Genomic DNA, 72,089 nt, shown 5'->3' on the forward strand with positions numbered 1-72,089 from the left:
CGCCTGTCCCCTAGACATTCTCCCATAAAACCTGGGAGAACATCGCCAAGGATTTACTAGCAAAGTTCAGGAACCCCCGGCCCCACTGCACCAGGGCTAATGGGCAAACAAGATCAGGCTGCAGCTGGTCAAATAACGGCATACAAGATAGTAAACGGATACTCCGCAAGGCACTCGCAACAAAGAAAAGAGGTGGCGATCAATCAGAGGGCCCATCCATGGCGTCATTGAGGGTAGCCCTAAAGAAAAAGATATGGGAACATAAAAATGCCAACACAGAAAGGGAATGGCTCAGAGTCTTCTCCATGATCAAGCAAAAGAACCTTGCAGGATTCTGGAGACACATAAACCATCTGAGCAATCAAGGGGCCCAGAGAGAAAATAGCGTAGCCGAAAAAGATTGGATGACATACGTGAAGCAGCTCTACATACTTACACCCATTAACATGGCCAGCACAGAGGGGACCAGCAGCGGAGAAGGATGACCCGGGCCAGCAAGCGCTAACCCAGGTGACACGTCCCACAGCCCAGGCAAATCGCCAACGGTAATTGGATCCCAGGTGGCAGCGCATGGCATTCGAGACGAATAGACAAATCCGCAATTTGTCATCAAGACTATTAAGAACATGAAAAACTATGGGGCGCCAGGGCTCAACGGGATGCCAGCACCAATCTTTAAACTGACCCCCGACTTCTGGGCAGAAATCCTAACTCCGCTCTATAACTACACCTCCTTGACAGCCATAACTCCTGATTCTTGGAAGGGTTACATTTTAGTACCGATTTTTAAAAAAGGGGATTGACTCAAGCCATCAAACTACAGGCTAATAGCCTTGCTTGATCTGGAAGCAAAGGCATATGCTCGCCTACTACTGAAGGACCTGGTGAAGTGGGCCGAAGAGAAAAGCATAATACCCTTCCACCAGACCGGCTTTAGGTTATAGTCATCAACTTTGGACAATGTATTGGCATTGTCTTACTTATCATCTCAGGCAACCCTGAAGAATAACCCACTGCTTTTCTGTTGTTTTGTGGACTATAGTACAGCCTTCAATAGAGTGGTCTGGAAACAACTATGTGGAAGTTAGAAAACTGGGGCATTCCATCAAACTTATTGAAGGCAATCAGATCTCTCTACGAAGATACCTGGGTACGGGTCAAAACCAGCGGCCGTACAGTGTCCCCCAAAATATACACGGAGAATGGGTTGAAGCAAGGATGCGTGCTGGCCCCCATCCTCTTCACCCTCTACACAGCAGATCTGGGGGAGGCCTTAAAATGAGCTAGTCTAGTAGCTCCAAAATTGGAAGCATGAGGTTGCCGGTGCTGCAATACGCCGACGATACAGCTATACTGGATCATACAAGGGTGGGCCTACAAAGAGCCCTAAATGCTTTAAAAAGCTTCAACAACATCAACAACCTGACTGTCAACCAAGGAAAGACCAAAGTGGTCATTTTCAGGATATATCATCGGAAGATGAACACACAATGGCTAATGGGCAATCTACAAATCAACTCGGTGGATTCATACAATTACTTAGGAGTTTGGCTGACAGAGAGGGCCAAGGAAAAGGTTCATCTGAAACTATTGAGCTCAAAGGCCAGCAAGGTCACACACCTATTAAAACAATTAAGCCACCACTTGATTAGCCCGTCTGCTGGCCCAATATTAACTGTCCTGAAAGCCAAACTACTACCAGCTATTAGCTATGGCCACCTGGCCTTCCCTGGGCTACTGGATGCCGCCCTAAACTCAGCCCAAGTAAAGGCATACAAAGCTGTGCTCCACATCCCAAGGTCAGCCAGGAATGCGATGCTAAGACTGGAGCTAGGCTTAGCTAGGCCAGATATGACATGCCAGGGTTAGATTATAAAATTATACTTAAGGATATTAAGGGCCCCGATCCACTCTTTGAAACACCACTTGAGAACAATCTTCGAAGGGTCATGCACGGCCTGGCACCTCATCCTAGGAAAATTGCTTAAAACACTGAAGATTAAGGAAGACAGCATTCTACGGCTGGACATACCCCTGAATGCTTGGAAAATATCTATAAACCAGCAAGTCCGTGAAACCTCCTTTGATCTGGATATTAAATATCTCCGATCGAGTGCCCAACTAGACCCTCTGAATAACTCCTACAAAGTAGGCAAAGCACAACCTTACCTAAGTGTGGCTCTCACTCCACTGGCCCGAAGTAAAATACTCTATATGAGGCTAACAATACTAGGAATTGCCAACTTCAACCCCGTATGGGTCCGTAAGGGGGAATCTACAAACTGCAGACTATGCCCCTATACAAGGGAATCCTGGCTGCATCTTCTATGTTGCTGCCTGAATTTTAATAATGATCATTGGCGACTCCTGCGTCCAAACTGCATTGCGAATGGAATAAAGTCTTGCAGCGGAGCGTCAGCCTTGTGCCTTTCCATTACCGACACAACAGCACTAGCAAGATTGGCAAAATTCATTCATCAAATCAGGATCGCACTAAAGGAAGCTAACGAAAGCTACAAAAATTTGCTGAAGGATTCTGCAAACCCGGAGGAAGCAGGCTCAGTGGCCCTAAAAGTACACCCCTAGCCCACCAGTCCATCACCGCGTCAATATCAGCGAGGGCCAAAAGGATTGTAAGAGATGTTGTCCTTTATTCTGCACAGCTGTTTATCCAGTCAGGCTTAAAAAGGGGACTTCATGAATACGTGCAAGGGACCACGGCATTGACTATAACCCCTGTGGAGGGACGATCATGCTGGCACAGGGGTCCTGTGTTCAATTTTACATAAGATAAACAGTTGCTTTTAGTATTACGTTTTTTAGCTTTTATATTTCGATCGTTTTTTACTGTAATGATTTGAATTAATTGATCAGTTAATAAACAAATACAAAGACTAATATAAAACTATATGCCGATGATATTGTCCTTTTTCTAAATCCCAAAAAAGACACCCTGGGGATTTTCTCGGAATTTCAGCCAATAGGAGGCTATAAAACAAATAAGGCTAAAACTGAAATCTTACTGTGCAATTGCTCCACCGATTCTCTACTGCCAAATTTTAGATCAGTGTATAATTCTCGTCCAAAGAGATATCTAGGGATCTATGTGATGGAGAAAGTAGAAGATCTGTTTCAATTGAACTATATCCTGCTGATACAAAAAGTTAAATGCCTCTTAACACGATGGAACCATCTCCCACTATTAATACTAGACCGTGTGGCACTCATACGTAAGTCTATCCTGCCTGTATTAAATTTTTTATTCGCAGCTGCTCCGTGTGCATTACAAGCGTCTTTTTTTAAGGAGATAGAAAGTTTGTTCTCATCCTTTTTATGGGCTAATAAAACACCTAGGCTGGCACTTAGCACTTTAAATTACTCTACTGAAGAGGGAGGGTTGTCCCTTCCAAACATAAGGAATTACTATTATGCAAGTTTTGCACACAATAGCTATAGATTCTTCTTCCAGTCAGACCCCCTCGGAGGTAGATAATTTTTTCATGAACAAGATTTTAATGGAGTATAAAATTTTAGATCCAACAAGAATAGTTATGTACCCTAAGAAAGTACGATATAAGACTCAGCAATGGATTTTTAAACAAAAAACTCAACTGTTAGCATTTTATTGCATCCCCAGAATAACTGGTTTAACAAGGCTGTCTCATCTTTACACGGGGAGAAGAGATTACTAGAAACTGGCGTTTAAAGAAAATGGGAAGAGTATGGATACACACAAGTTAGAGATTTTGCCAATGGCAACTCCTGGAAGAAACGGCCAGAGAGAGAATTTGGGCTCCTACACTCTAAAAATGTGCTTAATTGGTCATTCATTAATATAAGGCACTTTTTGAAAATGTCGATGCCAGGTGTATAACAACAAGTATAGGCATAAGTGAAGCTTTTGAAACCCGATACAATGGTCAGTTAGTGCATGGGTGAAAATCTATGACCATAATAAATCTCTCCCCATTTATGAAAAAATTTGAGACCGATGGAGGAAAAAAGAAGAGCGACAGCTTCCAAGAATAACTTGGAATAGAATCAACAAACTAAATGCTACAGTAATAAGAGATGCTAATTTTAAACATATGCAATTCTATCAAAATGGTTAATCTATAGGACACCATTCTTTTTGCATAATATTTATCAACCAATGGAAGATAGGTGTTTTCGCTGCACTAAAGAAGGAGGCGGCACCTGGTCACATATCGTTTGAGATTGTCCCAAAATTGGCAATCTTTGGGAAGAAATTGAAATATATACCATAGATTACTCTATTGACATTGACAAATATATTGCAGTATTGGGTTGTTCCCCAAATATGACATTAAGGGGCCGATTCCGATTCCGGCCACAAAAAGAACTGACCGACACGGACCCGGACCGAATACCGACTGACACGAACCAGCGCCGTACGACCCATGCAGTTCGATGCAACGCGAGTGAATTACAAACGACACGTACGGAATACAAGCCGTACGACTGAGCCGTAGGGAAAATAGTGATCCGGCCGGAAAACCGACGCGATTTTCACCGACCAACACAAACCCGGAATGAACCCGACTGACCCGTACTCGCGATGTCCGATCCGTGCAGTACGATGCTATGCGTGTAAAACCAGACCGACTCGCACAGAGACCATGCCGCACGACCGGCACGCACAGACATCCGGGCACACAAGCAATAGAGACCGCCGCGACCGATGCGTATCAAACACAGAAGATAGGCAGCGTGAACGAGGCGGAGAAGCCCGCACGAGAAAACAGCAGCATCCGTTTCCGTCACATGAACGTCTCCTTCATGCCTACAAAATCCAAAGGAAAAAAGACAAAAAAATGACCAAACAAGCAATGACAAAGCCAATAAATAGCAAATAAAAAAAATGGAACAAAGACACACCCACAACTCCAACTATATAAAGGACTACAATCACTACCATCATCCCTTGCAAACAGGAGACACAGCCAGCAGCAAACACCATCACACAGCAACCACAGACACACTCACAACTCACACATCACACAACCCACACACCATCAGCACCTCATCCTAAAGCAAACACACATACACCCAGCAAAACCAACACCAACCCCCCTCACTTGCACCCTCACACACACATCCCTCACCACCACCACCCATCACCATGCCCCCAAAGAAGAATCCAAAGTTCACAGATAGTGAGTTAGAAGTGCTGGTAGACGAGATCATCAGAGTAGAGCCACATTTGTTTGGTACATTGGTCCAAAGGACCCCCATGTCACAGAAAACCAAGATGTGGGTCAGGATTGTGGACAAGGTGCATGCTCAAGCACCAGCAAGGCGCACAAAGGACGATATCCAGAACAGGTGGTATGACGTGCACAGGAGGGTCAAGAAACTCATCGAAAAAGATCACGCCCTGAGTCAGTGCACCGGCGGTGGCCCTCCTGCCAAACCAGTCTACTTCAGGACCTGGGAGGAGAAGGTGCGGGACATCCTACCACCAGAGAGCGTCCGTGGCCTAACAGAGATACCAGAGCCTGGTGAGTACACAAACAACATATCCAAAATTGTGTGGCAAGGGGACAGTGAAACCATGCAATGCAAGCAAAGCTACAGTAACCAATAGTTAATCATCCCAAGATGTGTATGCCAGTCAGACAAACACAATACCTGCAATCTCATAGTGACTAGGAACTGTGTCATGACATGCACCAACCTACAAACAAATAGAGCAAGCCAGTGGCACAAAGCTAAATAGACACTGCCAGACAGTTTGCCACCACAAACACACTACCTCACAGTGCAGCTGACTGACAGGAAGGAATAGTGGGGATGCAGGTGAAGTGAGTGTATCCAGAAGCATGATGGGGCCTGTAGTCACAGATAATGCTCCCCCTCCTGATTGGCCCATAAAGACCTCTCTGAAACATGCCCACATCACAGGGAGTGGAAAATGACTGACAAGATGGCTGACACTGGCTCCTGCTGTGGGGAGCACAAGGCCCTGCAAGGGGTTGTGTGCAAATCAGAAGCAGGACACCACTGACTGACATCCTGAAAGACAACTTGCACGCCCTACAATGGAAGCACGTTTCATGATGGGAAGGAGGACTGACAGCCCTGACCATACTTACCAGCATGTGGAGACACCCCCCCTCAACACAAACTCCACACAACTCACCGGGTACAAAGCATTGACACACACCTCATTGAAATATCAGCAAAAGATACCCCGCACTGGGTGCTGCTGTGTGAAGCACCGGAACTCTCTTTGGACTTGTAGCCAAACAAACACCAGGATTTCACAGTCAGACATTTCATCATTGCTGTCACACCCCCTCACAGGGAAGCAAAGTCAAGAGGAAGGAAGTATGGGCATGCTGGGAAGGGGGGTGTAGCCAAGAGTATGATGGGAGTCACAGTCACAGATAATCTACACCCACCCACATGGCCCAGCAAGTTCACACTGAACCATACTCACCTCACAGGGAGTGGGAAGGGACTGACAAGATGTCTGACACTGGGCTCTGTTGTGGGGAGCACAAGGCCATGCTGGGAAATGGCCAACAACAATATCAAACTCTGTCCGTGACAAGCTGGGAAAAAGCAGTGTACAGGCAGGCATCTGTTCGAAAAATAGAAAATGTCATGTTTGTGAACCATCGATGCATGTAAAACATAACTCACATTGTGTGTCTCCTCCAAACACAGGTGGTGCTGGGCACCCAGCACCAAATGATGAGGATTCCCAGTCCCAGACTCTAGCGGACACTGAGCTCTCTGGTCTGACTCTCTCTCAGTCCTCTTCGGATGACGACGACCAACCTGGCCCCTCCGGTATGAGCAATCATGCAGCACCAGCAGCATCAACATCTGCACCCCCTGTACCCATGCCTCCAGCATCTGGACACCGACAGGGCACCCCCGCCAACACGGACAGACCAAGGACAATCAACACCCACAGCACAGGGACACAGGACTCCCTGGAAGCTACAGCAAACACCACCAGCAACACCACCCAAGGGGCCCCAGTGTCACCTGTGCGTTCCGCCACTGGTCCTGCCCGTGTGGATAGGGGTGCAGGGAGGGGTGGGAGGCAGAGGGCATGCCTTGCAGAGGGGTCTGGACTGCATGATGACCCCCACCTGGCACGCATCATAGATGCGTACCAGGATAGCACCGGAGGATTTGGACAGGTAGTGGGGATCCTCAAGGACATGCAACACGAGCAGGTCGCCCACCATGCCCGCATGGAGGCCAAGTGGGATGCCATTACTGCGGTGCATCGGGACATACTCCAATACTTCCGCCAGATCAACACCAACCTGTCCACACTTCCCTGTGTGGTCACAGCATCTCTCGCAACACCATCTGCCAGTGCCACAGGGAGGGAGGAGGACTCTGGCGGAGAGTCCCCTGCACCGCAGAGGCCTGCACCTAAGGATCCCCCCCCCGGAAGAAGAGGGGTCGTCCGAAGAAGGACATGTGAGAGGCAGAGTACGTTCATGACCGAGCCGTGCATACGCTTTGCCATTGACTGCAATGAGGTCCGACGCAGGTGACTATCATGCATACGCGTCAGGCAGGCATGGTCCGAGACAGGCGTATGCCTTGGCCATGCGTATTTTCAAAATACGCGTTGTACAGTCAGTTGAATGAGCAGGGCACACCCATTGACTCCGCACTGTCATGGAGACGAATGCAGATTCAAAACTTGTACGAGTTGTGCACTGGAAATTCAGTTGGATGCCTACAACAATGTTGCACTTTCAAATATTCCATGAAGGTGAAGATTTGAATGATGTGGAAGGCGTGTATGAGTCGTACATTTAAATGGATTGGCCAGATTCATAGAATGCAACCGTGTTGGACCTATCACTTGGGGCACATGGCACAGAATCTGCCTCTGCAGCACAGATATAAGGCTGGGTGGCCCCCAGGGAGCTCACTTGCCTGCACTACATGCTACTGGAACACATCCCTGCTACCACTGCTGCTGTCTCTGCATCCTCTGGCTCCTGTTATGGCACATACTCTGGAGAGGGCCCCAGCCTTCACTGAGGAGGAAATCCAGGCCCTGCTGGACGGGCTCCTTCCACAATACAGCAAGCTCTATGGAAAACCAGGGGAGCAGGTGAGTGTTCAGTCCACTGCCTTCCTAATTATGCATGTTGTCTGACTAGCAGTACTAGCAGTGTGTACACCTGTGGCAAGCATTCTCACTAACTACTTTCATCCCCCAAAGTGTGTAGGTACATGTAATGAACAGTTGTCCTGCTGCTAAAGTGCATTAGTGCAAGCTTAAACTATCCAGGCATTGTTAACATGTCAGACATGCAGGGCATTTGTCCTTCACCATGGTTGCACTACCTATGTTACTCATTTCCCTTTGTGATGATGACATGTCTATCCAAATGTGTGCATTACAACAAACATATGATGGACGGAATGCTGACAATGCAGACATTCTCCCCCAGTCAAGAGTTCTGGGTTAAATCCATCGTTCTTTTGCCCACTACGCCACCCCATATGGCCAGATCTCTGTACTGGGGTGAATGTATGACATTGTTCTGCATTATGTCCATCACTGTTTTTTTGCATTTGTCACCCCGAGTGGGAAGGGTATGCCCAGACGTGGGTCCCGTGTTCTCCATGCCACTGGAATCAAGCTATCCTGGCTGAAGAGGGGTGAAACCCCGAAACCGGTCCTAGGATGCTTGTTTCCAGTCCAGGGAGGACCTGGCTTGGCAGTTCGGGCTGTACTGTACCCATGAGGCACATGGTCAAGACTGATTTGCATATGGCTGGGTTCAAGCTGGAACGGCATGGTGAGCAAAAAAACGATGGATTTAGGCCCAGATCTCTGTACTGGGGTCAATGTATGACATTGTTCTGCATTCTGTCCATCACTGTTTTTTTTGCATTTATCACCCTGAGTGGGAAGGGTATGCCCAGACGTGGGTCCCGTGCTCTCCATGCCACTGGAATCAAGCTATCCTGGCTGAAGAGGGGTGAAACCCCGAAACCGGTCCTAGGATGCTTGTTTCCAGTCCAGGGAGGACCTGGCTTGGCAGTTCGGGCTGGGCTGTACCCATGAGGCACAGGGTCAAGACTGATTTGCATATGGCTGGGTTCAAGCTGGAACAGCATGGTGAGCAAAAAAACGATGGATTTAGGTCCAGATCTCTGTACTGGGGTGAATGTATGACATTGTTCTGCATTCTGTCCATCACTGTTTTTTTTTGCATTTGTCACCCCGAGTGGGAAGGGTATGCCCAGACGTGGGTCCCATGCTCTCTATGCCACTGGAATCAAGCTATCCTGGCTGAAGAGGGGTGAAACCCCGAAACTGGTCCTAGGATGCTTGTTTCCAGTCCAGGGAGGACCTGGCTTGGCAGTTCGGGCTGGACTGTACCCATGAGGCACAGGGTCAAGACTGATTTGCATATGGCTGGGTTCAAGCTGGAACGGCATGCTGAGAAAAAAAATGATGGATTTAGGCCCAGATCTCTGTACTGCGGTGAATGTATGACATTGTTCTGCATTCTGTCCATCACTGGGTTTTTTGCATTTATCACCCTGAGTGGGAAGGGTATGTCCAGACGTGGGTCCCGTGCTCTCCATGCCACTGGAATCAAGCTATCCTGGCTGAAGAGGGGTGAAACCCCAAAACCGGTCCTAGGATGCTTGTTTCCAGTCCAGGGAGGGCCTGGCTTGGCAGTTCGGGCTGGGCTGTACCCATGAGGCACAGGGTCAAGACTGATTTGCATATGGCTGGGTTCAAGCTGGAACAGCATGGTGAGCAAAAAAACGATGGATTTAGGTCCAGATCTCTGTACTGGGGTGAATGTATGACATTGTTCTGCATTCTGTCCATCACTGTTTTTTTTTGCATTTGTCACCCCGAGTGGGAAGGGTATGCCCATACGTGGGTCCCATGCTCTCCATGCCACTGGAATCAAGCTATCCTGGCTGAAGAGGGGTGAAACCCCGAAACTGGTCCTAGGATGCTTGTTTCCAGTCCAGGGAAGAACTGGCTTGGCAGTTCGGGCTGGACTGTACCCATGAGGCACAGGGTCAAGACTGATTTGCATATGGCTGGGTTCAAGCTGGAACGGCATGCTGAGCAAAAAAACGATGGATTTAGGCCCAGATCTCTGTACTGGGGTGAATGTATGACATTGTTCTGCATTCTGTCCATCACTGTTTTTTTTTGCATGTGTCACCCCGAGTGGGAAGGGTATGCCCAGACGTGGGTCCCGTGCTCTCCATGCCACTGGAATCAAGCTATCCTGGCTGAAAAGGGGTGAAACCCCGAAACCGGTCCTAGGATGCTTGTTTCCAGTCCAGGGAGGACCTGGCTTGGCAGTTCGGGCTGGACTGTACCCATGAGGCATAGGATCAAGACTGATTTGCATATGGCTGGGTTCAAGTTGGAACGGCATGGTGAGCAAAAAAACGATGGATTTAGGCCCAGATCTCTGTACTGTGGTGAATGTATGACATTGTTCTGCATTCTGTCCATCACTGTTTTTTTTTGTTGCATTTTTCCAAATGTGTGCAGCTCATATATGGGGCATGTGTGTTAATGTACTTTTCAGTTAGTCATCCTCACAGGTTGATGCCCACCAGAAGCAAGAGATATGGCTGACCATCGCCCGGGCTGTTCGTTCGGTGGGGGTCTACAAGTGCCGGATCTGCAACTGCCAGAAGAGGTGGCAGGACCTTTGGGGCTGGACCTGGAGGATAGCTAGAGTCCAGCTGAAGCTGTCACCTCCCCGCAGGAGGGATGGACACCGGACCCTGACTCCCCACATGCTCCGGATACTGGCAGTGGTCTTCCCGGACCTGGACAGGCAGCTGAAGGCCAAACAGCAGCAGGAAGGGGGTAAGTTCATGCCTAATCTGTGTGCTATGCCTGACATGCTAATTGCAGTCTTTTTGCCTGGTCACACTTCCACATTACGTAGGTCTTGTAGTCCAATACTCAGGTCCCTCAATTGTGTGATGCACCCTCCTCATCTGTTCCACAGGTATGGCCCCTAAAGTCTGTTGCTTGTGTCACTAGGGCACTGTGTCCCTGTAGTCAGCTATGCTTCAGCTACCGGACAGCATCTGTTCCCGTGACTCTGTTGTGTGTTTCATGGGTGGGTCAATTGTTTACACAATGCCTGAGATCTGACATGTGATCTGTGTGTGCCCTTGAGATGTGTTCCAATTGCTGGTCTGACTTGCCACATGTGGCTGGGGTATTCCAAACAAACCCTTGCAGCAGGGGACTCCAATTTTGGGGCCTCAGGAGTACGTATATCAAGTATGTCACACTTGCTTAGCCACCTGACTAGTGTCCCGGGCCAAACACTGTTTCCGTAGACCTGGCCAGTCATGCCTCCTCAAGGGCATTTAGAAACACTCTGTAATCCCACTCCTGTGTATGAAATTGAAGGTTGTGCTTAGTGACATGTGCCCTCAGGTGTCTGCCTCTGTGTCATTAGGGTGTGGCTTGTTGTTACGTACAACTGGGTTGTCCATGATTCAGAGGGTCAGCATGACATCTGAGATGTGACTGTGAGAGACGAGACCTTTGTGACATATAGGTGTATGATCATCTGACAGCGCACAATGGTGTATGCAACTGTGTTCTTCATGCAGCTGGGTTACATGCATGGCAGACTGCGATGTGTTAATGGACAGGGAGTTGTGTTTGCAGAGACTCATATGTCTGATTTGCATGATGTGGGGTCTTCTGGGTCCAGTATATGTTGTTTGCAGGGGACGGGCAAGTGCGCCTGTCATCTGCAGAGTTAGCTTTACCCCTGAGCTAGGATTGTGAGTCAGTGCATATTGTTGTTGTCTGGATGCCTTGGCCATTAAACTTGCTATGAGTGATCCTGCATTGTTTTCAAGTCTGCACCATGCACCCCATTGTGGCCTTGCCCATCAGGACATGAGTACATCATAGTGTGTGTTGCTGGCATGCATCACAAGCATGTGAAATGAGTCTCTGCCCATCCCTTCATCCGAACACCTGTACTTAGTCAGTAGCAAGAGATGTGCTGTGTGTATAGTGACATACTCCTACCTGTTCACTTGCATGTCCAAATGAGGTGTGGGTGGTGCATGTCGGCACATTGGGGTATTAGCATCCAACATGCAATAGACATATGTGTGCAAGTCAAGGAGGGATATGTGTGCCATGGTTGATGTTGAGAATGACAATTTTCTTATTCTAAACAGTGTTGGCACTCTGACCTGTGTTTAGCTGATGATGCCAGGGGCTTGCCCTGTGATGTGATGTACTCACTGTGATGTGTGCAGTCGGTGCAGGTGACTGATGTTGTTCTCTTACATCCTATTCTAATCCTATCCAGATACATCCACGGCCACAGGAGGGGACAGCTCCACGGACCAGGAGGAGCCACAGAGTCTGACAGGGACAGAAGGAGAGGAGTCGGGGGGATCCAGTGGCACGGAGGGTGAGTGGAGCCACACAGAGGAGTCGCCAGCACCATCCCCCCAGCTGAGGGCCACAGCAGCTCTGAGGATGACTCCCTTGTGGAGGCGGGTGTCAGCAGCCACCAAACCCCAGCTAGTGAGGCTGTCCCCACCACCGCCACCACCACCACCCTCCCATCCTCTCCCATCCCAGAGGTCCCTGTAGGCTCCCGTGTTCGTGAGCATGTCTCCTTTGTGCCAGGCACCACACCCCCTGCCCCTGTGTCCCCTGCTGCCCTGAGTGAGGAGTCTGTGGACTTACTTAGACAGATCCATGTGGGACAGACGTCGATGCTGATGATCCTCCATGCACACACAAGTCTGTTGACACAACTGGTGTCGTTCATGGAGGGCATTTTCTCGAGCATGTCTACCCTACAGATGACCAATCAGTCCGTGGCCTCCTCCCTGATGGCAGCAGTGTCCCTCCTCCAACAGTCCCGCACCCCTCCTACCCCTGCACCACCCAGGATTCCTAGCAGCCTAACTGTCCCAAGCACACAAGCACCCAAACCAAGGGCTAGACGTGCACACAAGCAAGCAAGCACAGGGGACTGATACCACAATCACGGGGGCTGGTTTGCAGACACACACACAGTCATCCACAACCACTCAGCAGTCCTCCGAGACCTCTCCCTCCCAGCCCCCTTCCCTTGCATCACCTGCAACCCCATCTCCCCAGAAGCTCTTCCTCTGTGACCTTAGCCTCTTCCCCACTGACCCAGCAGATCCTGATTACAAGTGGAAGAGGAAGCCCCTCATACCCGGACACCCTCCCGCAGGCCCAGTCAGAGTGAGACCCCCACCCGCAAGTCCCCCCGGAGCCGGAAGAGCAAGACCCCCCCACCACCACGCAGCTCCAAGGCAAAGTCTCCGTCCTCCATCCCCCAGGCCACTACTCCAGAGGTTCCACTGTCACTCCCTGCCCCGGGTACTCCCACCCACAGATACACCATCCCCAAAATGCTAAGGCCCTCCCCCACTACCAATTGCTCCTACACACCTGATCAGACGGTTAGTGCCACTGATGTGGGGAGCGTGTCCCCCCCGTCCTGCCGACCTCACCTGCCCCCCATTCTGCTCCCATGGATGCAGGCACTGCAGTGGAGTGCACAACCACCCCGTCTGACTTGGGCACTGCAGTGGTGACCCAATTCACTCCCTCTGACCTGCCCACTGGAGTTGTGCCAGCACCCACCCCATCTGACTTGTGCCCCACAGTTGTGACAGCACCCACCACTTCAGTCAGCTCCACTGCAGTTGCAAGTGTCTCGCCTGCATCCACCACCTATTCACTGCCTCCTTCTGCTGCGCCCTGATCCTGTCCCTGCAGTGCCTGGCCTGCCCCCATGTATGCCCCTCCGAGGGGATGACCCCGGTCCTTAGCAGTGCAGGCAAGCAAGGTGTGACAGTTGTCACTCTAGTTCACTCCTTGGCATTTGGACATGGACTGGCCATTGGCATTTTGTTTGAATGGACGTTTAACTTCTAATATGCTGAATAAAGCTTTTTTCTTCATTGTGTGGTAACTGATGGCTGACTGATCAAGTGTTCTGCAGACATGAGTGAGACGTGCTGTGAATATGTTTGGCACAGCTGGGCTTCCACAGGAGTTGGGTCCCCTCAAGTAAGTGTGTTGTCCAGTGACATGGCCTGGGCCCATGGTGTGTGTTGTATGAGCATGTGTGTGTGTCCACATCCCTTTTCATACACAGACAGTGTTCCCTTGATATGTTCCTGCTGTTGATGCTTGCTGAGTGGTTTCGGGTTCATCCCACTACTTTACCAATGGGCTACCAGATGTGTGGGTGCATGACACACTACTGTCAATTGGTGTATCATCATTGGGATTTGTCAGTTCTGAGTGGTGATGATGTTGTCAGACACAGATGGGACACAGTCAGGGTTCCCCAAGGCACTTGTTTATTTGAAAAGTCATGTAGTTGTCCCTAGGTGATACCTTTCAGTGATTGAGACATTTGTATGTGTGTGTGACTGCTCCCACTTGTCGGGTTCATGGCTGCAATGTTGGCAGGTGTCAGCATGTGTGCCTTGCGGTTCTCCTTGGCTTCTGCATTGTCCTGGGACTGTGGCAGGGATTCTGAAGGTTACGTGAGCTTTGAAGTCATGGCCATGTACCGCATACTGTGCAGTATGTCTGTCATTCCCCAGGGTTGTAAACTGTCCTTGTGTGATGTGTCTGTACACCTTAGTTCCTCCCAACATTCCTGTGTTTGTCATGGGTGCATGTGCAATGTCACCTGTCCATGTGGGCTTCACAGATGCACATTGTTGCAGTTTGGGGTGTGTGGTTTTGAGTAGGGGTGGACGGAATTTGCGAAATTAACTTTCGCAAATTATCGCGAAAATGTTTAAAATTATCGCAAACAAGCGGAAATATCGCGAAGATGCGGAAGTTTTTTTCCGGCATGTTCGCGAGATTTTCTGCATGGTTGCGGGTCGCCAACTTACCCATGTGGTTGCTTGCGGGCGCGGCCATCTTGTTTTGAGTTGTCTCGCGGTGCATGATCGCGAGAAGAAAGACGTGATCGCGCGACGCATGACGTCACTGCGGGCGCGAACTGTCGCGAGACAGCGCAAATGGCTAAAAACAATACATCTCATGGAGAATGCGACCGGATCAAGAAAACTTGTCGGCGAACGCAGGGATTCAGGTAAGGTGATCGCGCGCGCGCAAGAATGTATTATTTTACAGCGCGAGCAAGAAACAAATTATCGCCAAGCTGCGGAAACCGTAATTTTTGACATTTTCGCGCTGTCCGCGGAACGCGAAAATGTCAAATTATCGCAATTTCCGCGAACGGAACGAAATTTTCGCCCAGGCCTAGTTTTGAGGGTGGACTGATGTGAATGTTTGCATGGATGGTCCCCTTGCTCCCATTTGTCCATGGATGAGGGGCCATGCTGAGTGATTTTTGTTTGTGTATGTGTGATGTACGTTTGTGGAACAGGACACATGTCTGTTTTTCCCAGTTTGTACGACATCTGTCTTTGTCATCACAGTGGAGGTGTCATGCATGCTTGTGTCACCCCAATATCTGGTCCCTGGGGCTAGTGTTGTTGTGTGTCAGTCTCTTGCTGTGTTAGTTGGTGTTCATTCCAGCTTGTGTCACATGTGTCTTTTGTGCTCCCTCTCATCTCCCAATGCCTGATTGCCCACTAAGGGTGCCCCAATGATGGTTTACTTTTGTATGCCACTGTGTCCACATCTGTGTCACTGTGGTTCAGCCCCCCTCATGTGTTGTGTAGTTGCCTGGGGATACTGTGACACACACACACACATGCTGTGTCAGATGTGCAGTGTGAGGTTGCCTGTTTGTGTTTGTGCATCTGCACCAGTGCATTGGTATTGCTGTTGTGGGCCTTTGTTAGGATGCTGTTTCTGTGATTTTCCCTGCTGTCCCTGTGAGTCATATCACATCATTGTGCACATTCATCCTGGTTGTTAGGTGCCATTGCTGGCATGGAATGGGAGTTTGTGAGCTGACACCTACAGTCTACACAGGTTGTTTTGATTAGTGTGTCTATTTTCGAGATGTGTGTATGCTTGGTGATGGTCACTTCTGCTCTTGTGTCATTGTACACTGTATGCATTGTCAGTCCCCATGTGTGGTGCTTGTCTGCACATGGCCGAGAGTGTGTCAGGTTTTCACAGCACTGTTAGCCTCACCACATCTCTGTGGGAATGGGACACAACCACTAGTTTGCTCCAGAAGTGTATAATGTGTTGGGAGCAGGGATCATACATGCTGTTTGTTATTTGCTGCTTTGACCATGATGACTTTTACCTTTTGGTCACTGTGATGAGGGGGGGTTTAGACCCCATCACCACAATGCTCAACATCTGCTGCAGTTTGGAAGCCCACACTTAACTTCTGTTCTACACAGTGAGGGGGTGTTCTTTTTACATTGCCACAGTGCTATAGTGATGCTTGCCTTGTGTATGGCACACTCATTTGTTGGTCACACATGTGCTGTTGGTTACATTGTATGTTCGAAGTCATACTCACTATTGTGGGCATTTGTCATGATGTTAGGGGGGATGTATTTTGCTGACATACCTAATTTTGGAGTATGATGGATGTGTGGCGCATCACCCATCCTATGAGTGGGGGTGGCAGGGGTGATGGGCAACAGGTCCCCTATGGGTGGGGGTGGCAGGAGTGATGGGCAACATAAGCCTTATGGCTGGGGGTGGCAGTAGTGATGGGCAACATAAGCCCTATGGGTGGGGGTGGCAGGGGTGATGGGCAACAGGTCCCCTATGGGTGGGGGTGGCAGGGGTGGTGGGCAACATTAGCCCTATGAGTGGGGATGGCAGGGGTGATGGGCAACATAAGCCCTATGGGTGGGGGTGTTAGTGGTGCTGGTCATGCAACCCCTATGGTGGCCTGTTGTTAGTGGCCAGGATGTCGATCCCCTGTGTATGTGTACCAGTTTGCGGGTACGAGTCATTTGTTTATGTGGTAGGTGTCTGACTTACCACCTGCACCGTCGGCGTCAGTTCCTGAGCCGGTCATACATGTAGAGTGCTGGTATGACCTGCGCGATGGGATTCATGATGTGTTTGTGTCGTACACGCTGCTTGTTGCTCCGTCTCATACCCGCTGCAAGCTGCTCCGTCTTGTAGCCGTGTATTGAGTTGTGGTGCGAATCGTAGCTGATATGCTTGTTTTCCGGATGCTGTGACGTCCCGTACATGGCGACCCATCTGTCGCGTAGGAAGTACGCATCATACTTGTCAGGCCGGAAACTGCTATGGATACTGCTTCCGGGCGACTCGATTCAGCATTAGGAGTTACGGCTCGGACGGATAATGAAGCTTGAATCACAGCCTATGTGTCGGTCGTGTTTTTGGCAGTTATGCGCATCGTACTTCCTCTGCAGGATAGACCGGCTACGGGTACATGTCGGTCGCACGGTAAGGATACGGACAGCTCTCAGAGAGCGGCCCGACCCGGTATTCGAATCGAACCCTAAGCAGTACACAAGAAGAATGCTTATATATATCGTCCTTAGTAGCAAGATCTTTAATCCTCCAAAACTGGCGCAGCAATAAGGTACCTTCCTTTCAATCATGGAGAGCGAAACTTAGTAAAGTCAAAGAATTCGAGAGAAGATACGCATTAAGATCAGGGTCATCTAGGAAGTTCGAGAAACGTTGGAGCTCCATATGTAACTAGCCCGGATTCTGGGGGCAAAGACTGTTAGTAGACTATATAAAATTGGGGATGAGTTTGGGATTTTAAGCAGAATAGCTAAACCCTGCAAAGATTTATGTATTCTCAGGGTATATTATGTGACCAATGCTATTCTGCATTAAGCACTTATGCACTTTAATATCTGTATTTTGTGTGTCTCTTGCATTTAGGCAATTTACCATTCTTTATAGATTTTTTCTTGCAAGAATCATAGTAATTGGATGCTTTCTCAATCTTTGTTTATCGAAATGTTGTTATTTGTAAGATATTTTGAGTACCTATACTCTAAACGTTTTGCACTATGCACTTTACCCTGTAGTTTCATACTGTATTTTGAGTTGAACTCTCAATAAAAATATAATAAAAAAAGAAATTCTGCATCATTTTCTCACAACACAGTAGCACATTTGGTAATGCCATCCCCATTTGGGCTCATGGTGGAACATCCATGGCGAAACAAATAGAATATAATCAGTGTCCCAAACATTAGAAATAGCACAAGTAGTTAGACTCCAGAAATGCTTCCAAGTACAGAGTGTATGAAAAATGAATAACTCCGAAGACCTTCTGGAAGGTACTAACAAACGCAGAGCCAATTGATTTTAAAAAGTGTGCTATCCCTGCAGTATTGGAAATGTTAAAAAAATGGGGTCAACTAGCTCCTCAAAATGAGGTGAGAGATTGGTGTGAAGTATCGACTGAGGAAGGCCTCGCAACTTGAAGATTAAACATCTCTCTGTCAGATGTTAAGGCCAAGTTGTTCTGAAACAATAAGGGAGGGACCCCTGAATCGTCCTAACCCTTTCTTTAGGGTACTTAAGGGCTTACCTGTGGGTGGGTCCCTAGATTAATCGTGGGACAAGATATAGATCCCAAACCACTTCATCCTCATCCATCTGGGTACTTTGGGCTTTGCTGGATTTTGCTTTGGGAACAAGACTGCAACTAGGAAAACTCCTGCTGGTCCTGGTCTCATCACCCTGCCAGTCTTCTGTTAACAAGTTTGAAGCCAGTATCCCTCGTCGGAATCACTGTGTATTTTTGCTACTTACGTGTTCTATTATCAAAATATTGTATGTATTGTGGTTAAATCTCCAGGTCGGAGATAGTACTATGTGTTAGTGAGTGTTTATAATAAATACATATTTTTATAACTACACTGTGTGATTCTTTTTCACTTAACCTACACCATAAGATTAAGCACTTGTAAAACAAGCTGCTTTACACTCCTTCTGGACTAAGCCTGAAGGCTGCTCTGCACAGCTGTTAGATTTGAAACTCCCTTTCCCATAATGCACTCGTTTTGTGATATTAGGTTAGCATTGTGTGGCTAAAATACATGCATTTGTACTCGCGCTATGTAACCCACTGAGTTATCCCTGCAGCATGTAGGCCTTCGATTAGCCAGTGTGACTCCATTTTGTACTTCATAATCTTTATTAGACTACCTGGGCTGTGTTTGTATTAGCCCTTAGTATTCAGAATCGCTTGCCTCAACAGAACACTGTACTTCGTTATTATTTTCTTTTCTGTTCAAGGCTGCAACTTGACTTACTAACAGACAATTGTTCTGCTCTTGCATTCCATTGTGTACATGTAGCTCTGCTCCCACGTTAGGAGATGCTAAGACCCGGCACAGTGGCCTTGGGCCGCTGATAGGGTGCCAATCTGGCAGGTGTTGGTCCATCTCTCTGTGCCTTCTTTGTTCGTGCCCGGCCCAGGCCAGTATTTTTCCATCAGAGGCATGGCCTAAGTCTCCAGAGGGGCTTATTATGTGTAAGCATACCCCGGGGAGTCAGTCCGCTCAACAAACATCTTAGGGTGAAGGTCTGACTGAGCTCCTCTGCAGAGAACATACTTGAATAAATGTAAGTTTTCATTCTCTACTGTCTGACCGAGTCTGTATTTTGGGAATGCTTAGCAGCTGGTCGTGAGAGCCCATGTGGCCCTAGAGGGCCCCGTCCTTCAGTTGGCACCCGAACAGGGACCCCATGAAGTGTGGCCCCTTCACCCGTAATCGGGTCACAGGGGCCGGGCTGGTGTCTGGTCGGTCGGGCAGATCGGGGCCCCACATCGATAAGACCGAACTTGGTTCTCGCAGCTGCCCACCATTCCAATTGGGGGGATCCTTGGCTAGTGGTCACTGGCTGGGGTCCTAAGAAGGGGAAACCTTGGAGCTGACTGTTTGGGTCTGAAGAGTTGGCAGTGGAGAATAATTTGACTCGACCTGTGTGCATCAGGTGAGTGACTTGGTTCTTGGGAAAATGGCGCCATTCTTGGTCTGCACGAGCCTTTGGGCTGTGTCTTGGTGCAGTTTTCGGACTGTCTTGTTTGCAGTTTCTGAACTGCCTTGTTTGAACGACACGAGTCGACAGGCTGTGTCTTGGTACTGTTTCACACAGTCTTGGTTTGTATCTGGTGGGTTTGCGGACTCTTGTAAAGGACACATAGTGTTTGCGAGCAGTCTGACAGGCCAACCGGTAATTCGGCTTATGTATTGAAAAGGTCGGGGCTGTTTGCCGACGATCTGCCAAGCCAACTGGTAATTGGCGTATGTTCAAAAAGGTCTGGGGTTAAAGCCTGTCCCCTTGAACTTGGTATGGTTTCTTGGGTGTTAACTTGAACGTGATGCAGCCTTCAGGATGACCTGTGATGTGTTTGTGTGTCTGGGTGTTGCGTGGTCTGCAGACTAACGCTGGTGACAATGTTGGTAGAATGTGTGTTGGAGTGAGGAGCGACTGTGCTTTGTGAACAGTTGGTTTGGCTCTTGTGTGATTTGTTACCTCATCTTTTGTGTTACTGCTGTGGGTGTTGTTTTTCCGTTAGGGACAGTGCATGTGTCTTATATTAAGATGCCTTGCTTAAGTAAGTTAGGATGTTTCGGATGCTGATGTTGTTCTACTGATGCTCGGTTGGAAGAGAGCCAGCCTGCACCGCCGGAGCGTACTCCAAATTATGACCTCTATGTCAAACACAGTTTTGGCCCCATTATGTTTAGTACGTTGTGGAATAAATATACGAGGGACAATGCTGAGTTGCAATGGCCACTTACTGGCTCGTTTGATGAGCAGAAAATACATTTCCTCCAGGACAAATTGTTTGCTAAATGGAGTAGGCAGTCCATTTTGATTCTTTGAGAGTATGGCAGAAAGAAGCTAAGCAGCGACGCATGCGAGAGGAGAAAGAGGTTCGAAGAAAGCAGACACAAATTATTACACAGAAGGCAGTAGCCTAAGAAAGGAAAAAGACCGAGAAGGCATAGAGTGTGCAGATAGGAAGTTTCATTTGCAGACTGACAAAAGTTAAGTTGCTAGGGAGGAGAAAGATGAGCTTGGCAAAGAGCTCTTGTTTTCTTGTCCCCTGCCACCTTATGCCCCATAGCAGATATACCCTACGGTCCCCACCTCCCCATCCTCAACCTCTGGGACTGTTCCCTCTGATGCTTCTGGTACTGTTGCCTCGGCCCTGGCCCCTTTTGCTTCTCCAACCTCCGCCCCACTTGCCTCCGTTGCATTCACACCGACCACAGGGGCGGACACTACCATTTCCCTTGTTCTATCCCTTCCCTCTCCTGCCCCATCCTGGTTCTGCCTCGACCACTACGCTACCTTTTACACCTACAACTCTGTCTTCCTACATGATGGTGCCTGTCTCTGCGTCTGCCCTTTCCCCCGTGAGCGTGACACCCCAGACACCATTGAATGCTGAAATGCTTGCTTGCGGACTTCCCGGAGCCAATTGGGCAGCAGCGTGAGACCGCATGGAGAATGTGTTGGTGCACTCTGCTGTGGGTACTGAGGAGAAACAGATGGTGGAGAATCAGGCAGCTCAGTTCCAACAGTTCCAAGACCAATGGATCTACACTCCTTGAAAGAGGAGTGAGGTCATTTCCCTAAAGAGCCTGTTGCCAGACCCACAGAAAAACCCCACTGCATATTCTAAAGAACTGACGGAAGCATCCTCCTCCACGTTGATGATGTAAGCTGACATAGAGTTATTTTTTGGCTTGTTAGTACCGGTAGATATATGGAGACAGGTCCACACGCAGGACCATGCTCTGGAGTTGGGCGGCACATGGACGATATTAGAGCATGCGATAAGGAGCACAAGCCTTGGAAGAGGCCAAAGACAGAGTTACTGGCTTTACCAGGGCGTATTATTGCCTATATGCACTCACTTATCCCTCCTAAGAAAGTGGATTGGAATAAGTTGACTGCGTGTCGTCAGAAGAAGGATGAGAGTGTGTCAGATTTCTTCACCAGTTTCGAAGGGGTGTTTCTCAACTTTAGTGGTCAGGATTTGTCACAAGAGGGTGGTGTCCGTTTGCTTGTGAACAGATTTGTCACTAACTTACTACCTGAGGTTGCCACTAGGCTGCAGGCTTCGGAAAGTACTTGGACGACATCCTCCCCGTCACTTATATTGAGTATGGCATATTACTATGAGCATAGAGAGAACGCAGACAAAGAAAGGGTGAAAAAGAAGTTGAAAGATTTGAAGACGAGGGTAATAATTAGGGGTGGTCGGAATTTGCGTAGTTGCGCTACGCAAAGCTCAGCGAAACGGTAAAAAATCTCCGCGAGCAAGCAGAGTTACACGAACACACGGAATTGCTTATTCTGCCCGTTGGCGATGCTGTTTTCCTGGTCGTGAATGCTGTTTGCGTGCTCGGGGGGAAATAGCTCACAAACACACATTTTGAAAGCGCGAACAAGCAAAAAATTCAACAAAGCCGCGGATCGCGGAGTTTTTGGCAATTCCGCATTCTCAGCGGAATGCAAAATTACCCATATTCCGCAAGTTACACGAGCGGAATGGAATTTACCACCCAGGCCTAGTATTAATGCAGCAAGTTGCGAGAGGAAGAGGTAGGGGACGAGGTTTGGGTTCAGGTCCACGACCACCCCGTACAAACAGGGGTGGTGCTTCCGGTGTTCCCGTGGGACCCAACCCATTTGTGTTCTGTAAAAAGGAGGGACATTGGCGGAAAGAGTGTCCAGAATTGTTGCAGAAAGGTCGGGCCCGAGAGGTCCGGGTTTTGGAAGTAGAGGGCAAGGAGGAGGCCGAGCAGGAACGCAGTCAGTCAACAGGCAGTGCCGGAATTATTTTGATGACCCTCTGGGAAGACAGTACTACCATGACGACTATGACATGGATGAAGTGACGGGTTGTCTCACAGCTACGACAGCCAAGGGCAGGGTGAGGGACCAGTTCTGGTGCCTGTAGATCAACGGGACTGTGCCTTACTGCTGTTCTACAAGGTACCTCTGAGAAATTTCTAGCCGATACAGGTGCTAAGAATAGCTCTGTTTCCCGTCCAGTGGTCCTGGAGCAGCTCTGTCTGGCCAAAACAATGTTTTGGTGGGTTTCTCAGGTGTACCGGTTGTTAGTCCCATTTTCAAGCCCCTTGCTTTGAATATTGGCCCCTTTACAGTTGACTCACCATTCCTACTGGCGTCCAATTGCGGGGAGATCTTACTAGGACTGGATCTGTTAAAAAGATTGCATGCAACAATTTACTGCTCCCCAGACGGTGTTTACATGTCTGTTGGCCCGCAAGTTGCCTATGCCAAGCAATGCTTCACAAAGGATGATCCCTCCCCTCCCGAGTTCCGAGATGTGACACGCACATTATGGGCTACAGGAGATACAGATGTGGGGTTGATTCAGATCCAACCAGTCTCTATACAGATAAAGGAAAATGCCAGGCTGCCCCGAATTCCCCAGTACAAGATATCCCAGGCAGGCAAGAAGGCCTTGTTGCAAATAATATAGGAATTGATTAATTCTGGTGTGATTGAAGAGACAGCAGCGAATGGGTGCTATAGCCCTATTCTCCCTAGCCTTAAAAAGTTCCCCTTGTACTGTTCTGACATCCACCCTGATATTTACCGCTTCATTGTTGATCTTAGAGAGGTCAATAAAATTGTGGTTCCCCAATATCATGTGGTCCCTGACAATCCTGACAATGATTCCCCGACAGCTAAGTTCTTCTCAGTAATCGATTTGAAAAACGCTTTCTTTAGCATCCCAATACACCCTGACAGTCGTCATCTGTTTGGATTTGCAAGAGCCGGTCGAAGCTTTAGATTCTGTCGTGCTCCACAATGCTATACAGAAAGTCCCAGTATTTATAGTCAGGCTTTGAAAAAGCAATTAGATGCTGTTAGATTTGGGGGTCTCTTGTTTGCAGAGGTAGGTACCTTAGACCAAATAGGGGTCCTTGCATCTAGTCAGGGTAAGGGGGTACACTCCTAAAATAACCCCTGCTCACCCCCTTGGTAGCTTGGCACGAGCAGACAGGCTTATCTCAGAGGCAGTGTGTAAAGCATTTGTGACCACATTAAGTAATACAGGGACAACACTACAGATGGACACCACACAGGTTGTATTATAAAAAAATAAGTATCTTTACATAGACTTAACACAAGACCACAAACGACAAAAATACCACAATACTGTACTTTAGAATGGTAGAACTAGCTCAGTTCTCTTTAGATGGTAAATGCGACACTTTACGTTGAATGTACCTTTGGATGCATAACGCTATACAAACAAAAGAGTTGCAGGGAAGGTGATGCGTCGGTTCCTTACATGCAAGAATGGTGATGCATCGGTTCCTTGCTTCGGGGAAAGTGATGCGTCGGTTCCCTACTGCTGCGTAGGCGAAAGTGATGAGTCAGTTCCTTACCGGAGAGGAGGTGATGCAGCGGTTCTTTACTGCATGGGGAGGTGAGGCATCGGTTTCTTACTGCCCTTCTGTGGTGATGCGACTAGCAACGCCGCGATGCGATGAACAAAAATGGCGTCTTCTTGATGTTGCGACAACAAATGGGTGATGTGTGCACACCCGACGGCTGTGCGGGGCACTTAGTGAATCTACTTGAGCCGTGACAGGCCGTGCGACACGCTTCTCTTGTGAGGCAACGGCATCTGCTGTGATGGCGACACTCTTCTCCAGTGATGCGGGGCGCTTCGGCGATGCGATGGCGACAGCAGCGGCGGTGGCACACTTCCTCAGCGGTGTGACAACAGCTGCTGCTGCAGCGACATGCTTCTCCAGTTATGCGGCGAAATCTGCTGCGACGGCGACACTCTTCTCTGGTGATGCGAGGCGCTTCGACGATGCAATATCGGCAGCGGCGGCACGCATTCTCGGCGATGCAACAACAACTGCTGCGGCGGCGTCACGCTTCTTCATCTTGAGTCGCGCTTCCAGCTCCCAGTGGCACACAGTCTCTCAGAAAGCCCAGCCCAACAGCAGGGACTTCAGATTCCCTGCAAGGGAACTCAGGGGAGCTGGTTGGTGAAGTCTTGTATCCCTGAGATTTCAGGCAGGAGGCAAGCTCTAGTTCAAGCCCTTTGGAGATCTTCTTACAAGTTGATTAAAGTAGCACAAAGTCCTTTCTCCTTTCTTTGGCAATCAGGTAACCACTGTAGGCCAATCCTCAAACAGCACACAGCATAGGGATAGTCTCCTCCTGCAGTCTCTCTCTCTGGTTCCTCTCCTGAGCAAAGGTTCCTATTTTTTCCCAGAAGTGATCTAAATTCTTGGGGTCTGTGCCCCACTATTTATACTCATATTCTCTTTGTTCTCTGAAGGCAGAGAGGCCTTTGCCTAGTCCAAACCAGTTCTGGTAAGTCTTGGAACACTTTGTTTACAGGACTCCTTCTTTCCTTTGACAGTGTGGCCAGGGACATCAGACACACCACAGGAGGTGGAGCCAGCATTGTGGAAGGCAGGCACAGCCCTATTCAGGTCCCAGGTGCAACTCCTCCCACCACTCTACATGCAGATCTCTCTATTCAGCCTTGTGCTGACTCCTGGAATCCTCCAGCCCCTGTCACTCACAAACCAGACATGGATTACACAACCTAGCAGAGGCAGGATTGGATAGTTAGGCAAGAAAATACCAAGTTTCTAAAAGTGGTATTTTCAAACACAGAATGTTAAACCAAACTTCACTAAAAGGTGTATTTTATCATTCTGAGTTCAGACGTACTAAACTCGAATTTCTACCATGTTCCCTGGGTCAGTTATAATCACACTGCCCATTCCGTCCTATGGGGAACAGGTAGCCTTGCAATAGTGAAAACAAAAATGGCTGTAATTCACTATTAGGACATGCCACACACATCAGGGCATGTCCTACCTTTTACTTACAATGCACCCTGCCCTTGGGCCTACCTTACTGGTGTCTGATATGAAGAGAAGGGAAGGTTTAGGGACTGGCAAGTGGGTGCACTTGGCCAGTCAACATGGCAGTACCAGACTCCACATAGGCTCTGCAATGGCATGCCTGAGACACACTTTACAGGCTGCTTTATTGGGTGGCACAACCAATGCTGCAAGCCCACTAGCAGCATTTGATTTACAAGCCCTGGGCACACGCAGTGCACTGTACTAGGGTCTGACAAGTAAAGCAAATAAGCCAATCATAGAGTCACTAATCCATACATCAATTTACAATAGAGAGCATATGCACTTTAGCACTGATCAGCAGTGGTAAAGTGCCCAGAGTCATAAGACAGCCAACAACAGGTCAGACAAAATACAGGAGGAAGGCAAAAAGTTCAGGGATGACCCTGCAAAAAGGGCCAAGTCCAACAGATGCTTTTGAACTCCCCTCTGGTAATGTGTTGCTGCAATATGTTGATGATCTCCTGGTGGCCTCAGACACCGAGAAATGCTGTAAAGAGACCACGGTTAAATTGTTGTTACATTTGGCACATCATGGACACAAGGTGTCCCTTTCGAAATTTCAGTATTGTCGGCAAGAGGTCACGTATCTAAGTCACCTACTGTCGAAGGAGGGTCGCAAGCTTCCACCTGAACGCATAGCTGCTATCACTAACATGTCTGTTCCTAAAACCCAACGCAAGGTACACACGTTCTTGGGGATAACTTCGTATTGTCACCATTGGATCCCAAACTTTTCCTTACTAACAAAACCCCTTCTTTACCTCACCACCAAAGAAGTCCATGAGCCTTTGCCTTGGACGCCTGCATGCCAGCAAGCTTTTGAACAATTAAAGGCTGTACTTTGCACTGCTGCTGTGCTTGGCACTCCTGACTACCAGAAGCCTTTTGTGCTCTGTGTACATGAGGCAGACGGTTGCGTGCTCTCTGTACTCACACAGGGTTTTGGTGGTAAGCAGAGACCCTGCGCTTACTTCTCTGCCATTCTGGATAATGTCGCCACAGCGCTCCAAAGCTGTCTGAGAGCTGCCGTGGCAGCGGCAGTATCTATCAGGTAATCGGCAGGGCTCATTCTTGATACTGACCTCACAGTTATGGTACCTCATGCTGTGGACACGCTTTTGAACAAGACAAAGGTGCATTATCTCACCATTGCGCATCTCACTGGATATGAGCTAACATTATTTTCTTGGCACAGTACCATCAAAATATGCACTACCTTGAACCCAGCCATGTTACTACCCATCCCTTCGGAAGAAAAGGACAACAATGTCCATGATTGTCTATTCCGGACTGAAGAGGAAACGAAGGGACGGGTAGACCTGACTGATGTTCCCTTATCGGACCCCCAAGGGGAACTATATGTCGATGGCTCTTGTTTCACATTGCCGGATGGCACTACCACTGCATCCTATGCGATCACCACGCTATGCACTATAGTTGAGACGTCTCGCATTCCATACCAGTCGGCCCAAGCAGCAGAGCTAGTCGCCCTTCTGAGAGCTTGTGAGTTGAGTGAGGGACTGGTTGTTAATGTCTACACTGACAGTCAGTATGCTTTTGGGTGGCCCATAATTTTGGATGCCTCTGGGCAGAGAGAGGGTTCCTGACATCCCATGGGCAAAGGATACAGCATGGTCCCCAGATACTGTTGTTGTCAGCCTTGACGCTTCCGGACAGGTTGGCTATAATCAAGTGCAGCACACACAAGACTGTTGTAGATGATGTTGGAAGGGGTAATGCCTTTGCTGACCAAACAGCTAAGGAGACAGCTAGATCAAAAATGAATAAAATGTTTGTGGCAGGTCCTGCTAGATAGGTTCCAGACAACGGGATGTTTGAGTAATCAGTGGAAAGTTGAAAGGAGAGGCTGCTGTAGATGAACTGGAGATGTGGGGGGAGAAGACAGGACGTTTGGATGAGGATGGGTGCTGGAATGATTTGTCAGGGAAGTAGAGATGGTTGTTGCCAAATGCGTTCATCCTTCCCATAGTCACCATGGCTCATGGCCAGTGCAAATTAGTACCAAACGGATATGCAAACTATTAGACCCGGTATGGCAGAATGAGAATATCCCTAAGGTTGCCGCACATTTGGTAAAGCACTGTATTATTTGCCTAAAGCACATTCCTGGGAAGAGCATCCTTACACCTGCTGGTAATTTTGCATCGCCTTCCTTCCCTTTCGAGGTTCTCCAAATGGATTTCATCGAAATGAAACGAGTGAATAACCTAAAATATGTACTAGTGGTAGTTTGTGCATTTAATAAGTGGATCGAGGCCTACCCAACCAAAGAGAATACGGCCATGGCAACAGCAAAGTACTTCCCACACTATGGATTGCCACGCATGATCTGGAGTGACAATGGGAGCCACTTCAATGCAAAAGTCATTGATCTGGTGTGTAAAGGCTTACAAATTACGCAGAAATTTCATGCAGCAAATCACCCTAAGTCAGCAGGTCTTGTTGAGAAGTACAATGGTACTCTCAAACTGAAGCTAGCGAAAATACATGAAAACGCAGGATTGCAATAGCCAGATGCATTGCCCTTAGCGTTATTGTCCAAAAGGGTGACAGCACGCTCTAGAACAGGGCTGTCACCCTATGAGATTGTCTTCGGACGGCCTGCTAATGTCTGGGGTGTCCCAAGACCCAAGCGTTTTTCTGAGATAGAGCACCCTCTTTTGATTGACTATTTGTATGCCTTGTCTAAAGATCTCCGTTCTCTTCATCAACAGATACACACTGCTCTACAACCAGTGCGAGAGGGTCCCAGGCCCGGGGATTTTGTTATGATTCGGCAGTTTCAGCACAAGAATCGACGGACGAAAGCGCTGGGTCCATGCCTCCCACGTGAAAAGGGTGTCCCTTCTGCTTCCATATGACGCCTGGGTGAGCGACGGTATCGCTGATCAGGAAAGGGAGCTGGTTCCCTTTTCGGCCCTTTCTCCAATGCCCAGCTGAGTGGGGCGCGAACAGACAAGGAGAGTGACGAGGCCTTATTCGAGGCTACACCCCCTGAGATAAGGGCTGCCCGGATACTCCAGCTCCTGGTGTGCAAACACCTGAGTCCCGATCCCCAACTGAATCTGAGTTTCTGCACCTATATGTCTACAAGGAAGACCCTGGGAGCACCAGGTATAATCTGCGGCTCCGACGGAAGGACAGTGCACCGGCAGGGCAATATAGGAGTTAGGGAAGGACTTGAGCTTAGGTTGCAGGTGCTGTGGCTCTGGTGCCTGCTTTAGATTAGAATGAAGAACACTGGTGCACTGCCCTAGACACTGGAAGGATCGCTGAGGATATTTGCCCTGGAGGGAGTTTGCCCTATCCTGAAAGAAGAAGGATTTGTTTCTCATTAAGGGCTGCAATTGTTTTCCAGCAAGGGCTGAAATTGTGCAGCTCCACCATGGGAGTGTTTGATGAACGATAGGAGCCTGCTTGTGAAGCTCATAACGAACACAGGGAAGAAGAATACCCCTCTGGCCGGTTGTATTGCAGCTCCATGTCTCAAAAGTTTTTTCTGAAAATGTATCCCTTTGGTCGCCCCATTCCTGATGAGGAGCAGCCTGTTGCAGCTCCGCGTCCCACTCCGCATGGTCCCGTGTGGTCCTCCTGGTCCCCCAAGACTAAAATAGTATTAATGATAATAATTTTGCTTTCTCTGATATTTGTATTTGGGGTGCTGTTCCTCTAGAAGAGAAATATCCTGTGCATGCTTGAATAAGTACCACACCAACACCTCCTGAAAATATCATTGGCACTTTAGCACCTCGCAAAGAAGAACACCGGAAGTCCCATAAAGATAATGTTTTTATTCAGGCGCTGCATCAAACACATGCTGTTTACAACACAACAAAATGTTAGGTGTGTGGGTTGTTACCTTTGGTTACACATCAAAGTGAGAATTTGCTGCCTATGCCTCTGTCCTATGTTGATAGCTGTGAGGGTTGGTTCACCTTGCTTAGTTTGATCCACTTATTCTCCCAGCCTGACTCTTTGGAACACAGGAGCACCAGTTCCCATTCTCTGACAATGAATGTGTACCCTCAGCATAGATCCCCACAAGGTGTTTCCCCTGGAGATAGACAAATGCTAGCAATGTCAGGACTGATCATTCCTTGGCAGTGGTGAATCTTAGCTGTTGAGGGGTAACTGGCCCTGAAAGAGTTGTGGTATCTCTTGATCTACTTGTATATTGTCTGTTCTGCAATGATCTAGAAACTTCAGCCTGGTCTGAAATAGATTAAGGATCATGCTGAGTTGAAGGGCATCTCTGCCAGTGTCTTTGCTGTTACCAAGGCTCAGGCCAAACAGCTCATCACTGAGGGATCACTGAATCCTGAAAGAATGGACCAGACTGCTCCTAAGAGAAGGAGCAGGAAGGGTAAGGAATTATTACATTATCCTCCTCCCAAACTCCCATTGAGGATCAGTTTCCTGAGGGAGATGATCTCAATCCCTGTGAAAGAACTGTCCCAGAGCGACTTGGGCCTGAACTGGCAGAGTGCTTGGGAGCAGGGGGCCCTTCCAGAGTTTGGAGCAGAAATTCTGCCCCTCTCTTGAACAGCCCAGACAGCAAGCTGCTACTGGGGAAGCAGAGAATGTCAGTGGGTCCCATAGGTACTATTGGAAATATGGGCTCCTGTTTTCTGAGGGTAGCGACCCCAAGTCTTGTGCCACCAAGAGGTTGGTAATACCCCAGAAGTTCAGAGGTTTTCTTCTCTCACTGGCACATGCCATTCCCCTTGCAGGACATATTGGACAAAGTGAGACTTGGGTCAGGATTGTCCCTCAATTTTACTGGGCCCATATGTCAGAAGACACCAAGGAATTGTGTCGCTCCTGTGTCACTTGCCAAGCCAGTGGTAAGTCAGGTGGTACTACAGATGTACCCTTTAATTCCACTCCCAGTGGTTGGGGTTTCCTTTTGGAGGGTTGAGATTGACATTGTTGGTTCCTTAATGCGTCCAACTGCATCTGTACAAAGTTACATACTAGTGGTGGTGGACCATGCCACTAGGTATCCAGAAGCTATTACCCTTAGAACCAACACAGCTCCTGTGGTGCCAGGGCCCGCCTGGGAATCTTTTCCAGAGTGGGCTTTCCTAAGGAGGTCTTAACAGACAGAGGTATTGACTTTATGTCTACTTAGATCACTGCAATGTGGAAAGAGTGTAAAGTAAGTTTACCACACCCTACCATCCACAGTGCAATTGGCTTGCTGATAGGTTCAAAAAGACCCTAAAGGGTCTGAATATGGGACTCCTAGAAAAACTCAGGCGAAAATGTAATGTCTTATCACCCTGCCTTCTCTTTGCCTCGAGAGAGAGGTTCCACATGAGGGGGTTGCTACAGACCATTTCAACTTATTTTTGGACATCCAGTTAGGGGTCAATTGTATCTATTAAGGAGGGTTAGGAGCAACCTCTCAAACCTCCTAAACAGAATATTGTGGACCATGTACTTGTCCTGCGTTCACGAATGGCTGAGTATATGAAGAAAGCATGTAAAAACCTTGAAGCCAGCCAGGAGCTTCAGAAAGCTTGGCATGACCAAAGGGCTGTCCTGACTGTTTACCAACCAGGATAGAAAGTGTGGGTGTTTGAACCTGTGGCCAAAGAAGCTCTCCAAGACAAATGGAGTGGCCCCCACACCATCCTTGAAAAGAAAGGTGAGGTCATCTACTTGGTGGACCTAGGCACTCCCAGAAGTCCCCACAGAATACTTCATGTGAATTACCTGAAACCTTTAGTGGAAAGGGCTGACATGAGCTTGCTCATGGTCATTGATGATGGACAGGATGAAGAGAGTGGCCCTCTCCCTGATCTCATCTCTCAGAACAATGTTGATGGGTCAGTTGAAGGAGTAGCCTTGGCAGGCAGCCTCACTGATCAGCAGCAAGCTGACTGCAGGAAGGTCCTCAATCAGTATCAACACATGTTCTCTCTGACACCCAGTCAAACTACCTGGTGTACCCATAAAATGGACACAGGTGACAGTCTGCCTGTAAAGAACAACATTCACAGATAGCCTGGCCATATCAGAGACTGCATCATGACAGAGGTCCAAACAATGCTGGAATTGGGGGGTCATTGAGCCTTCAGATAGCCCTTGGGCTAGTCCAGTAGTCTTTGTGCCAAACCTTCATACCAAAGGTTGAAAAGGAGAGATGAGGTTGTATGTGGACTACAGAGGCCTCAATGCAGTCACTAGGACTGATGCCCATCCTATTCTTTTTTTTTTATTTTTTTTTTATAAAAACCTTTATTGAACCACAATAAAATCCATAGTTTGACACAGCTATCTTCCGCCTACAACCCCGTCGGGCCGGCAGCAGCATATGAACATGAAGAAGTGTCACATTGTGCAATATTAACACAGCTTGCCGCCTACAACCCAACAGGGCCGGCCGCGTAAAAAAAAACATATAGTTCCGATAACACCAGGCAACACGAGAGGCAGTCCAGAACAATCTATGGCATCTCAGCGTTAAAGGATGAAAAAATAACAGGAAGGCAATAAGGAGGGAGTAGGCTAGCATATATTTCCTAATGCACATCCTCCACCAGCACGCACTCCCAGAGGACCCCACCCAACAGGCAATGCGCCACCACCCCACATCCTGTACACACGCAGGGATGTCTTCCGGCCTCACCACATCCCTGCCCGCTACCCTCTGTACAAAAAGTGAATAATAGGCCCCAGGGACCAGACAGCCCACCCCCTATAGGAGAGATCCGGCACCAGGGTCTCTGAACTCCCGCGTCACACCCCATCAGCCCCCGGTGCGCGGCCAGTTCAGGAAGTAATAGCGTCAGTACTAGCATGCACCTGAGGGTTCTGAAGCAGATACCCCCTCAAGGGGTCCCATATGTCCCTGGGCTTGGAAGCAGTCGGCAGGAGGTCCGCATACAGAGTTAATTGATCCTGCCATCTAATTAGGTCCTCCAGCCAGTTCTTGAACTTGGGGGCCCGTCCCCTCCCCCATCTGCAGGCCACCTGGCGCTTGGCAAGGAGCAAACAAAATGAACCGAACTTCCTGTGAGGAGCCGGTATGCCCTCCGTGCAACCTAAAATACCCATTAGTGGGGACGGCGGCAGGGGGACCGCAATCATCTTCCCCACCGCATCAAACACCAGCAGCCAGAACGCATGTACAGAGGGACAGGCCCACGCCAGGTGTAGCATGTCCGCCCCCTCAGCCCCGCACCGATCACACTTGGTATCCTCCCGTAACCCAAACCGATGCAACTTCATGGGGGTGTAATAGTATCGCTGAACGAACTTATAGTGCGTTACACGGAGCCTGCTGTTAGCCGCAACCTGCTCTGTCTGCCTGCAACTAAATAGCCAGTCACGGTCAGTCAACGGCTGCCCCAACTCCTCCTCCCACTTGCCATGTGCAGCATATTGCACATAGTCCGACTCCGAGTATATAGAACGGTAAAGCACTGATACCAGATGAGAGGCAGTAGGAGCCCGCAGCAACGCATGCAGCTGGGGCGAAAGCTCCGGTTCTAACGGATAGCCAGGTGTGACAGCCTGGACCCCGGCTCGGAGCCGAATGTACAGGAAGGTTTCCATGACGGTGGGGGTAGGGTCAGCACAAAGCTGCTGTAAAGTAATGAACCTGCCGTCTCTATATAAATCACTCCAGGTACGCAGCCCCCTGTGCTGCCTCAATTTGTTGAAAATTCCCTCCTGCAAAAGTGGTATGCGAGGGTAGTACACAAGCGGGAGCAGCGGGGAGTACAACAAGGGCAGCCCCGTCCGCGTCATGATCCACACCCAAGCTCGACTCGTACACTCCACAGTATCGGGACTGCATTCCCGTCGGGACGTGGGCCTACACAATGCCCCATCTAATGGCACGGGATCAGCTAGCCAATGCTCCATGGCAATATGCGCCGTGTACCGCGGGCCCCTCGTCCAGTAGTGCGCATAATGGGCCTGGGCGCACTGATTATATAGTTCAAAATTTGGCAGATCCAGGCCCCCTGCCGCATACGGTCGAGCCAACACATCCCACCTGATGCGGGCCTGCTGCCCCCCCACACGAGCCGCAAGAGCTCAGTGCGCAGGGTAGCGAAGAACACGCTGCCCGGGTGATAGGGAATATTCATGAAGTAGTAAATTACAATTTTTATCAGAGACACTCTGTCTGCAAGGGACAGCGGCAGGGCAATCCATCGTGTGATAGTGTCTTTCAGCGCGTCAATCGCTCGCCCATAGTTGTCTCTCATGAGCTCCTCTCGGTCCGCCGATACAAGCACCCCCAGATACCGCACCGTAGAGTCGCACTACTCCAACGGAAAGTCAGCCTGGAAACGCGATAGGGCCACAGTAAGGGGGAATATCTGAGATTTAGCCCAATTAATGTGGATACCCGAGAGCCCCCCGAAACGAACAAACTCCCTCAGCAGTGGATTTAAATTTGTCTCCGGATCTTTGACATAAAGGGTGATGTTGTCCGCGTAAAGCGAAATAAGGATAGGCCGTAAGGGGCAGATAAGCGCCTTGTCCCGGTGATATTGCCGCACCCGAGCCGCCAATGGTTCCACTGCCAATGCGAATAATAGAGGCGATAACGGGCACCCCTGTCTGGTACCCTGGGAGAGTGCCACGGCAGCAGAGGTGTGACCATTTACCATCACCTTAGCTACAGGTACAGTGTATAGCAGCCGTATCATAGCAGAGAAACCTACCGGGAACCCCATGGGGCGCAGGACCGCGTGGAGATATTCCCACTCGATGGAGTCAAACGCCTTAGTGGCGTCCAAGAAGATAGCGGCCAAAGGGAGGTGCGGAGCCACCTGGTGCATGATGGAGAAGAGAGTGCGCAAATTGTGAGATGTCGCCCTCCCAGGGATGAACCCTGCCTGGTCTGGCAAAACCAGCTTATCCATGAGGAGATTTAATCTGTTGGCTATCATTTTAGTAAAAATGTTGATGTCCACGTTGATTAACGAGAGGGGCCTGTAGGAATCACACTTATCGGAGGGTTTCCCAGGTTTCAACAGGGAGATAATAAGGGCTTCCCTCATCGTGGCGGGCAATTCCTGCGCTTCCAGCGCCTCCGAGTAGACCTCCAACAGCACTGGTGCGAGATGTTCCACATATAACTTATAGAAGTCAGCCGGCAGGCCGTCGGATCCGGGCGCCTTCCCCGCTGGCAGCTGGGCAAAGGCGTCCCGAATCTCTTCAAGCATAAACGGGGTAGCGAGGAACTCCCTTTGCCGCCCACTTAGATATCCCAATGTAATGTCTCCGAAGAAGGCAGCAAAGTCATTAGAATTCACCCCTTTAGAGGAATATAGTGATTCGTAGAATCTGGTAAAGGTATTCAGAATCTCTAAACCATCTCTGTGTCTATCCCCATTGGCATCCTCAATTTCAAGCACATAATTCGTGTACCGCGGTTTACAGATGTCGCGGGCCAGTGCGCGCCCCGGCCTGCCGCCCTCGGCATATCGTCGGGCAGTGACATATTTCCCCCGAAACCGGGCTTCCCGCTCAGCCGTGGAGGTGTAGTCGGTGATGATGTCTCGCATTTTAGCCCTCCCCTCGCCAGAGTCTCCGCGCCACAAATCCGCCTCCAGTACCTTTAGTTGGTCCTCGAGCAGGCGCCGACGCAAGTCCCTCAAGACACCATAGCTCTTCGCCATGCAGGTGCCCCGAATGGTGACCTTCAAGGGCTCCCACACCGTGCCCACCCGCGCCACCGACCCCCTATTGCGGGCAAGAAAATCCACTATCTCCTCCTCTAGTTCCGTTTTAAACACTTCGTCTAGAAGGGCCCCAGGGACCAGTCTCCAACTGCGAGGAGTGGCAATAAGGTTTGGTATCTCAAGCGTGAGGCACACAGGCGAGTGATCAGAAAAAGTGCGGGCAAGGTGCTCCACCACGCATACCCAGTGACACAACCCCCGAGATCCCAGCCAATAATCCAGCCGCGACCAGGTTGCCTGCCCCGTCGAATAGTATGTACCCTCTCTGTCTACCGGGTGCGTATATCGCCAAAGGTCAGTAAGCCCCTCATGTGTGAGGAGCCCGGCCATCACCGTCTGGCTATGGGTGTAGTGGTGCGGGAGTGCCTCTGATCTATCCACCCGGGGGTCACTGACGGTGTTAAAGTCCCCGGCCCATAAGACGTGTGTGGCACCTACCCCCGCTATCTAACCCCAGAGTGAGTGCAGAAAATCAGGGTCATCAACATTAGGCCCGTAGCAATTTACAATCACAACAGACTGCGTGCCCAGCGTGCCCCACAGCATGCAACTCCTCCCATCCCTACTCCTCTTCTGTCCTGCAAGTACAAACGGAGTACCCCGTTTCACAAGGATCATGGCGCCTCTGGCATACGTGGAATAGGACGAGAATACTCATACAGAGGCCCACTTACACCCAAACGTCGGGTCATCCCCGGGGGCCATGTGTGTTTCCTGGAGGAGCGCCATACTGATTTGATGCCTATCAAGGTATGCAAGGATCTGCCGCCGCTTACAGGGGTCCCTCAGCCCTCGAACATTCCAGGACAGGAGTTTCAATTTAGTTAGAGCAGGCTGTGCGTGCGTACTGTATGAAACATGCCCAACAAATGACGATCTTTTGTCCAGACTCCCAGTGCCTTCCTCCCTCCATGTGGATGTGTACCTGTAACGTTATGATCTCCCTCGGTCGTAGTTGCCTGAGCAGTTGCCGATGCCTCCTTTCCCCACCACCCACCCCCTACAAAGTCAGACCAAACAACTGATGAGCCCAGTTCCTCCCACAACCGCACCCCAATCGTGCCGGTATCCCTACAGCCCTCCCCCACCCATCCCACTAGCGACCTCAACAGGTGGGTCAACAGAAATACAATAGCATCGCTACCCTGTGGGGGACTTCCCTGTCCCTCTCTCCCTTGGTGGTCGGCTACATTCCAGAAGGCAGGAGCCTGGAGAGAGAGTGTTGGGAGGGTGCCTGGCTATACATCAAAATTCGCCCGTGTCCCCTCTCTCAGCAAATTCACAATCAGGTGAGCGCTACGGGATCAGCCATTGCCAGCAGCAAGTATAATCATGTCTTATTAATCCCCCCCTGCAGCAGCTCGTCAAGAGAGGCAATCCCATGTAACATAATTTTAAGAGTGCGCACTACCACCCCCGAATAAATCTCTCACCTCCAGTCACCATGGTACAGTCAGTCCAGCTGCGGAGTCCAAGCCAATGCACGGGCCCGGAGATGCTCACTTCCCCCCCTCTCCTCCCAGGCAGGCGAAGAGGGTTGTGATCCCCCGTCGCCCAACGTCTGGTCGGGCGAGCAGCGTCGCAGCGACTTGAGGAATTCTTCCGCTTGTTGTGGGGTCACACACAGGACCGTGCGACCCTGATGCTTTATACGCAGTTTCGCAGGATACAGCAGGGCGTATTCCACGCCGGCCGCGCGCAGTTTTTGTTTAACATTCACAAATTTGCATCTCGCCTCCTGCACAGACAGAGTGAAATCCGGGAATATGGAGAACGCTGTGCCCTCGAACTGCAAATTTTGTTGTTCTCTCTCACGCCGCAAGGCCACATCCCAGTCTCTATAGTTAAGTATACGTGCCACGATGGGTCTAGGCTGACCTCCTGGCAGCGGCCGAGGCCCCAGCGATCTGTGGGCCCGCTCCACTATCAGATGAGACGAGAATGCTTCAGCCCCAAAGGTCGTCAGGAGAAGCCGCTCAACGTAATCCTCCATCCGTCCGATATTGGTACTCTCCGGAATCCCCATGAGGCGTATGTTATTCCTACGGCTGCGGGCCTCCAAATCCACGTTCTTTGCCGCTATTATCTTCAGGAGGCGATCCATCTGCGTCAGTGGTTTATGCATAGTGCCCGTGCGATCTTCGGTGTCAGAGATACGCTGCTCCATCTCCTTCAGCTGTTCCTCTTGCTTATCCACCTTCAGAATGAGAAAGTCAAGCCTGGTGTTCATGGTGTCCATCTTCCCCGACAGCCCATTTACACTCTGCTGGAGCTGCTGCAGCATTTCCTTGACCTCATTTTGTGGGTTTGGCACCGGACCGGGTGGCGATTCCCGCTCCAGCCCGGGGGGCTCCTCCGTCCCCGAGCGAGTGCCTGTCTTTTTGGACTCAAAGTGGAGCCTCTGTTGTCGCCCATCCGATTTCCCCATCTCGGCAGGCCCAGCGCCGCCCGCAATGGCGCTTTAATCCGTGGGGGCGTCCACGCGTTATCAATAGGTCTGCGCACTCCGAGGTTCAGCCAGCAGCTGCGAGCACAGTGCAACCACCTGCACGGCACCTTTCAATACCCTGATGGCCCCCTCACACTCACTCCACAAAGAGGAACCAAGTGCACCAATATCCCAGTGGGGGGGGGAAACGGGGCAGCTCTCCGCCACAAGTTGGCGAGCCCCTGGGCGATCTCCGCACTCACCGCCAATCTAGCCACACGGGCTTCCCCCGTCAGGCGAAGGCCCAGCAATCTCCGTTCTATCCCATAGTTTCACACCGGGCGAGGGGGCAGCCGGGCAGCACAATCAGTCCGCAGATTGGTTCCTCAGAGGCCCACAGCGCGTCCAGCAGCTCCACAATGGACCCCCCCAGGCCAGATCCGTTCCAACAGCGCAGTGGCCACCGAGGCGAGGGTCCCACAGTGCTCCGCCAGCCCGCCACAGGCCCAATCACGTCCGGGGCAGCAGAGCCTCATCCACGGGCGGGGAAGCACCTCAGGCAGCCGGCCAGTCTCTCAGGATGAGTGCTCCATCCACGACAGCGCCGCGATGCGCAGGGCAGGCACCGCAGGGGCAAGCGGGCCCCACCGCCAGAAGCAAGGGCGCAAGTCCTACCCCCGCTCCGCACCACCGCCAACGGCACCTGCAAACACTCCAGTGGACAGCCTGTCAGCGCGGGAGGCACGGCCGCACCAAGGCACCCGACAAGGTAGGGCCACAGAGTCCAGAGGCGCTCCCGGAGGCTCCTGCAGTGTCGTCCAGCGATATAACAAAGTTCCCAGGCGCGGCAGTGCCGCGGCAGCAATCTGAGCCCCAGGCGGGCCCGCGCTCCACGCCCAGCAGCACCGCCAGTGGCCCGCGGCCTCCCGCCTCGTGGCCGCGCCGAGCTCACCTGATGCCAGCGCCCGCCCCAGAGCTCCAGCGCCGTCCGCAGGCAAACTCCCTGACAGCCAGCCGAGGTAGCCGCACCTCCGGATCGCCACCGATCGGGCCGAAACTCTCTCCGAGGCCAGTCGCCGTCCTCCACCCCTCAGGCCAGGCAGCGTACCACACGGGGAACGCGCGAAAGTGCTAATAAATTAAGGATAACTGGGCCAGGCAGCCAGAGCCTCACAGCGGTGCGGCCATCTTGGTCTGGCGCCACCTAGCGCCCCCCATGCCCATCCTATTCTTAGGGCAGATGAGATCATAGATACTTTGGCCTTAATATCTGATTACATTAGACCTGACTGCTGACTACTGGCAAATCAGACTAGCTGAGGATGCCAGGTCAAAAACAGCATTTTTAACCCCTAGTGAGCATTATCAATTTATTGTGATGCTCTTTGGTCTGACAAATGCACCTTCCAGATTTCAGTCTTAACTGGTCTAAAAGCCTATAGTGCAGCATATCTAGATGATAGATGATATTGCTGTCTCTAGCTCCACCTGGAAGGATCACCTGGTCCACCTCAGAAATGTTCTGGAGGCCCTGCAAAAGGCAGGCCTCATTATCAAGGACACAAAGTGCCAGATATGGCAGAGGAAGGTTGTATACTTGGGTCACATGGTAGGTGCAGGACACGTTCAGCCATTGGAGACCAAAATCCAGACCATCATGGACAGGGTTGCTCCCACTACCCAGACTCAGATCAGAGCTTTCTTGGGTCTGACCAGGTACTACAGGAGGTTTGTTAGGGGATTTGGGTCCATTGTGACTCCCCTTAATGACCTCACCTTCAAGAGAATGACTAAGAAAATTCAGTGGAAAGTTAGCTGTCAAAAAGCATTTGATGACCTGAAGCAGGCCATGTGCACTGCTCCCATTCTCTAAAGTCCTGATTACTCCAAAACCTTCATTGTCCAGACAGATGCATCTGAGATAGAGGTAGGTGCTGTTGTGTCACAACGAATTGCAGAGGGCCATGACCAACCGGTAGCTTTTATAAGGAGAAGGTTGACCCCTAGGGAGAAACGTTGATCAGCTATAGAGAGGGAGACCTTTACTGTGGTCTGGGCCTTGAAGAAGTTGAGGCCATACCTGTTTGGTACTTACTTCCTTGCTCAGACAGACCATAAACCACTCTTATGGCTTAAACAAATGAAGGGTGAAAATCTAAAACTTTTGTGGTGGTCCATTGCCCTACAGGGGATGGACTTTTCAGTGGAACATATGTCTGGGAGTAACCATGCCAACGCAGATGGACTCTCCAGATATTTCCACTTAGAAAATGAAGACTCAACTGGGCAAGGTTAGTCTCATCTTCTTACGTTTGGGGGGCTTGTGTAGGAAAGCCACCAGCAGGGTCTAGGCCAAATCCAGTTGGAACTGGTCAGCTGGCCCAGCAGAGGTTTGGGGTTTTTGCAGCTTTATGTTTCTGAAGCTCAACAGGAGGCTAGCCAACCAGCCCTTGGAGTCCACTTGTAGGAAAGTAGGATCTGCTTTCATTGTCACCCCCACTTTTTGCTGGTGTCATCTTGTTTTACTGACTAGTCGGAGTGGGATCCTTTTAATCAGGACCCCAGTCTCTGTGCTTCTTTCATAAATTGGACATGGTGAGTACTCAGGTACCCCCAGATTGGCTACTGATGCACTCTTGTAAATTTCTAGTATATGGTACTAAGGTACCCAGGGCATACGTACACAAGGGGACCTCCATAGGCTAAAGCAAGTATTATGTCACCCATAGGAGACCACTCAAATTGTGACTACAGGCCTGCCATTGCAGCCTCAGTAAGCTGGTGCTAGCGCCACTGACAGCAGATATAAGTTTCCTTATATCTGAGGTCACTGCACTTAAAACATAGTCACCCCTAGGGCAGGCCTTTCAATCCTGAAGACAGGGTGCTCGTTTATATGTGTGACGGTGCCCCTGCATGAGCAGGACACCCCTACAATCCACGGAGTCCATTCTCCTGGGTTGTAAGTGCATCAGCCATTACGATACATAGAGTGGCCATGCCTCATTACAAGATGGCTAACTCTAAACTGGCTGTAACTGACCCTGTTGTGTTTGATATTAAACATGTTGGAATCATACATCAACACCATAAAGGGTGTTGGAGGTGTGATTCAATGCACTGTAAAGCTCCTCCTGGAGGCTCTCAGTGCTCAGGGTACCATACTTCTAGACCCGGACAGCAAACTAAGGCTGCTACTGACAAGAGACACGATTCTGGCCTCCTGCTGCTGAGCCAAGCTTGAAAAGGGGAAGGCAGGACAATTGGTTTCCTGTCACAGGGAGGTGTGACTGCTCCCAGACAGAACTTGGTGTGATGGGACAGGGTGGGGGCGCTTGCCAGCACCACTAGACTGCTTTGAAGGGCACATTTGGTGTCCTCCTTGCATGCTCCAGTTACAAGCAGTTCAGGGAGCCATTGGCTCCCACTCCGGCGTGAAATTAGACAAAGGACATGGGAGTATACTCCCCATTGTCCAGCCCCTCCCCAGGGAGGAACCCCTGAATCGTCCCAACCCTTTCCTTAGGGTACTTAAAGGCTTACCTGTGGATGGGTCCCTAGATTCGCTGTAGGACATGATTCAGATACAAAACCACTTTATTCTCATCCATATGGGCACTTTGGACTTTGCTGGACTTCACTTTGGGAACCGAGACTGCAACTGGGAAGACTCTTGCTGCTCCTGGTCTCGCCATCCTTGCAGTCTTCTGCGTCGTCTGTGCCTGTGCTCCATACAGGTTCTTCAACAGGCCTGTTGACATCGAAGACACTCAAAGGAATCTCCCTTGAAGTGAAGGAGTCGCTTCCTTACATCTGCAGGCACTGCAATAAAGCAGACTGGTCTGTTGTTCCTGAGATCCTACAGACTCCAAAACGTTCAGCAACACAGTAGTTCTTCAACTCCCTTGAGGCCTGCACTGTCTTCACAGCAAGTTTGAATCCCTTATCCCTTGTGGGAACCGCTGGAGCAGTACACCTGTGCACCGTGTTGACTTGTGAATCCAAGGCTTGTTGACTCTCTTCACCAGACATCTTCAGGCTCCAAGAAGTTCCAGTCTCAAGCATTTCCTGAAACCAAGATCTGTGCCTGCACCACACCCTCTCCACCATGGGCCTTCATCCTTTGGTGAGCTGCTCAAGATCCTCTTGTGAATCCTGTGCCTTCTCCTCTTGAGGGTCTTTTTTGGCTCCAGTGGGGTCCACTGCTTGCTCGGGGCCTGCTCTGACTTACCTGCTCATGATGAGTAACTTGGACCTTGCTGGTCCCGACACTGCACCTATTTTGACTACTACACTGGTTGCCGGTGCCATGGCTTGTTGGTGCCCCTGTCAGACACTGACCCTCTGGCTCTTGACATCCAATGTGGGAAAGCTTGTGAATGGCTCCTGGTCTTCCACAGCATCGCCTGGTTCGCACTAAGCTCGGACGGGTAACTACACTCCACCAGCGTAGTTTACGTAGTTTTGCCTCCTTTGCATACCATTTCTGAACGCAAAGTTTTGGCAAAACTACAACTCTGTGGCTGAGCGTAGTTAGCCGGTCCCTCCACCCTCCCAAAGTAATTATAAAGTGATTAAAAAGGCACTTACCTGCCGTGGCTGCCTCCTCCTCGCCATGGCCACTCTCCTTCCTCCTCCTCGCTGTCCTTCACTGATAACCCCTACGTTGTACGTCTTGCGAGTGCACATGAGCACACGCAAGACGTACAACGTAGGGGTTATATAAGAAGAAGGTCGGCAAGGAAGTAAAAGGGAGAGCAGATGAGGCGAAGAGGAGGCAGCTACAAAGGTAAGTGCCTTTTTAATCACTTTATAATTACTTTGGGAGGGGAGTGGGCGCTGAGCAGAGCAAAGTTCCACTGAGTTGTTTTCCAACTCCGTGGAACTTTGCGTAGAGGCATTATGCCTGCTCCGCCCAGGGTTAGTCTGCACAGCTGCAACTTCAAGGGCACCATCAACTCTCCTGCATCCCTGACGTGTGTGGGCATTCATCTTCCGTGCCTCCAGGTCACTCTTGAGTGGCATAGACTATGTCCCCTCTGCTTGCAGGTTCCTCTCATCTTTAATCTACCTTTGGGTTCCACCGGACTCTTTCACCTTCTTCGCTAGCGGCATCTTTACTGAAGTCCTCCATTGTAGTCTACAGCGGTTTCTGAACTCCCTTCGCACCTCTGCATCCAGTTTCCCTGGTGTCTGCATCCTGGTTCCTGGTGTATCCATGGGTGGGCTGTCTCTCGAACCTTGCATCTTCCACAGGGTTTCTTCAGGGTCCGCTGGGAAGGGTCCTTCTTTAGAACTGCAACCGCAACTTACCCATTGGCTTGTATTGAGCATGCAGTTGTGTTCCCACTCTGCACACGGCCTCCATGGGGTTCCTGGGTACTTACCTTGGGTGGTTCCTTCGGTCCTAGACTCTTCTACATCTTCTGGGTCTAGTCCCTATTAAAGTCGTGGTTTGCATTCCATTATTTTAGTATATGGTTTGGTCTCCCCCTGGATACAACTGTGTATTTGTGCTACTTATGTGTTCTATTATAAGTGTTGTGTGTATTGTGGTTATTGTGGTTATATCTCCAGGTAGGAGGTATTGCAATGTGTCAGTGAGTGTTTTTACTAAATAATTTTTTTATAACTACACTGTGTGGTTCTTTTTCATGTAACCTACACCATGATATTAAGTACTGGTAAAACAAGCTGCTTTCAACTCCTTCTGAACTAAGCTCGAAGGCTGTTCTCCACAGTTACCATTTAGAGAGCTTTCTAATGTTGTCTAAGACCAATAAAATCACCATAAAGGTTGTCTGGATTAGTGCAGGGTGCTACACTTACATATCTGTGCACAATATACTAAGCCATCCTCCTACACGACTCTTCTGTCCTGGATACAAGTGGGTACAGGTCCAACCAATGGGGGTTCTCTCCACAGGCGCAGGTATTTTTCTGTCTTCCACAGGTCCAGAGGAGTTCTGAAGAGGGCATTCAGGGTGCCACTTTTATGCTGTTTGCCAGCCTGTGGGTGATGGAAACTGCTGGCTCCTCCTTAAAAGTTCCCAGTGGTGTCTCTACTGACTTTTGTAGCACTTTCTATAAGTTTTACTGTAGATTATCCCACAGTGCCCCTCTGTACCTAAACCAATATGGCAGAACTGTTCTTCCCTGGTTCAGAGAACCCTCTGCCCACACAGATGTGTGACTATGATAATGGGCAAATTCTACCTTCTGGTCACTCAAACCCGGTTCTGGGGGAAGCCTCTCTCACTCTGGGATTGATGCCTTGCTAGCTAGCCGAACAATGAAGGGGCAGGCCTCTGCGTGTGACATGGTAGGTACCTTTTGAAGTGTAATCAAGTTTCTGAGCACAGCCCACATGGGCATCCTGTCAGGGGGAGAACATCTCCCCACACCCAAGCCCTTTGTCCACTCTCTGGGAACAACATAAATCTCACCCCAACAGAGCAATTAACAGTCAGAGTCAGTGAACTCTGGAAGAAAGACACATGTGGCTCAGTCAGGAAAATGCTAACTTTCTAAAAGTGTCATTTCCAAAATAGTAAATTAAAATCTATCTTGGCCATTAGTTTGGATTTCAAATTACTATTACATTCACTCATTGAATTATTTTCTAGCTATCCCCAAACGGAAGCTATGCATTATTAGGTCTTATAAAGCTCACCAGTGCTTTTCTATTTGAGATCCAGCCTTGCCACAGTAAAAACCAACTTTGGAGATATATCAGTGCCAGGACTGCAAAACGTATGTATATTCGTCCGATTTTTTAAATACCATGCACTCTGCCCTATGGGCATTTAGGGCCTATCTTAGGGGTGTCCTACCTACAAATCATGAAAATAAACTGGTAGGCCTCGAAAAACGTTTATTTTGCCAGGTCGAATTTGCTGAAAGGGTAGGCCTGAAAGCATGATTTGCATTGTCAATGTAGTGGTTACAATAGGTACCGCAGTCTTAAACTGGCATTTACCTTACAGGCCATGGGTACATGGAGTATTATGTACTAGGAACTGATAGCTACAATAAATATGCCAATTAGATTTCTAATCCAATTTGATAAGTTGTTCAGGGCCGGAGCACATGCACTAGGGCCGGCTTAGCAGGATTCCAATGTACCGAGTCCAAAAACTAGCAACAAAATCCAGCAAAAAGTGGTGTATAATCCCGCAAAAAAGGGCATTTCCTTACAAGAACATAGTGCCCAAGGTACTTTGAACCAAATCACCACACTGATTGCAGTTTTAGCGGCACCACATGAGGCCTTTACCTCAGAGGCAGCATATGGTAGTTTAGTGCAGCGTATGCCCTGTGATATAGTAACGTGGATCCATATTTATCAATATTTCATGCAATGCAACACAGAAATCCAACTTGATGCGCTGTATGTATGTGTTAATATTATACTGTGCATTCTTGCTCTCTGTCTGCGCTGGCGCACAAACTGCTTCCTATCAGCAAAGCAGGCACCCTTCACCATGCAAGAGTGCCTTCATTGTAGGCAGGATTCTTTTTGTGCAGTAACACAATGCAATACTGTACAAATTCAGTCCTCCAAGGCTTTTCCTCTCTCTATGTGTGCTGTACAATATAGTATATTTAGAATGAGGAAACAACAACGACAAATAAAGATATTTCTCCTCGTTGCGCTGCTGGTGCGGACACACTCCCAGGTCTACCACTGTTGGTAAATCTGGGAATGTTTCAGAATGCATGGGTGGATGCGTGGGAACACCCATGCTCCACCCATGGCACGCCTACCTGGGGCAGAGTAACACAAGGCAGCAATTTGAACTGCCTTGCATTACTATAGATTTATCAAGTCCCACAGGGCCACACAAGGTGGTCTTGCATGGCTTAGCAATCTTATTTAGGTTTCGCATCTCCCTTGCATTTCCTTGCGTAGTGCAAGGGCGATGTAAAATCTTTATAAATATGTACCATGGTTGCTTGTTTGTCGTACCTTATGTGATTAGCCATGTGTCATTCAGGCTTGGGTGTGAACTGAATTAGTGCTTTGCAACTACTCTCACCCGTCTTGGCAAAAGGTGGCAGCGTGGGAAGCACATACACACAACTAAACTCTGGTTAAAGTGAGGCCAGAGACATAAAGGCAAGAGAGCAAAATATTGGGGTTGCAATTCCCTTTGTTGGTTACAGCATTTGACTCACTCCCCACTAAGCAGCATTGCCTGAATGCAGAGTGTAGGTGTCCATGAGTGTATGAATACCAATGTACATAGCCAAATGCCTTTTTGGAAACAAAAGCAAAACCTGCATTTTCAATAAAGTGGTATTCCTAGGATTTAATCAGAATATGCTTTGGTTACTGTGTTATAAATGCTTTATATTTCAGACTACGTGTAATAGTACTATAATATCAGCCAAACTCTACTCAGTGTTGAACTATTAATTTATTCTATTCATTTATCTATTGTATATATTTTGGCATTTATTTGAATGTATTTAAAGAAAATATTGCATAAATATTATTTGATGCAAATTTGCGTTGTACATGAACTTGATTTCAATACTTAAAAGTGTCTGCCATCTTAACAGTACATTTTTATTAATAAATCACCCTGCATGCAACTTGTAACTTTTGCATCAACAGGGAGTAAAATGCTGCGTGAATTTGATTTGAATGACCTTGTTTACAAAAGAAACGGTGTGTTTTGTAAAGTTGTAACTTGGAAACTTGATGATTTGTTCGGAGACATATATGAAATATAGTTTTGCTATGTTTTGATTACTACCCAGAGAGAATCATATTTTGTAAATCCCTTATACATTTCCTGTTTGAAATACGTGACAGACATCCAACAAGTTTTGACGAATGAGGCTTTACAGACATATATTCTGATATTGTATTCTCCAAGATAACCAAAACACCTATACATTTCAGATCCAAACTTTATAGAAGACTTATCAAATTATGAATACTGCAGGGTTGGCTTGAGGTCATCTGGATAAATGATCCTGCTTCTCCTTCAATCATTGTCCTTTTCTGGACAGGTTCTTGGGAATTATACATGGATTTTCTGTAATCACAATTGCATTGTCCAGGGATTTTCTGATTTTGTGTTGGATATTCCAAAGTTAAACTTGCAATTTTAGAAATGGCTAGCTTTCACTGTAACCTGTTTCTCCTAGTCAAATGATCCACGTAACTACATGTCTTTTTCATAGTAGGCCAACTCACCACATTATAGTGCACACAAGGGTCACTGTGCGGTAGCCATCAGATGATAGCCTACCAAAATGCACTTTGTGAACATGAATCCAACACACACCACAATAGAAACATTGATCAATTACACTGCAGTCAGACATGAATAACCCCAACTGTGCACTATCATAAAGTGACTGACCCACCACATTGTATAACCAGGGCAGCATCCCTTCACATTGCACTACATCCTATGGTATCTAATTTATGCCACAGCTCTGCATCCAGAATAAACAAATTAACCACATTATGCTGTACTCTAAGCACCAGACCAGCACACAATTCTTACTAGCATCGGTAAGCTCACACATTAAAATATATTGTAAGAATCTTCTCTTAACTCTTAAGGACACCAAGGACGCTAAACTAACACTGCTCTCTGTCCTAAGGACAGTAAACCCACTATTTGCCACATGTATAGCACAGAGACACTAGCACACCAATCTGGACTGTAGTTTACTATCAATATCACACCACATTGTGCTGCCTTCCGGGATCACAAACTGCCCCCAGTCAACTGCATCCAAGGTACTTTATACCTGACTATGAGCCTACAAACAAAAAATATAAATAATGCCGTCTGAGCGGGGGGCTAGCAACATTCATATCCATCGACGTAACTAGTTGAACATGAGCAACTAGATACAATTAGTCCTGATATCCTAACGGTAAAGCAAATACAAAGCAAACAATCAAAATAAATTAAAGACCTTATTGATGATTAATGTATATATACAACCTACACAAAGTATAAGGGCAAAAATGTGTGCCACCCTTAATAGTTTTTTGTTGGAACAAATGTTGGTTGATTTTAATCTAAATCTATTAATACCATTTTCCAGAGATGACATCACACAATCACAGGACCATCAATGGGCTATCCCTCACCAGGTATTAGATATAGAGACAAAACCCTTGCGAAGTAAAATAGGAACACATTTTGTAAAGGACATAGAAGCAATGGGACTACGAATATTAAATGGGAGATTTAAGTTAGACTCACCACCAGCATTTACTTTCCAGTTCTATAATGCAAAGACAAGGATTGATTATACGATTGTAACACTTAATATTTTTAGCAATATTACCTCGTACCAATTGAGGAAGGTTCCAGACAGTGATCAAAGCCAACAGATAATTTCTACAAATTTTATGAGAAAAAAGCATCCAACACACCTGTCCATGCACGGTCAGACGGGAACGATCAACTACAGGAAACTTATCTGGACGGTATATAATAAAGAGGAGACCAATGAACTGGTGCAAAAACTCATTAAAAACTGCTTTAAAGATAAGATCTTGACTTCACCAATTGAACAATGGGTAAACTTTATTTGTAAACTTGTCAAACCTCAGGACACTATATCTGAAGTTAAGAAGAAACAAATCACACAAGGAGAGAAAAGGAAAGCATTCATTAATCTACCCTATACAATAAAAAAATTGAAAAGTACTCGTAATAACGTAAGAAGACAGATTACCAATTTTCCGCATAATGATGAATTACAAATTAAACTAAAAACCTTAAATCAGAATTTGAGGAAATTGATATGGAATGAAAGAAATCAAGCTAAGCAAGATTTCTGGTCAAAACTATTTTTCGCAAGTAATCAAACAAATTCACGGAAATTTTGGAAAACAATAAATGGCTTAGTGAGACCGAATAAGTTAGTGGTTTCATCTACACTATCGAAAAATAATGGGTTCGTTTTCTTGAAAAACATATAAATTCTGATCCGAAAATAAAAATAATGGAAGATACCCAGAGCAGGATAAACACATCAAATTACGACTTGGATGGCCAAATTGACATATCGAAATCCCAAGTCACTAAATTAATTCCAAACAGAAAGGTGGGGCACCAGGACGAAATGGTATTCCGTTTGCCCTCTACAAAGAAAAATCAGATTTATGGTCAGAATACTTCATGAAAGTGTTTTAAAAATTAGTACGGACAGGAAATATACCAGAATCCTGGAGAGGGTCGTTATATTTATAAAAAAGGAAACTGGGCCCACCCTGAAAACTATCGGTTAATAACATTACAAGACACAGATGCTAAGTTGTTTGCAGGGATCTTACTTATAAACCTTACAGAATGGGCAATGGATAACAAGCTATTACCTCCGAATCAGGCTGGGTTTGTTAAGGGACTGGGAACAACAACAAATATATTAGTTTTATCACTTTTAATGGACAAAACTATTTTAATGAAATGACCTTTGTACTCATGCTTTGTAGATTTTAGATCTGCTTTTGATTGTGTGCAAAGATGCCTCTTATTGAGAAAATTACAGCACAAAAATATTCCGGTCCAATTGCTAAAACTAATCCAACAACTGTACACCAATACATGGGTTAGAGTGCGGATGGGGGATGGCCACACACTAACAAAGGGAGTAACAACAACAGCAGGTCTTAAGCAGGGATGCGTATTGGCCCCTTTACTTTTTAACTTGTTTCTAGCAGATTTAACGGAGGCCTTGGATTAAATAAATGCACACCCACCTAAAATAGCTGGCAAACAAATTTCTAATCTGCTATATGCAGACGATGTCATACTTTTAAGCCAAACAAAATTGGGATTACAACACCTAATAGATCAATTAGCTTCATACTCAAAAAGAAAACGGAATGGTGATAAATGAAACCAAGACTAAAGTTATGGTTATAACAAAAAATATAAGATTAAAACATAAATCCAAATGGTTTCTGGAGGATACCCACCTAGAACAAGTTGAAACATATAGGTATTTGGGAGTATTATTTGATGAAAATGGAAACTTTCGCCCACAAAAATTAGATATACAAAGGAAAGCAAATGCTTTGACGGCGGCATTCAGGATACTGCAAAAATCATTAGGAAATCTTTCTTTTCGCCCCCTTTTAAAGGTTATATCGGCAAAACTCCTCCCCACTCTTACATATGGTACTGAGGCATTAAGTGGGGAAGATACTGTGACTATAAATAATGCAGTCTCAAAAACTTTTAAATCCCTTTTTCATCTACCAAACAATGCATCACCCGCACAAATAAGGCTGGAATTTGGTCTAAATAACCAGTTGTACGCAAGAAACGGACAATTTATCAAAGCATGGAAGAGGATAAAAAATGATCATGAAAACCAATTGTCTCAGCTACTATGGCAAGAAATAAATAACAACAGAAAATGACAAGCCTGGAAATATTTAAACATAGCGCTGGAAGAATTTGATGTGATGTCAATCTGGAACACCACAATAAATAAGGAATCGTTTAAAAAGGCAATCAACAGAATAACAAATCATCTATCAATTATACGAGATAAAGACTTATTGGCAAAAAGAAAACATGCATGGCCAATAATTAGTGGGCATTAAAAAAAAAAATCTTTATTAAGGCAAGATTTGGTGTACTCCCTGGACTATGCCATCTTCCTCCATGGATGAAGTCTGAGGGGGGTACAGTCTGCAGATTGTGTAAAACCGGAGAGGAGAATATTGCCCATTTGTTGTGTAATTGCCCCAAACTGCAAACTGAAAGGAAAACTATTCTTAAAATACTGTTTAAGGCGCGAGGACTAAGGAATTGTAGGCAAGCTTTGATAAGGTGTCTGCATCCTAATGATATAAGTATGAATTCTGCTTTTGTAAAGTTTTTATTAAGAGCAAGAGCCAAATTGGAGGATTATAATTAAGAAAAGATTTGCCCAGTATGAAGCCTTGTTTACACTTTTGGTATATTTTTATTGTAACTGGCTCAGAATTTGATGCTGAATTTTTTATCTTGTTTAAGTTGTTTTATATTATAGTATATATTATATGTATAATGTTGCATTGTAAGATCTTAAGTAATCAAACAATAAAGACTTATTACCTATCTATGTTACAAGTAACTAAATCTGGGAACCCCATGGATGTAATTCCAGACCGAATCTCTTCCCTGCTGCACAAACAACTGGTTCCCGTCATCTGCCCCATACTCAATCTCTCCAATAGGGAAGGCTTATCTAATTACCCCCCTAACTCCCTTCTACCTCTGCAGAGCAAACTCCTGGAAAAATATATCAATAAATTACTCTCAGAATATCTTGAGTCCTCTGGACTCAATCAGGTTTCAGACCAACATGCAGCACTGAATCAGCACTCATTGATGTTACAGACAATATTAGTCACTCTCTCGATAATGGTCAGGCTTTAACACTAGATTAGCCAGCATCTTTTGACACTGAATCCAATCTCATCCTGCTTCAGAGACTAAAAGAGACTGGCATATGTGGAAAGACTTTGTTATGGTTTTCCAACTTTCTATCCCCTCGTACACAGTCTAATAATCTTCAACCTTTTCGATCTTGGATAATGGCGCTTATCAAGGAGTGCCACAGGGATTTGTCTCAGTCCCCCTTTATTTAACATTTATGTGCCCCCCCTGCTAAAATAATCAGAGAGTTCATCTTCACTCCAATCTCATATGCTGATGATACTCAGCTCCTATTTTCATTTGACAAATATACCCTGAATATCCAAGCTAGTTTCCAGAAGGTATGACAGCAAAATGCTTCTTGGATGAAGGAGAATTTTCTCCACCTGAATGCTGGGAAAACGGAGATCATGCTCTTTGGGTATGCCCTCTTGCTTTGGTCGCAAGAATTTTGGCCTGCTGAGATGGCCATCGCTCCCACCCCTCAGACAGTAGTTAGGAAATTGGGGGTCCGTCTAGACCACAAACTTACCATGAAAGATCAAGTGGTTTCCATATGCTGAGCCTTTTGTGCAGAGTTTCTCCTCTCCTTCCTCTCTCTGTGCATAAGATGCTCATTCAGGCACTTGTGAGGAGCTGCCTGGACTACTGCAATGCCCTTCTGATTGCAGCTAGTGACACTTCTCTGAATGGCTCCAGGTAGTACAAAATACATCTGCCTGTCTTGTGAGGAATTTACCAACTTGAACTGCCTCACTTCCTCTCCTGCATCAACTTCACTGGTTACCAATTTGCAAGAGAGTTACATTTAAGATATGTTGCATTGCACATAAAGCCTTGAATGGCCAAGGCCCTGGCTATTTAACTGATAAATGTATCTCTTATCGGCCTAACAGATCCTTTCACTCAGGATATGAATCACTGATTGTTACTCCCCAGTTCAGGAAAGCCCGGACAGGCGGTAAAGCCTTTTCCTATTTGGCTCCCCTTTACTGGAATCAACTACCGAAACAATCTTCGAAATTTTTTAGAATAGTTTTCTTTTATAAGGTTTTTTAAAACTTAACTTTTCTGAGGTTGTGGCCTTCTGCTCTGTACTGGCTGCTTTGCTTCCTATAACGCGGAGATACCCCTTTGGGGTGATTCATGCACTTTAACAAATTAAAAATATTAAATAAATAAAATATCATAACCAGCAATGCATTATAAATACAAAAGTTCACCATACGGCATCAAGGCGTCACTAATCTACCACATTGCATTGCAAATTAAGTCTATCTATCGAACATCAGCGTGCAAGCAACTTGTCAAGTACATACTCAGTGAGAAGGTCACCTCTGTTAATCTGAGAATATTTTGGTGTACAAAGGCTAGTGCAACTGATCGCCAATGCTCACTTAAATACTACTACATGACAGTGAGTAGTGTGGTGACTACAGTAAATTAAAACATGCAAAGCAAAAAACAAATCCCCACCTTTACTTTAGCATAGCCCTCAACCAAGGTACTGTGTAGCCTCCTGAATTTCTGTTCCTATGTTCAAGCACATGTTGCACAATATTAGCAAATTCTGCACGATTTAAACCATAGGCAAGATTTCCAAATGGTGCCTAGATTTTTCAGGTGTTCCTACCAAGATACACAGAATTTGCTGACACATCTAGTGCTTGCAAATCTGGCATTTTAGCAGTCAAAGCCGTTGGATCTTTCCCATTGCCTGCTGTCTAGAAAGCTTAGTAGCAGTGGGATCATCCACAGCACTTTCAGAGACCTCATCTGCTGCACAGCTTCTTCATCAGCATCTGAACAATTTCAGTCAAGCCCGCTGAGCTGCCTAAATATAGATAGTCTGTGCCTACTGAGCACTTACACTTCATTTAGGGAAACAAGAGGTGAGCATTGCTTCTTTGGACAGTATTGGTTCGAGGGCAGAGCTATTGAAAATAAATAGTGGATCCATCTAAATTCTTAGAGACAACAACTTGAAAATTGTGTTTTTGGCAAGCAAACATTTGTTCAAGATGCTTAGGCAGTTGATATCACAAAGTATAGTCTGGTGAAGTGTTAACTTAATTTCTCCGCCTCATGAAATTTGAGCAACACTGGAAATACTGCAATTTGAAAGATAGAATATGCGGTTAACCTGGTGTTAATAATTTAGATTTGGGATCTGTTCAATATCTACTCTCCTGAGATTTTCGTGCACATATGGAAGCTCATCTCCAATAAAATAGAGAGTGAATGAAAACATAGTGTGGCTTTCGTTCAAGTTATAAGTGCATTAGTGCATTGTACATCTGGGGCTCTATTACAAATAGATCACACTTGGCCTGTTTGTGCCCCGCTCACCTTCAAACAGACACGGAAAGTGCACCCTATTATGTTGAATGCACTGCCCACAGGGCACCCGTGAACTTATGCTGCCCTGGAGGCAGTGCTTTCAAGTGAAATACGGAGCACCTTCAAAGCAGCTGCTTCTGTGTTTCACTGGGCAGTTGGTAACTTGCTTGCACTTTCAAGAGAAGAGAGAGATTCCCTTCATAGGCGGGTGCAATGACTGACTGTACCCACCTGCAAGGGCCCCTTGACCTCCTCGAGTGGGCGGGCACCAGGGTGTGACCTTGCAGTGTGCCACCTTTTTGTGGCACACTGTCAGTGCGCCTCCTGACAGCTTCTTTGCCTTTGTGCCCGATATCGCTGGCGCTACATGTGCACCAGCGCTATCTGTATTACAGAAGGGACTGCACAAATGTCTGTAGTCCCTTCTGTAATACCAATGTGCCCCGGGGCACACAAAGTGGGCGCACATGCACATTGCGCACCTAGAGCACATTCTAAAATACAGCCTTAGATATACATTAGCTCACATTGTCACCCATTTCTATTAAATATTGTAGCAGACTATAGGCTGAAACTGATCAATTTCCCAATACCCTTTTTATAAACCAAAATAATCTGTAACATATGTAGTCTAATATGGCTATTGGCAATATTATTAAGACATTTCAGATATGTGCATTAGACAGGTGATTAGCCCACATCTGGACTATTTCTTGAAAAGACAGACTGACCTAGATCTGAGCACCTTTTGCAAAGGCATTTGTTGGGACTTGAAGGTGTATACTGTGATCCATCATGAAGCAAAGAGATTTAGCTTTGCCGATATTGTGTGAGAGTTACTGTCAAGTACAGTGGCGGTGCGTCCATTGGGGGCGTTGGGGCGTAGCCCCCCCGCCCGTAGCTCCCTCGGCATTTCTAAACTTAAGTAAACAGTTAAGTTCAAAGACGCCGAGGGAGAACCAACTGACAATCATGTCAGTCAGCATGACGTCGGACCGCCCACCCCCTTCAGAGTCTGAAGGGGGTGGGCGGTCCGGCGTCATGTTGACTGACATACCGGTCAGACCAGGGGCAACAGGCAGAAGCACAAGTGCGCATGGGTGGGGAAGGTGAGCGAATTTTCACCCGTGCCCAGTCATGCGCACTTGTGTTTGCACTGGCTTGTGCATGCCCATTAGGAGCCCCTCGGTCTCCTAATGGGCAGGCGGCGGGCGTAGCGTAAGCTGTGCCCTCAGCCAATCCTGACGCTGCTGGCAGCGCCAGGATTGGCTGAGAGGGGTTGGCAGGCCCCTCCAGTGCTGTTCGTGAAGGCGCCAAGGGGAGCAGAGGTCTGAGAGGTGGCGTGGACCGGCTGTGAGGTAAGTTTAGTTTTTTGTTTAATATTTCATTCCCCCCGCGAGCCGCGACTGTAAATAAGACCTACTCAGACCCGAGGGCGCAAATCAAGGGGAAAAAAAGCCGAATACCTGAATATCTCGATTCTTCCATGACCATGTGACATACGGGATTAACATGCGAAGAGGGGTAGGAGCACTCTCTTGAAGTTGTCCTTCTTCTTGGGATCAAAGTCTGCCACATCATGCATACGTAGCGTGTTTCTTCAGAGTTTGTACAGCATGGCAGCGAAGCAGCTACTCCCCTTGTACTGGAGGGCCGCACTCACGCCCTTAATACCAACAGCCTCCAGGGTTCCTTTGTGTGGAGCCCCCACCCGCTCCGTGTGTACAAAACCTAGTGCCCCGCACCTTGTGTGTGTATGTCACAGTCCCATTGTAACTTTACAGGACCATGCATTAAAGCGCACTGACCAACAACAAGTCATATTTTATGTACAAGAACCTTCACTCCTATTATTCGAATCATTCATCTGTCCAAGCTCGGGAGTCGGGACTACCGCATTCATCACTATCATTCCTCTTAAACGCGCACTCCAGACGTGTCAGTCATTCCCTTGTCTTATCTCGTAGTGTACGAGGTGGCTAATGTTCATGTTTATTCCAACCATGCGTAAATATGAGACATTAGTGCCCCCCTCTGGCACAGGTTGTAAAGATCTGGGCCTGAACAGTTCCATCGTACACATATGCCCTTCCGCCAAGACGTGCACTGTGCTCCCTGCAGGACACCAGAACAGTTTTCAATTGGTAACAATTAGACCAATAGAAAACACATCTACAGACGCACTAAGGACGATTGGACTGAGCGGCCAGCACTGTACAGGGTTCGAACTACAGGTCTCCTGAGTCGAGACTCAAAGACTGGCCCCTTCTGTTCACTATAATATTCACCGTTTGATCACAATTACGTTTGTATTGATGTTTGCATTTCTTAAAAGGGGTGACGCGGTTTACCTGATAATATTAGAGGGGAGAAACTGGACAGACAGAGATGCGGATGTGTCCCAGTAAAAATCATTTAACTTGTACAGTGTAGGGGCAGTGTGCAAGCAAGTTGTTTTGTAATATTTTGTAAACCCCTCCCCCCACCACGTGCACCACCCCGCGATCACCCACCAGCTACCTGTCATGCTGCCCGCGGGCCGCGACTGTCTGCTATATATAGCTCAGAGCCGTCCGTGTGCGCATTTTCATAAAGTTACACTTTGTCAGACACAACACAGCAACACAGATGTCTGGAAGCAGGCTTTTATTTGCGTTTACGGGTGTTCTTTTTCTCATCAAACTCCCACCACCACGACAACCTTACTGCCCCGGCCCCTCGCTTTATCTTTTAATTAAAGTTTTTCAAATGAAGTTTCAAGTCCCTTACCTGCTGGCCTGGACTTCCTCATGCGAAAGCCCTCACAACGGCAGGAAATGCTACTTTTGATTCTGTATTAAACTGTGTGAAAGGACACGCACAGCAGCGAAACAAGGGCAGACACATAAAACAGAAGTCAGAAACGTACATCACAGACTTCTGGCCGGAGCCCCTGCCATGAAGCGGCCTTGAGTCTTATCCGAGCTGGCAAAGACTCCACTCTCTGAAATCCGGAAGCAGGAACTCTGTGCCATGTTTTAGAACTGTCACTGGGGCATGGTTTTGAAATCTGAACACAGGGCATCTTCTGTACATTCCTGGAGGGTTCGGGAGATATTCTCCCCAAGTGTATTCTGCCAAAACGTGAATATATGTGTGGTGATAGATATGCGTCACATCTTGCTCCCTTTCTGGTTTATATACCACCCTTTCAGTTCAGAGGCCATTGTCATCAGTCTGTGTTTACATGCTGCAGACCGCTTCTCGGAACACGAGCGCGCAGACATGGTATTGCTGAGGTATGCCAAGCCTCCAGCATTTGTGGTCAGAGTCATAGTGGAGCAGAAGTATTGAGGGCTGGCTTCAAACGGGATCCTTTTCTGGGCGAAAGTTAATGTGATGTGTGTCATTGTGAGTGATTTTTGTGCTAAAGTGTGGTTTTTTTCTCAACAGAAGAATATTGACTTTCCCCGGCCTTAATTCTTCATTAAATGTCAGAGGCCAGTTCACTTGATTGATTAAAAAATCCCCTCTGTTTAGTGATCTAGCGGCGCCTTCGGGAGAGCCTTGAAGTGAACAGTTGTAACTTTACGTGCCTTATTATCTTAAGCAGAATTAAATTGTTATTTACTTGTGAAAAGAGGTTCGTCCGATTGTGCACTTTGTATTAGGATATGATGTGGCATTATGCGCATATTGTTCAAAGAATTTGACATTTTCATCTGCATAGTCTGAGGTAATTTTCGAAAAAAATGCTTGTCTTTTTCTTCTGCAGGCCATGATGGTAAATTACTACGTATGCGTTACTTCCCCATATCGGAATGTGTGCATGTGAAAGGTAGTAATCAGCAATGTTGTCACTCTGTAAAGAGCCAATGCTATAGTTATTGTAGTTTACACTTTGAGACAATACCAGCTTTCTATTTTCAATAAATTAAGTAGATTGTCCACCGTGGTGGCAATTTCCGTGATCAGTCCACGATGTTGCATCTACTTGTTTTGGTCTCCTTGTCTATGGTGACACTCACAGCCCTACAGTGGATTACACAGCCTTGTTGTTAACTACCTATGTGCACTTCTATATGTGTAGATTTCTGTGTTTATCACTATATATTTATTTTACTGTAGCCTTACCATTCTAGGTACCCTAGATTCAGTAGATTGTATATAGACCCTTCACTAATGTATATCATTTTAGTTGATAAAGGATTTCTTGATTGTGCACCACTTCAGCATAAATACTCTTTTTGGTCTGTAAGCAAGAGTACCAGCCTTACCTCATTTCATGGGAACTTAAGCAGCACACATTGCTGACCAGGAAGGTCAGGGCACAGACTATTTTTATGGCAAGAGTGCTGAACATGTAAGCAGATGTTAGAAAAATGTAAACAGAACCACGGCAAGCAAAGATAGACGATTTCAGTTTTATTTTTACATATTTCCCATTCGAGTTAATCATTAGTTTACGCAGAAAAGGCTTCTGTAACAGGTTTTGGGTTAACGTACTATCTGTTTTAATGTTTGGTGCTTTTCACCTATTCGTTGATGCTTACAGATAAAATGAGCACCACCAAGTGGGGTGATAGCAAAATGTGTGAGCCTGAGGCAAATTTGTGCTTTATTAAAACATCTGGTGTCGTTAGTCAAACAGTGCTTTATCCATAAAACAAAGTAAGTGAAGTGGCCAGTAGAAGCAACATGTTTCACTTGCTGATATTTTGTTCCTACTGCTATGGTCTTTAGCACTAGAAGTCAAGGGTAAAAAATATTTTAATATTTTATAAACTTCTGGTATACTGACTATGACTTGGACAATGCTTCTTTCGCTTGGATACTAGTATATGCCAGGTTCCTTTGTTGTCACTTACTATCTTTAGAACTGAAGCAGAATTTAAATAGATGCTGAACAACTGGAGACAGGACTGCACAGTCATGGAGTTTCCTTCCTAAGAGCTGTCATATCGCCGGTGTCTGGTGGTTCTGCTGTTGTTTGCAGTTGTCTTTTAATCATTGATAGGTCGATAAGTGTTATTGCTGTGGCCAACGTTCTTGTCGAAGCATTTGGCTGGTGTTCTGGTTTCTTGCCTTCCCATTTCCTGGCATGTTGTGAGTACATTAACTCTCCATCAGCACAAAACATTTTTGCTCCCTCTGTCTCTTTGTCATGTTCTTCATTATGTTGAGTCTCAAGATGTGCCTGTGTATGTCTGTATGTGTGTTATGGTATGTATGTCTGTATGTGCGACTGTGTGTGTGTATTTGTGCTTTATTGTACGTGATTTGTTTTTACAATGTGCTTAATGCATGTGTGGATGGTCTATGAATGTTCCTAATTTTGTCTGAAAATGTAATGAAGAAACAGGATGGAGAACTAATGTTCTGGGGATGACTCTCTTTGTTAAGTGGGGAAACTGAGACTATAATGTTAATGAATTTTAGTTTCAGCAGGACTTCACCTAAGAACATACCCTCTGCAGCGGGCTCTATGTGTGTTTGCAGCTCTAGTCTCTGTGCTTCTCAAATTTGCTTGAAAATCCACCCTTTACCCACTTTTTTTTCAAAATTTTCTCGGGGGAAAAACCCCCCGAACCCTCTCTAAGGTGGTCGAGCACGCTCGCTACGCTCGCGCACCACGAGGCACTCCGACACAAAGTCTACCCCTCACCACTTTCAAATGTCACCAGCCGCTACTGGTTAAGTATGTTATGTGAGTTTAGTCAGGAATGAATACGTATAGAAATTAAATCGATATTTTCAATAGAAATTCAGTTTTAAGAGGGTTGACCCCAAGATGGCGAAGTGACATCCTGCTGCTGAATGGTTTTGAGAGCCTGGACAAGGAAAGGTTTGTTTTCCATGGAGATTTTCAAATAGATTTGGTTGACATCAGAGTAAGAGTGAACAGAGATAGGTGAGTTTTAGAAATGGAGCCAAGAGGTTACCTCTGCAGATTGAAAATATTTATTGAAAAGATGAAACTTTGTAGAACCCCACATTAAATGGGGAAAGGAAGGAGAAACAGTAAGACACTTTTACCTTCTTACATCTGTTTCTAATACAAGTGGAACTATGTGCGAGCTGTGTCCTGAACAACATTTTTCACATGAAGAATTTTTGATGGGCAGCATGGTTAATCATATAAAATGTTGTTGGCAGATCTCCATGACAAGGAAAGAAAGAGTGTCTTTCATCAAGAACACAGCGAGTGTCATCTGACAAGGTATTCTTCACAGCTGAACTACGCTCGCGCTGCTGCTAGCGACTGAATTTTTTAACTATTCCTGTTTTGTATTTGATTTGGTGCTTCATTTATTCCCCCTGATTTTAACTGTGTTTAGGCTGGGATCAGGTTGGTAACTTTCCCCCCCCTTACCGCACGTAAAATTGTTCATATCACCGCCATTTTGGTGGGTCCGGGTCACGGGGATACCCCGGGGTGGACGCCATTTTGGTTTGGGCAGTGTATTTTCTGGCGGGCGCCATTTTGAGCGCTACTGCGCTCGGTTAGCCTCGCAGGACGCCTACTTAAGGCGGATTTCTCTTCGCGGGATGCCTGACAAGGTATTCTTCACAGCTGAACTACGCTCGCGCTGCTGCTAGCGACTGAATTTTTTAACTATTCCTGTTTTGTATTTGATTTGGTGCTTCATTTATTCCCCCTGATTTTAACTGTGTTTAGGCTGGGATCAGGTTGGTAACTTTCCCCCCCTTACCGCACGTAAAATTGTTCATATCACCGCCGTTTTGGTGGGTCCGGGTCACGGGGATACCCCGGGGTGGACGCCATTTTGGTTTGGGCAGTGTATTTTCTGGCGGGCGCCATTTTGAGCGCTACTGCGCTCGGTTAGCCTCGCGGGACGCCTACTTAAGGCGGATTTCTCTTCGCGGGATGCCTGACAAGGTATTCTTCACAGCTGAACTACGCTCGCGCTGCTGCTAGCGACTGAATTTTTTAACTATTCCTGTTTTGTATTTGATTTGGTGCTTCATTTATTCCCCCTGATTTTAACTGTGTTTAGCCTGGGATCAGGTTGGTAACTTTCCCCCCCCTTACCGCATGTAAAATTGTTCATATCACCGCCGTTTTGGTGGGTCCGGGTCACGGGGATACCCCGGGGTGGACGCCATTTTGGTTTGGGCAGTGTACTTTCTGGCGGGCGCCATTTTGAGCGCTACTGCGCTCGGTTAGCCTCGCGGGACGCCTACTTAAAGCCGCTTTCTCCCGCGCAGCGGGACCGCGCAGTGGGACGCCGTCGCTTAGCCGGAGTCGTGCCTGAGTCCTGCCCGTCTGTGCCCGTCCGCGATAGGGACGTGCAGGACGCTGCAGGTGGGTGTGCCTGTATTTTTAGCTAGGGTGGAAAGATGATCACGTATTCTAATGAGACGTTACGGTCCATTGGATTGACCACCACTAAATGTAATCAGGTAAATATCCACCCTTTAAGTGGCCCTTATTGCTGCGCTTGTAAAGGTTGGGCTTTGGCCTCTCCCGCTCCTATCCGCCAGAAGCCTGCTGCTGTTACTTTTCCGAGTTCGAGTTTGACGAACGCCCTGCGGATATTTAGCCTGAATGTTAGGTCATTGGTATCACACCATCAAGATATCCTTGACCTTATGCATGATGAGACCCTGGATATTCTCGCCATCACTGAAACTTGGCTGCAGGAGGATGATGCAGCTATTATTAATCTTGCCTTTCCCCCGGAATATTCTATTTTCACCCTTAATCGCCCTACTAGAGGGGGGGGTATTGCACTTGCGGTGAAATCCAATTTCTCCTGCATTTGGAATGCTCTACATATTGCTGGGTGTGAGAGTGCCTCTTTCAAGATCGGGATCAGCCCCCAGTATTCGATCTCGGGGATGGTGGTCTATCGCCCCCCAGGCAATGATGTTGCGTTTAGAGAGGCTTTCCCTGACGCTGTCAGCACTCTGGCAATTGGTTGTGCCAACTTCTCTATATTGGGAGATTTGAATCTCCATTTTGATAATCAGAGTGCCCCGGCTGTATGTAACTTGCTTGCGGATATGAGGCCCTTCAGTTGTTCCAAAAAGTCTCTCAACCCACCCATATAGGAGGGCATATATTGGACCCTTTTTTTACAAATTTAACGGAAGCCTCAATTCTTTCCGTTTCACCCCTTGGCTGGACGGACCATTTTCTAGTGGATATTCGGGTTCAGTCACCTGGAATTAGTCCAATTCCCTCAGCCCGATCAATCCCTAGAAGACACTGGAGTAAGCTTAGGTTAGAGGATTTTCATCTTGCTCTGACTACTGATCCGCTTGAACATTTGGATGATGTTGAATTGGGTTATGACCAGTTCTGTAATTGGATTACCAGGGCGCTTGACTCCTTGATTCCCATTTTGACTAGTAAAATTAGTCCCAGAAAGTCTAACCCCTGGTATGACAGCGCACTACGTGCACTGAAAGGGAACTGTAGGCGTGCCGAGAGAGAATGGCGGAGATCTTATGACACAGCTAAGAAAGCGTTGTATCTGGCCTCAATTCAGATCTATCACCGTGCCATATGTAGAGCTCGTGCGACGTTCTACTCTCTGGAATTCCGTAGTAGCCCAAATCCATCTAAAACTATTTTCAAAGCTCTCAAGGATCTGCTGTCTAAGCGCACTACCTCTCCAGTTATGGCCTCTACCTCGCACTGTGAAGCCTTAGCATCTTTCTTTTTGGAGAAAGTGCAGGGCATCTATCGTGCTTTTCCTGGTACCGGACCCTCCCAGAAGGCTTTGGTGGTTGTCCCTGCCTTTCCCATGCTGGATTCTCTTCCGCAGCTTCTACCTGAGGCTTTTGACATACTGGCTCAGAAGGTTAAATCTGGCTCACCTTTGGATCCGGTGTGTCTTGCTCTGTTTAGGAACCAGTCTTTTGTGGGACGCTCTACAGTTTGCTCCCTGATTAACATCTCGCTGGCTATGGGCACGGTCCCAATCAAATGGAAGCGTGCAGTGGTTTCTCCTATTCTGAAGAAGCCAAGTTTGGACGCTTTAAGACCGGAGAACTACCGGCCCATCTCTTTGCTCCCTTGGCCGGCCAAGCTGATGGAAGCTCATGTCAATCAGGCTCTCACCGACTATCTCACCCGAGCTAACATTCTGCATGACACCCAGAATGGGTTCCGGGCTGGGCATAGCACGGAGACTGCCCTTCTCTCCATGGTGGAACATCTGCGTTCGGTGCTGGATCAGGGACAGACGGCGGCGCTAGTATTGTTAGATCTGAGCGCCGCCTTTGATACTGTCTCGCACCGTATCCTTCTGCACCGTTTGGAGGAGATTGGCGTTATGGGGTCAGCCCTTTAGTGGTTCCGTTCCTTTCTCGACGATCGGTCTTTTTGCGTTGCTACACCTCCATATCAGTCCAAATTCCATCCTCTGGACCTGGGGGTGCCGCAGGGATCCTCACTGAGTCCCACCTTATTGAATCTTTACGTTAGACCGCTGGCTGATGTCGTCAAACAATGGGGCATGTATATGGTCTCATATGCTGACGACTCACAGCTGGCGGTTACTATCAGTGGGGATGCCGATGTGGATGCCCCCAAGTTCCAGAACGGGCTGAGGGAGGTGGCTAGCTGGATGACTGCCAACTGCCTCCAGCTTAACGCTAAGAAGACCGAGGTTATGATCGTCGGGAAGGGAAGGGATCTCTGGGGGGACAGATGGTGGCCGCCGGAACTTGGTGTGGCTCCAACTCCGGTTCTGGAGTTGAGACATCTGGGAGTGTGGTTGGACTCTACTCTCAGCTTTGTGGGGCACACCAAGAAAACCGCAGCATGCTGTTTTGGAGTCCTTCGGGGCTTAAGGCCTGTCCTTAAGTTTTTTGACCCCCCTACCAGGCAGATGGTGGTCCAGGCAAAAGTTTTATCTCGCCTGGATTGTACCAGCTCGCTTCTAATAGGGAGTAATCAGGCAGAAATTGTTCGCCTTCAACGCGTTCGAAATGCCGCTGCTAGAGCCATTGTCGGCTTGCCTAGGTCATGCTCAGTTTCAAGCACTCTTCGAGCTTTACATTGGCTGCCGATTAAGTCGAGAATTCATTTTAAAGTTTTATGTCTGGCTTTTAAAATTTTGAAGGGATCTGCTCCCCAGATCCTTTCGAATCTCTTGTCCGGTTATGTACCGACCCGTTCGTTAAGATCTTCGGGTCAAGCGCTTGCAGTAGTCCCGAGGTTCAAGCTTAGCCAAGCTGGTGGGCGCTCTTTCCGGATAAAAGCTGCAGCGCTTTGGAACTCGCTTCCGTTTGAGCTCCGCGCAATTGATCATCTTCTGTTGTTTCGGAAATCATTAAAAACTTTTTTGTTTTAATTGCTCCCTCTGTCTCTGCTCTTTTGTGTTAGTGTTTGTTGTGTTATATCTTGTCACGCGCCAGGACGCCCCTTAGCTGGGGCAGCTGTGCGCGTTATAAATACTATTAACATAACATAACATAACATCAACTAATTTTAGTACTGATATTTCATACTGTAGCCCATCTAAAACCCCAGCTGTATGTCATCTAGAATGCTGTTATCTGCAATAACCTGTCTTAAGAAATAAACTAATTTGAACACATTTCAAGTCCTCAAGGTCAGCTATCCTGTTTTTAAACAAAAAAAAAATTAGAAAACGAGTCACCTGACCTAAGGCAACAATTGGCTATACAAGATGTCATAGAAGTGTTGATTAAGTTTATTGAAAAAAGGTAGTTCTAACCGGCTAAGAAGTAGAAGAAAATGGGCATTGAAATATTTGAGCCTAGCATTGGTTTTGGAGATTTCCATTTCCTTTAGATCAGCTCACTTCAATGAAGAAGAGACATTTTAAATGTTACAAACTGCATTAAAATGCCTTTGATTGTCATTCAGTGGCACTGTATCATAAAGGAATGTCAGAATCTTCTCATACACATATATTGATTTATTTCAGTGTTTTTTTTGTGGTTTTATAAATTTTTGGGAATATACCTAGGATTTGTTTAATCTGTATTATCATACTGTGTGTAAGGCAAGCATATTTACACTGAGATAATACTGTGAGAGAAGCCTTATTTCTGTGTGGTCACCTCCATTTTCTGCTTAGTATTATAGCTGTTTTTTTAGTCCACGGGGCACTGCTGATTAGTCCCTAGTCTATGTGCCCTGACCCCTAAAAACGTGGTAAAATTGACTAATCCCCAAATAGCAATTTAACTCTCTAGTGAGGCCATAGTATATGGGGCAGGATGACACCAATGGCATAGAATGATTAAAAAAATACTTAAAAGTTTTCCTTAACTTAAGCCTCTCTGCCCTGTGCCACTGCTAGAAGTAGTTGAGCCCACGTTTTTTACTGAACTTCTGTCTTGTGCAGCAGAAGATGTTAGACTCATTACTTGGGAACTTTTCACATCTTCCCCAGGTAATAATCCATTTTCAAATTTTTACGCAAGTCTGTAGTCTTTTTAATTAATCACTTTACACAAATGCCAGTGTCATTACATCATAGCAATTCCACACCTTTATTGGCAGCTTAATAATCCCAGTACTGTACAAAGGCACTTTGGGCTATGGAATCTCAATAATCATGTTGGTTTTAATTATTTCCTGCTGTACGCATTCTTGCAAAAAACTAAAAAAACAAGTAATGTGCCCTTTACCGAGTTATCGAGAACCCTAAACTACTCACTATCAGTGTTACTCGGACAGTCAGGTAAATGGAAGGCAAGGTGAGAATATAATGGTCGACGTGTGCCAGGGGGTAATGGGGTGCAGTCATGCCTCGTTACGGACACAGGTGATGGTAACGTCTGAGTTGAGTGACTGTGTCACAGTTAAGAGTTTGTTGACCAGGTGATGCCTAGGTATACGGGACTACTCATGCCTGGAAGATCGGATATATTAATGGACCCCCTGGATGGTCCTGCCACCAAGGCCCCTATCACCTGCTACATTATAGGTGGTGAGTACATACCCCTAATCTTATCTTTCCTCACCCATTAGGACACACATTTGGTGTTCCCTAGACCGCCGGACACCGTTGCAGGCTTCATTAGAAAGCTTCTCTGGTGAGCCTTGCTCCTGTTTCTCTGTTAGTTTTAATGTTTTCATTAAGTTTTTTCCTCATGTCATCTAATTGATATTTACTTCCACTGTGCCCACCACCGTGTGTCTGCACTATGGTAATTCTATAACCACTAGCTTTAGGCATGATATTTTGTTCAAACCACTACACCATGAGCACGTTGTAGAGCATGGGTGTACGAACACAGCATTGACCAGTTCACCTATATCTGAGTTTTTTTAAGGTAATTTGAGTACTTGTTTTGTTTAAATGCATATCCTTTGTCTCCTTATCCAGGGTACCTACGTGAACACATGGTATGTAGATTCTCACTTATATGTTGTGTAGATAGTTTCTTTGGTCCCGATGAAGTACTTTGATCCTCTCACGCTGAGAGCACAAAACATGTTGACCATCAAAGAGTAGAGCATACTCAGCTAGGAACCTAATATCTGGTTCACTGCCACTCTTCTTATTTTAGCCAGGCAGTTTACCTTCCCGAATAGAATTAGATGAGGACAAACTGACCTGTTTTAATCCACTCACTTCACATCTACACACTAGGCCTCTTACCCCCACCTCACCCAACTGCGCAAACAGAAGATCCCCGCCAAAGAGCCCCGGTCTGGGTGCCGTCAGGTATTGCAGCGCCGACCTGACAAGGGGCAGGCTCATATGATGAAGCATGGCACCTAGCTTGCTAGGTGTGTGAGAGCCCTAGTTCCGACAAGGGAGATCCCCACTCCCTTTCTTCTCCAGGTCAGAGGAACATCAGTTGATGCCACTCCCACCTGTTCCTTTACGTTCATTCACTCGGTCTCTGAGAAACTCCACACCCCTTACTGCTCACTGTTCATGTGGGGCATGTGCGTTGGAGCTCATTAAACTCGCCCCATTGTCCCTCTTGTTTGGTACACAGTTCTATTAGCACCATCAGGTAATGTTTGTGCTATATAAAATCACATTAAATAAATAAATAAATAAAATCAGCAATTCTGGATTAAAGGTCTCTGGTTTGCCACCGGTGGCACGGTCAGTCTGCGATGGGTTATTTTGCTTGTTGTTCTTTCAACTTAATTATGAGACCAGCAACAATTTATTCTGTATGAGGATCCAAGCCAAGAGTTTTTTTTTAAGTATTTATCACAAAAAGCAGGAGTTTACAAGAGGTACAATCTCTCAGCTACGGAGCAATATGTGGTCCCCCTCTGAATGAAATGATACACTTCTTATCTTAGTGGAGGTGTCCCAGGGCACCAAAATGTAAAGTTAGATATTTTGTCAAGGAACACCGGGCTATCTTCACAGGGTCACCTAATAACCCCATACCTCAGCAGGTACCACCTGTGATCTTGCTTTCCTTGTAGTGAATGCATCACTTAATGGTCCAATTGGAAATGATTGTTTATAAAAAAAATAATGTGTTTATTGACTTATGGGTAAATATTGGCCAGATTGAGATACCATCAAAAACATAGGCATTAATTGCTCCAGAATTTTCTCAAAGATTATGACCTTACTTTGCCTACAAAATTGGCCCTATTCACAGAGGTATATTTACGTGAGTAGATTTACTGAGATGTAAAAAATTACACTTCTCAGTCAGTAAGGAAGAGATTGTGTGAGTGCCTACTTGAGTTTAATGACCTGCCACAGGCATGTATTCAGTCATACCTCTGTAAATAATACTAGGTGCCTGATTACGATCTTGGCGTATGGGATACTCTGTTAAAAACATGACAGATGTCCCATTCGCTGTATTACACATTTCCAAGTCCTATGGAGCTTGTAATACAGTGGACGGGATCATAATTAGGCCCTGGGTCTGTAGCATAAGCCATTTAATATTATGTCTTCCATTCCAAGATTTAATGCTTCAAATGCTTTATATATCCCCATTTGAAATGCCACTCCCTAACCTAACCATTGATTGTGAGCACACCTACCCACTGCTTCTTTTTGAATCAATTTATATATGGCAAGCCTTACTCTTGCACAGCCAGGAAAGCACTAAGGTAGCAGCTCTTCCACCTACTTTATATGCATTGCAGATGTTTAATTAATGCTGGATGATTGATCCATCAATGCATTATAGAAAGTTTTTGTGGAATCTATGACCACATTTTCATATCCTTTTTTATCTTTCTGATGTGGTTTGTGTATTTTTCCTGCATTTTATCCAGTACACTTATTTAGTTTTTAATCCATCCTCTTTTGTATTTTTTTATTTATTTTGTGTGTATTTATTTATTGCAATCTTCACAAAACCATTATGCAAGAAAGCAAGAAAAATAACCATAGATAAGTCACCATATGTTTGCATAATAAAATCACATTTCTTTTCCATATGGTTACTGTAAGCAATTCCAATAATGTGACCCCTCTTGCACAGATTCTGTTATTCATACTGTCTAAAAACAATTGGTTTGTCTCTTGAACAGTGCACTTCTTAAGTGATTCAAAAATATTTTATAGAAAAACACCCCACATACCTCATAGACCATGTCAGAGCGCAGTACTATGTAGGAGTGTATCTTTGGATAAATTACGATGGCTGTGTAGAAGAATAACCATCACAGGTGGTAGTTTTCCCAAAGGAGTATTAACTCAGGGTGTATCCTGCCCCAACCAATTCCAAGTAGCTGAGTGTTTACGGACCCCTTAGGTCTGGGCCAGAAAAGCCAGGCTAAGTTTCACTGAGTGCAGGTGCACAGTCAGTGAAACCACTATAGCAATAGGGGCAGGGGTTGTGGGCTGCAGCACCACAAGTGGAGAATTTCACACACGAGATTACAATCTCATTAGGAAGGCCTCCAGATGGGTTCCGGAACAGCAAATCCGATCCGGAGCCTATGTTTCCAACCGTATCTACCCCGTTCTGAATGACCAAGTATGATACATAGATCTCATCTGCGTCGACTGAATCGTTTCCGAACCTTATCCTGTCAGTCCGACTCGTTCGTAGTCGAATCGTGCTGCACAATGGAGCCGGCTTCCAAACGACTGAGTACGATGCCCGATTTGGACAGTCGTACCGATTCGGTCTCAGTGACCCAACACAGCTGTGGGAATCGGACTTCGGGGGCTGTAGCGGGGCCCCCTTCACCCGGGGCCCTCCGAATCGGTCTTGTTGGGGTTCCCATGGTTCCCCCTTTCCATGCATGCACAGTGTGGTGGGCACCATGGGGTGCACGCCACAGGGTGTACGCTTTTCCCTACCCACCCCTTTTTGCTATGGGAGCCTGTGTACGCATTCAGTATACAGGCTCCCGTAGAGTTCAATGGGAGTCCAAGCAAACGGAGTCCGTCACCATACGGGTGCATCGGAATCGGTCGCTCAGACTCGCGGAGTGCAAGTTGCTAGGAAAGCCCTCCAGATTTGTGTCATACAGAGGTCTTTCCTAGCGAGATCGTACTTGGCCCCTAAATCTAAACCTGGTCTGTCCTGGCTCTTTTCTTATTCCCTGACTCCCATAGGCGGGATGTAGGAGTGAGGTAGGTGCTGGGGAATGTGGAAATGTGGATTTTCCTGATCAGTTATGTCCCCTATCTTGGACCCCAACGGTTCTATATGCATGTTACAAGTACATGTATGTTCCCTCCAGTTCCAGTTTCTAAGACGCAAACATATGTGTGTCTACCGTCGACATGTTCTCTGTCAGATCCGCCATCAATGGGCTGGATATTCGATTCCTAAGTATAAAAGACCACCGACTTTATATGGCTAAGTTACTCCATTTTTACAGTTCAGGCAAGTAGGCCCGATTCTGTCCTCAAAGCCTTTCCCTGCTCTCTGTCTCTGACAGCTTCAGCTTGAGCTCGCATCTGTATCCATGAACTTTGTCCTACTCCCTGTGCAGCTAACGGTGCCTGCCTCGGCCAGTTTTCGCCTGCCTGCCAAGAAGTTGTATTTCACCTTCGAATTATCTATTTTGCTCTTCAGCCGATGCATTCCTGTCTAGTGATTTAGGTAAACATTTCCCTTAAGCTCACAAGCAAGGACTCAGCCTTTCCGTCCTCCTGCAAGTGATTCATAGCCCTGCTGCCATGGAAAGTTTTCTATCCCTCGCATCTCATATAGACACTTAGACGTTTGTGCACGCACACAGTCAGTATAGACTAGATTCTGTCCGAGAGTCCTTCCTTGTGGATAACATAGTTCTTTAAACATAGGATGTTAGATATGATTTGGGATTAGGTTGACTTGACCCCCCAGACTTCTCGTCTCCACATGTAGAGCTAAATGTCAAGTCCCCTTCACCCCTAGTTGCACGTCTATCACACGTCATGCTGCTGCGCGCGCATCTATGCCAAGTATTATCTTATAGATCCACCTATGTCTGATAATCCTAACCAATCATGTTTCTTTTACTCCTTATTACGCCTAGTTTCGATTACGTACCTGTCATGTCACTCTTCTTATCAAATGTTACGCCTTCTACATTCGTTTCATTGTAATGTACTTATTATAAAAATGCATGTCTGTCAATAAAGTATTGTACTTCACTTCCTGAACCCTCGTGGTGACGGAACCTGAAGGCCGCGACTCGAGTCGGCCATTTTGAATGGAATAAAGCCCATTTAGAAAACCTCTTATACCACGGATTCTGCCTCTTGTTATTTTGAGCTATTTTACTTTATTTTAAGATTCCGTATGAAATTCAGTCCGGTAAAGAAGATTTTATTTACCACATAATGGCGCCCGAACAGGGACACTTTCTCATCTCACGCGCCGGCGGTGCGTTGCAGGCCCGGTCTCCTGCCACAGCTGGACGGACCATAAACGCGTACCAGCAGGATTTCCTGTAAGCTCCCTCCGGTCAAGCGGGGGCGACTGAGGCTGCGATCAACCCAGACGAGGCGGTGAGAAGTGCGAAGTATCCCGACCAGAGCCTAGCTGAGAGAGCAAGATCCGAGGTATACAGAGGCCCACCAGGTCTTTCGAAATCCCGATGTCCAGAGGGTCCGCTGTCCGCAGTTATCGAGTCCTGTCCATTCTCTGAGGCCTTCCGTTTCAAGGAGCTACTCGGTGAGTACCATCGCCGGGGAGGCGTGTTGACGCGCACATAGGTTGTGCCGGTCAAGACGGATTTGGGTACACAAATCCGGTCTGCACTGTTTAGCAGTGTATATGTACTGTTTAGCAGTATATCAAGTATTCCGAAGAATTCAGTTATTGTCAAGAATTCAGCGTGGTGATTAGTTAGGCAGACTGTCATCATTGTCGATCATTGTTACAATGTTTAATGTTTAATGTTTAAAGTGTTCAAAATATTGTAGTATGAATGACTGTTCATTGTTCACTGTTCATTTATTGTGTTTTTTCGTATTAAGAAAATTCAAGAGTAAGTATCAGATCAGTTGTAAATATGCCGCTCTTCTCGAAGTTAAGACAGATTACTACCAGAAAAGGGGTGCTTGAAGAAGCAGTTCCTATTCCTCCTAGGGACACTCCAGGGCATTTTATGTACCATAAACATGGCTTAGATGCCATATTGTTTCTTGATCTATGGGTAGATTATACCAAGGGATTGCCGGAAAGTCAAAGGTGGCCCGTAGCGGGAACCTGGGATGCAGAATGCATCATGAAAGTGGAGGAAGAGTTATGGAAAAGAAAGGTCAGACAGTCACAGAAAGACGCTGTTGAGTTATGGCGTAAAGAATCTCATAGACGAACAGAAAAAGCACGTAGACAAGAAGAGAGGAGTAAAGAAAGTTCAAATAAAGTTCAAGAAAATCTATTAATTAAGGAAGGTATCCGAGTGAAATCAGAACAAGTGAATAGACAAAGAAATGCTCTTATGAATGGTATGTATCCCCTTCTAGCCGAAGGACTACCTAAAGCTGTTACAGAAATACCAAAAGACTTGCCACCCCCATTATTTCCAATTAAGGTACATCCAAAGGGGCTTCCCAGAACCGCAGAAGATGTTTTTCTTTCCTCATATCTAGATGACGCAGCTCCCGAGTATGCTAACGCCACACCACATAGACCGTCTGGCGGAGGGGTTCAACGTCAGGATCAGGTATCTGTCCCCGTGCAACAGCAAGTCCCGACACAAGCTTCGGCAAGCACATCTGTTTCCGCATCTGTCTCCGCAGTCGACTCTACAGGGGTATCGACACCCATAGTTGCTGTGTCACGTTCAACGAACCCATTCACACCCGACGCCCCAGATGGGGCCACGGGAGGGGCTAGCAATACCTTCACACCACCTAGAATAAATAAACTTGTCTTTCAAGAGTCAGCACATTC

The sequence above is a fragment of the Triturus cristatus genome, chromosome 6, assembly GCF_964204655.1.
Source record: "Triturus cristatus chromosome 6, aTriCri1.1, whole genome shotgun sequence".
NCBI classification, from domain to species: domain Eukaryota; kingdom Metazoa; phylum Chordata; class Amphibia; order Caudata; family Salamandridae; genus Triturus; species Triturus cristatus.